This window comes from Humulus lupulus, chromosome 2 (genome assembly GCF_963169125.1).
Source record: "Humulus lupulus chromosome 2, drHumLupu1.1, whole genome shotgun sequence".
Classification (NCBI taxonomy): Eukaryota; Viridiplantae; Streptophyta; class Magnoliopsida; order Rosales; family Cannabaceae; genus Humulus; species Humulus lupulus.
Window position 1 is genome coordinate 137,711,423 of NC_084794.1, and position 72,089 is coordinate 137,783,511.

The 72,089-nt window shown below is 40.4% G+C and overlaps 3 protein-coding genes and 1 non-coding gene across 5 annotated transcripts; 2 read left to right on the forward strand and 2 right to left on the reverse strand.

Moving 5' to 3' along the window:
• Positions 1-6,972: 6,972 nt before the first annotated feature.
• Positions 6,973-7,079, reverse strand: LOC133820327 (small nucleolar RNA R71). The gene has a single exon (XR_009886744.1). It is a non-coding gene; the product is annotated as a small nucleolar RNA R71 (small nucleolar RNA).
• A 19,767-nt stretch (positions 7,080-26,846) lies between these two features.
• LOC133818555 (protein PALE CRESS, chloroplastic) lies at positions 26,847-31,249 on the forward strand. Of its 2 annotated transcripts, none has more exons than XM_062251486.1 (8): positions 26,847-27,065; positions 28,269-28,404; positions 28,537-28,604; positions 28,953-29,147; positions 29,771-29,857; positions 30,100-30,150; positions 30,323-30,502; positions 30,715-31,249. In XM_062251486.1, the coding sequence occupies exons 2-8, from the start codon at positions 28,275-28,277 to the stop codon at positions 30,943-30,945; spliced, it is 942 nt and encodes a 313-aa protein (XP_062107470.1). In that variant the 5' UTR covers positions 26,847-27,065; positions 28,269-28,274; the 3' UTR covers positions 30,946-31,249. The 2 variants fall into 2 exon arrangements, with proteins under 2 accessions (XP_062107470.1, XP_062107468.1); XM_062251484.1 differs by having other exon boundaries at positions 26,848-27,092.
• Positions 31,250-35,428: 4,179 nt separating this feature from the next.
• Positions 35,429-36,738, forward strand: LOC133814777 (uncharacterized). The gene is made up of 2 exons (XM_062247695.1): positions 35,429-36,427; positions 36,559-36,738. The coding sequence occupies exons 1-2, from the start codon at positions 35,429-35,431 to the stop codon at positions 36,736-36,738; spliced, it is 1,179 nt and encodes a 392-aa protein (XP_062103679.1).
• Positions 36,739-37,226: 488 nt separating this feature from the next.
• Positions 37,227-40,927, reverse strand: LOC133818556 (isoamylase 2, chloroplastic-like). The gene is made up of 3 exons (XM_062251487.1): positions 40,794-40,927; positions 37,405-40,300; positions 37,227-37,284 (listed from the first exon to the last, which is right to left on the reverse strand). The coding sequence occupies exon 2, from the start codon at positions 40,231-40,233 to the stop codon at positions 37,969-37,971; it is 2,265 nt and encodes a 754-aa protein (XP_062107471.1). The 5' UTR covers positions 40,234-40,300; positions 40,794-40,927; the 3' UTR covers positions 37,227-37,284; positions 37,405-37,968.
• Between the last annotated feature and the right edge of the window lie 31,162 nt (positions 40,928-72,089).

Here is a 72,089-nt window from a genome sequence, read left to right on the forward strand (position 1 = left end):
TCTGAGAGGTAACCAGCTCGAAGGACCGTTTGTCCCACAAGAGCAGGATGTCTCAAATAACCAACCACCTCGGGGTGGAGGGTTCTAGGGAGTACCTCTAGTGCTAGGTCGAGCAGACAGCCAGAACGCCGGGGGCAGACCTCGACCGAATTCCGTTTTCAACCAAATGGGCCCCATGGGAGGTGAAGACCTTCTAGATGCTCTTAATCGTAGCAAGGAAAATCGGGATTTGAACAACATAGCTTTACCTGAGCCTGTTCAGGACCCGAGAATGGATGAAGTCCACAATGCAGCACAGGCCCAGGTAGCTACAGACCCTAATATCCAAGCCCGACTGGATCTGTAAACCCGACTGGTAAGGGACTTGATCACCCCCAAGTTAACGGATATTGAAATGGAAAGGCAGAGAGGTTCCCCATTTTCAGACTAAATTAATCAACTGCCCATACCTGTCAAATTTAAAATGCCCCGTGGAAAATGTATACTAGGCTGAAGGACCCAGTATCTCACTTTGAACTACAGATTGATTTAGGGAGTTAGGGATGATGCTAGGTGCAGGATCTTTCCAGCTACCCTATTAGAAATTGCCCAGCAATAGTTTTTTAAGTTACTGCCGGGATCGATTACATCATGGGATGAATTTGTGCGCTTGTTCTATTCTCAATTCTCCTCAGTAATGCCCCTTCTCGCCGAACCGAATGACCCGGTGGACATAAAATAGAAAGATAATGAGCCTTTAAAGGAGTACATTCAACGTTTTATGTGGGAAGCCACCAGGGTGAAATCCCTCAAGATGACTGGCTGTCCAGGAGCATACTCCCAAACAACCTCGCTACGAATGTGAGCCTATCACGTTCAGCGAGGAAGACACAAGTCATGTACATCATCCACATAATGATCCGTTGGTGGTAGAAGTATAGATAGCTAACATGATCGTATCCCAAATGATGATTGACCATGGATCATCTGCCAATATCCTGTTCAAAAGTAGTCTAGAAAGGATGAATTTAAGCATCAGAGATCTTGAACCATGTGAGCAGCTACTATATGGGTTTACATGTAATGGCATGGCCCCAGCTGGAAGCATAAGGCTACCTTTGACAGTGGGAATGACACCTAACACAGTAGTGGCTTTGTTCGTGGTGATAGACATCCCTTCTCCGTATAATGCCATGATAGGCTGACCAGCCATGTATGACCTCTGAGCAGTTACTTCAGTCTTCCATCTACTCGTCAAATTCCCAACCCGGATAGGTATGGGATGTCTTAAAGGGAACCAACTGGTGGCCAGAGAATGTTATAATTCGTCAGCATAAAAGGAGGCGGGGAAGGCAGCCTGCACCGCACAACCTGCAGGGCCCAGTCACCAAAAATAGGATGCAGCCCAAAATGGTGGGGGGGACGAGGATATAGACCCTCATTTGGGGATAATGATACGGGGGTGGGCCCAATCAAAGAATTAGAAGAGGTCTCGCTTGATCAAAAAACCCGACCAGGGTAGTCAAAGTATGGAAATGGTTGTTTGGGGACATAAGATCCACTTTGATCCAGTTCCTATGGAACAACCAAGATGTATTTTCCTGGTCTCATGATGATATGGTGGGGATCTGCCTAACCATTATAAGCCATGCTCTCAACATCAATATCAAACACTTCAAGCCCGTACAATAGAAAAAGAGGTTACTAGATCCAATGAGGGCAAAGACATTGAAGGAAGAAGTGGAGAAGCTCCAAAATAATGACTTAAGGCATGCCCAAAGGACTGCTTCCCACTTCCGAGAATTGACCGATTGGTGGACGCTACAGCCGGCCATGAGATTCTAACTTTTATGGATGCCTATTCGGGGTACAACCAAATAAGTATGCATCCACTCGACCAGGAGCACACTAGCTTTCACATGGATGTGAGGCTATATTGTTACAATGTTATGTCGTTCGGCCTAAAAAATGCTGGAGCCACATATCAGCGGCTGGTAAACTGTATGTTCAAAGACCAAATAGGAAATAACATGGAGGTTTACGTGGACGATATGTTGGTGAAATCCAAAAAGGCTGGGGGGGCACATTGAGGACTTGGAGGAATGCTTCAACATCCTAAGGCAGTATAAAATGAAATTGAACCCCTTAAAATGCTCATTTGGTGTGGGGTCGAGAAAATTTTTAAGGTTTATAGTAAACTCTAGGGGAATTGAAGCAAACCCCAAAAAGGTAAAGGCACTGATGGACATGCCATCTCCAACCAGAATCAAGGACGTGCAGAGGCTAACAGGACGTATAGCAGCACTCAGCATATTTGTGTCCAAATCACTGATAAGTGTATATCATTTTTCAATATCCTCGGAGGAACAAAGAAATTTGAATGGACTAAAGTGTGAACAAGCCTTCCAAGCTCTAAAGCAGCAGCTGGCACAACCCCCAATCCTTTCAAAACCTCTGGAGGGTGAAGAACTGTGCATATACCTGACAGTAACTCAACATGCTATCAGTGCAGTCCTGGTCAGAGAAGAAAACAAGATATAGAATCCAGTCTACTATGTCAGTAAGAGGCTGGTCGAAGCCGAGAGCAGGTATCCTCTAATTGAAAAATTAACTTACTGTCTGCTCCTGTCGTCGAAAAAAAATTTCCCATACTTCTAAGCGCATCTCATAAAATTTCTTACCAACCAACCATTGAGCCAAGTCTTGCTAAAGCCAGACACCTCTGGTCAGTTACTAAAATGGTCTATAGATCTCGGACAGTATGAAATCACTTACCAGCCCCGGACAGCCATCAGAGGCCAGGCTCTTGTAGATTTTGTAGCTGAATGTATTGGGCTGCCAGGAATAGCTGAAGAAGTGGTCGAGCAATCACCAGAGTCTAGACCACCAAATTGTACGGACTCTGGGCAAAACACCGAGAACCCAGCGACCAGTATTGTTCATTCTGAGGAAGAGCCCCAGGTATGGAAGCTGCACGTCGATGGCTGAGCTACTGATCAATTGTCTGGGGTTGGTCTAACATTAACCACTCCTGAAGGGAAACACATCCATTGTGAACTTCATTTTGGATTTAAAGCATCCAATAATGAAGCAGAGTACGAAGCATTAATCATGGGGCTGAGGTTAGCCAGGGAAGTAAAGGCTGAAGTCTTAGACATATATAGTGATTCGCAATTGGTTGTCAATCAAGTCCTTGGAGAGTACACTACTCAGGGGGGAAAATGATGGCCTATCGTGATAAGATCAAGGACCTACTTGCTCAGCTTAAGAGGTACAATATCCAATAGATACCAAGAGAGCAAAATTCCACAGCAGATGCACTGGCTAGACTAGCCAGCAGTGTTGTAATGGACAAGGCCAACCTAGTCCCTATTGAGTACCTGGCCGAACCAAGTATCAACCTGCCATAACCAATCTTTCTTATAGACAAAACTCCATCCTAGATGACCCCGATTGTAGCTTAACTAGAACACGACATCCTGCCCCATAGTCGCAATGAATCCAGAAAATTAATGAGGAAAACTGCTTGGTATATAATCTTGGACGGAGTTATGTATAGAAAGGGATTCTCCATGCCATTACTCAGGTGTGTCAACCAAACAGAATCAGGATGGCTGCTGGGGGAAGTACATGAGGGTTTCTGTGGAAACCACACAGGGGGCAAAGTCTGTCTAAGAAGATTTTAAGGTAAGGCTACTTCTGGCCAACTATGAACAAAGATGCCTTTGCATATGTTCGAAGATGTGACAAGTGTCAAAGATTTGCCAAGATACCCCAAGCAGCACCAAACGAACTTACTCAAATGCAGAGCCCGTGGCCCTTCGCCACTTGGAGAATTGACCTCATTGGTCGGTTACCAAAGGGAAAATGAGGAGTTCAGTATGCAGTCGTAGCAGTTGATTAAGTCACCAAGTTTATAGAGGCCGAGCCACTGGCAACCATCACTGCCAAGAAAGTACTGGACTTCGTGGTGAAAAATATAGTCTGCAGATTTAGTTTTCCCCAGAAGATAGTGTCCGACAACGACACAAAGTTTGATAGCCAATTGTTTACTGATTTCTGTGCCAAGCATGGCATCACAAAAAGTTTCTTAGCAGTCTCGCACCCTCAAGAAAACGGGCAGCTCGAAGCAGTTAACAAAACTCTCAAAGACACCCTGAAAAAGTGTTTAGAACTTGCTAAACAAAATTGGCATGAGAAATTGCCTAAAGTACTCTGGTCATACAGGACTACCGAGCGAACAACTACTAGTGATACCCTATTTGCACTCACGTATGGGTATGATGCAATGCTGCCAGTTGAGTGACTCCACCTTCCCACAGATGTATGGTGTACGACCAAGATCGTAACAAAAGTTGTTGGCTGAGTCCTTAGACCAGATTGAAGAAAGACGCGAAAAGTCCAATATACACCTGGCTGGCCACCAGCAAAAAGTTTCCTGGTATTTCAATTTTAAAGTTAAGGAACAAAAGTTTGACATGGGAGATCTAGTCCTCCGAAGAATATTCCTAGAAACTCGAGATGCCTTAGCAGGAGTGCTAGGGCCAAGCTTGGGAGGTCTTTATCAGGTCATAGAGATAGTACCACCTGGCACGTACAAGCTAGCACGCCATGACCAAGATCTCCAGTTAGTACCTGTCCCCCGAACTGGAATGGGGAACACCTGAGGAAGTACTACCAATAAAGATCATTTTTAAGTGATCGTTGATTGGCAGGTACAGGCATGAACTGCCCATACCACCGACCAACTCAATTTAGCTATATTAATTCTGCACAGGCACGATTTGCCAATTTATTGTAATAATTAATATTTATGAATGTAAGCTACGATTGTAGTGATGCAACTTGTATGGTTAATTTTTAACCAGTAAGACATGATTTTTGTCCATTTTTACAAGCCTTACTTTTACAATGATTATCTTGCTAACTAGTGATTTATTTCACGGATTGTCGGCAGTGTATGAAACCTTTATAGGTTTTGGCAAACCCAAGTGGTCACGAATAGGTTATTACAAGCAACTCTGGTCAGTTAGCAAGTGACCAAGAGGATAACCCAAGAGTTATGAATCTTGCTTGGTCATTTGGGGGCACCATAGTCATACATGGACAAGCAGAGGAAAAAACGCATATTTAAAAGGACTTAGACACATTAATTTTTATTAATGTTAAGGTGCTTGCGCGCTGCTCGATATGTACCAAGCAACAAAAAGAGCCATCAAAAAATTTATGTAGAGAGGCTTGAACAGTTTTTTCTTACAACTCATTCGAAAAAATTGAACAGCTCCGATTTACAAAGCCATGTAGCTCCAAACAGAGCCGCATAGCACCAAAATTGCTCAAATTTATAGACAAGGAAGATACCCACTCTCCTACCAGGCATTAATGGAACCATCCATTCTGCAGTCCCCTCAACTATTACAGGCACGTCTCTCCTGTCATGTCTCCTAACTGCTGCACATGTCAGTCCACTCTTCGATGACTGCACAATCATCGGTAAAATTATTAAGAGAAGCCATCATGACACTTTATTGTATCAAAAAGAGGCGGAAAAGAGTGAAAAGTCATTTCTTGGAAACTTGAAGAAATACAAAAGCTATTAACTATACCATATGTTATGCCACGTAGCAAGGAGCATATACCCCTGACCAAGTTGGACGGGATGGTCCCCAGAAGAAAGTTCCCATGCTGCTTAGCACCATTGCAAACTTTGGGAGAAAATGTTATACCAAAAATTGGCATATCTGACATGGCACTAAACTTGGACATGTGGAGCAGACTGAGCAGACCCCCTGCAGGTTGGTCAGTGTATACCTGCAGGGTATACGACAAGTTACTGCTCAACATACTATCTCTGGAGGCTCAGCTGCTTGGCAAGACCACCAGAAACTTGTTGGTCAATATGACAGGTAGACTGGTCAGAATACACTTGACAAATGAATAACAATCACTGCTCAGTACGCTTGCCAGGAGAGCAGCTGGTCGGTATGACAAACAAACATACTTGCTCGGATGAAAGTAGTTACACTCTTGGTTAGTACTCCACAAGAATCGCCCAACCACCCGCAAAGAGCACCTAACAGCCGTGAAGACTCAGTCAAACCTCCTAACAAATAAAACAACAACCACCTACGAGAAGAAAAGGATATTTCCCCATCAAATATGCTCAGGTGAAACCCTTGGATGAGAGGAACATTATAAATACAAACTTTCCACCACAATGGAGGGGGAAAGACACAAAAAAATAGACTAACATCCAACACCAGAAACATACCGAGCAGTCTGGCTTGGTACACATAGAAATCCACTTGTAATCCCTTGTGATCTTGTGTAAACCTTCAAGATTAATACAAATCTAAGAGGAAGTAGGTCATTACCAATCTTTGGGGTCGAACCTCTATAAATCCTAGTGTTCTTTCTTATTTATTGCTCATTATTACTAGATTCTTGGCTTATTTATGGTGTATTGATTGTCTAATTGAAAGCTCTCTACTTAATTATTTGACTCTGCGTTAGTTGGCTAAAAAACAAGTCAACACTACTCTTTCAACCTTCAAAGAGAGTCAATCTAGTACAAATACCATTACCATCTGCAACGATTCTGACTCTGAAACATCAGTTAAGTCTCAGATGGCGTAAGAAACGACGTTGAAAGAGTTGGCAGCGCCGAATCTAGACCATCAACCTTTGTGTTTCCAATATTCGTCATTGGACGTTAACTTTGAACTCAAGTCAGGCCTCATACATATACTACCATCTTTCCATGGGCTACCAGGAGAGGACCCGAATAAGCATCTGACAGAATTTCACATAATCTGCTCTAGTATGAAATCAACTTTAGTAACGAAAGAGCAAATTAAATTAATAGCACTCCCATTTTCTTTGAAGGATCGTGCAAAGGAATGACTATATTACCTTCCTCCTGGAACTGTTAATACCTGGAATGAAATGAAGACATTGTTCTTGGAGCGTTACTTCCCAGCATCTAAGGTTGGTAGTATAAGGAAGGAAATTTGTGGCATTCGCCAACAGAGTGGGGAGTCATTATATGAGTATTGGGAGAGATTTAAGAGGCTATGTGCTAGCTGCCCCCATCACCAAATAAGTGAACAACTCCTGATCCAATACTATGATGAAGGACTATTTCCATTGGACAGGAGCATGATTGATGCAGCAAGTGGGGGAGCATTGGTGGACAAGACCCCTGCTGCAGCTAGGAGTTTAATTTCTAATATGGCAGCTAATTCTCAATAGTTTGGAGTTCATCAAGAAGTTTCAGTTAAGGGATTAAATGAGACAAACTCTAAAGTAAAGTAGCAGCTTGCACAGTTAACTAGTATTGTTCAACAAATGGCCTTAGGTCAGCAAGTGAGACCTTGTGGCATATGTCAGTTGGTGGGGCATCCTACTGATGCATGTCCCACACTTCAAGAGGATACCAATGAGCATGTAAATGCAATGGGGGGATTCCCAGGGAAACCTAGGCAAAGGTATGCCCCTTATGTTATAACTTATAATGAAGGATGGAAGGAACATCCTAATCTTTGATATGGGAATCAACAACAAACTGTACCTACTAGACCACCAGGGTTTCCTTATCAACAAAGGCAAAAACAAACCTATACACCTCAGCCTCAACAACCTATTATCTCACAAGCTCAAGATCCATCAATGACAGATATACTAAAATTGTTAGTAGCCTCCAATATACAAACTCAAGTACTTCTTCAAGGTGCTCATGCGTCCCTGAAAATTTTTGAGAACACTATTAGTCAAACCGCCACTTCATTAAGTCAAAGTAAGCCACAGAATCAAGAAAAATTACCTTCACTGCCTGTTCAGAACCCCAAGGAAAATGCTAATGCCATCACATTAAGAGATGGCAAGACTTATGATCCACCCACTATCCCATCAAGTTCAAATGATGAACTATTACCTCCTACCCAATCTGCCCAACAAGACAAAAATGAAACCCCAACCTCAACACTAAACCCTAAACCAACTATTCCCACTTATGTCACTACTCCTCCATTTCCTAGTCGTTTGAGAAAGACAAAGAAAGATGAAGCTGAACAGGAAATACTGGAGACTTTTCGCAAGGTTGAGGTAAACATTCCCTTACTTGATGCCATTAAGCAAGTACCTTGATATACAAAGTTTTTGAAGGAGTTATGCACCAATAAGAGGAAGCTAAAAGGGAATGAAAAGGTGAGTGTGGGGGAAAATGTTTCGGCAGTTCTTCAAAAGAAACTTCCACCAAAGTGTTAGGATCCTGGCACCTTCACTATTCCTTGCACTATTGGCAATAAAAGAATTGAAAGATGTATGTTAGATTTGGGTGCTTTAATCAATGTAATGCCTTACTCTATTTATACCTCTTTTAATTTAGGACCATTGGAAGAAACAGGGGTGATCATACAATTAGCATATCGTTCTAATGCCTATCCCAGGGGAGTAGTAGAGGATGTATTAGTTCAAGTAAATGAATTGGTTTTTCCGACGGACTTTTACATTCTTGATATGGAAGATGACTCAGTTCCATGTTCTACACCAGTATTATTGGGAAGGCCATTCTTAAAGGCAGCTAGAAATAAGATAAATGTTCATGAGGGAACTTTGTGTTGGGGTTTTATGCCCTAATGAAAACCCAATTTCATTGTAATCTCATTTATTATCAATAAAAGAATAGAAATCATTTTTTCACTTGGTCAATCACTTTGCTCACATGTTTTATTTTCATGATTATTTGTTTAATATAAACTTCTATTAAATCTCGAGCATATAGCTAATCATATTTATAGTGACGTAATCACAGTGGAATAAAAGTATGATTATATGTTCAAAAATAAGTTAGTCCTAAGATTAGTCAGTGCACAGGATTTACACTGACTTGCCAATCTACGATATGTTCTACTTACACATTACAGTGTTATGTTCTTTCCAGAACATTAGCAAAATAGATAAGATCAGATGTATTTGTTACATCGGACTGGACCGATATTGACAGTTGATAGGATAAGTAGACATACCGCTATTATCTATTCTAGTCATATCATATAATTGACCATAGGTCAATTCATCTCAATTCTAAATGGTTAGTATTCTAACTGATTGTATTATTTAAGTTTTTTGACTTGTTCCTTACCAGCTTACCCTACGAACTAGCCCATACTTACATCTTGGGAATTCGGTATTATAATTGAGTGGGAGTGTTAATCATAGATATGAACATCTATAGCTTCTGATGAAGAAGTGAAACGATGGTTTCCTTTTAGTTTGGTTCAAGGTGTTAAATGATAGAGATCTCATTTTAGTAATTAAATTAGTTTATTGAAATATCATTTACAAGGAACTAAGTGTTTTAAGGATAAAATACAATGAGGGGTAAAACAGTATGTTAGTCTCATCTCATTGTAGATCGTCTATAGAGGATTGAGAGATAATTATGGTTGTAACAATGCATAATTAATAGCGTATCTTTATTTGTTATAGAGCATTCTATGAATTCAAGAGTGCAATTCCGAGTCTTTAGTGGAGTCACAAGGAATTTATAAGTTAGTAAATTTATTTGTTAGATTTGTGATAACATATTGGAGCTTGATTTCATATGCCTATGTGTAGAGTCCCAGAATTTACTTAGCTAGTTAGGTAGTAGTAGTAGTAGTTATAGTATGTTCATTACTGTGGATTTTGGTTTAAGCCAGGACTTAGTTGAACACTCGTAGCAACACTTATAGATTTTATAAGTTTAACCTATAATTTAAGAATATTAATTATAACATAAGGTTTGATTAATATTGCTGGTCCTAGATATATTATTTAATTATAACCTAAGGTTTAGATAGAACCAATAAGAACATGACACTTGTCATAAGCTTGATTATTAAGGAATTAAGTATTTTAATGAAAAAATAAAGAAATAGAAGCTTTAGCACCTACCAGAAACTGTTAGGGTCGTATTATGATTCAGTCAAAGCAGTTATCCCATTCAAATTATGCTGAAAAAGTGCAATTACGTGTTTAAAATATTCACGTATGTCGATATATCGCAGCATGGGAGCCGATATATCGCTTGACGAAGGATACGGAAAACACGTTGACGTTGCACGAACCTACGAACGGAGGCTCGGGACTAGGGCAGAGCCGATATATCGCCACCTAAGGGCGATATATCGCCCTTAGTAAGATTTTTTTTTCTTTTGTTTTTAATTTTGAAAATAAACCTTAACTACTTAGACCTACCTCTTAACGTTTTGACCGAGTCTTAAGCCTCTGATTGATAAATATTCAAATATTTTCAATTATATTCATTATTTTGATTCAAATAAAAAAGGGGTTAGTTTCACTCCTTACCTCTATAAATAAGATCTAGTACTTAGCCTTTCCTCTCATTCTTCAAGCTGTGATCAGAGACTCCAAGGTGATAGTGTTGCCATAGAGTGATAAACACTAGGGTTGGGAAAAAGCTTTGTCATTCTTAAGCTTTATAAAATACTTGGGAAGTGAGGTTTAGTGTATTTCGGTGTTGAAGTTAGACCAATCCATAGTGTCAACTAAGGTACTCTTATTCTTTAAGTCCAGTTCTCTAAAACTCTTTAGTTTCTTTAGTTCCTATTATTCAGATCCTACCTTTTGATATTGGTTTTTGATTAGGTTCTTAAAATTTAAAGATCTTTCTTGGTAAGTTTCTTCGTGAAGGTTTAGTTTCCACATTTATTCTTTACTCTTTAGTAATACTCACATTCTTATTGTTGGTTTTAGGAGTGTTCCAAATCTCGTCCTTGTTCTCATATCCCGGTATTGGTAAGGAAAATAGGATAGACTTTGTATGCTTTTATGTTTATGTTATATGAATGATATGTTTTTAGTTGTTTTAGTATATGAATTGTTTAGATAACAATCACATAATTTGTTTAGATAACAAATATAGAACTTGTTTAGATAACAAGTCCCAATAGTAGATTCCTTGGGCATATGATTGTTTAGATAACGAGCCCCATAAATTTATATGACTTGTTTAGATAACTAGCCCCATAAATTTATGGGCATATGATTGCCTAGCTAGCAAGTCCCAAGAAGTATGATGGCCATTGTAATAGATGTTGTTTTTATATAGTCATATATTTTATAGTATACGATTATGATATAGCCTCATGTTTATGATTTATGTTATATGTTGTCAAATTTTCCTTGCTGGGCATTAGGCTCATTCCTTTATTTTTTTTTAGTGTGATGCAGGAAACTAGATATGGAGGTGGAAGGATTCTTGGAAGCTTGGCATGTGTGTTGAGGATGAACGGATTGAGTGGATTGCAAGTCGATCGAGGATGACGTTATTTTTAGTTTTTTAAAATTATGTTTCTATGTATTTTCTGCATTTATTATTGTAAAATTATGTTTTATGTTTTAAATAATGGGTACCCATACCAAAATTCTATTTTACTTTGTAATTTCCACAATATTATGTCGAATTTTTAATAAATTATTATTATTTCTTATGTATATGTTCTTCAAAGTAATAGCTATGTTTAGTAGTTCTAATGGTCCAATGTCTTAGAATAGTTGGGTCGTTACACTATGGTCCCCATTGTACCTTGGATAAAATCATCTAGATAGTCTCAGTTAATTTATTTAATTATCAAAGTTGACCAGGTCAATTTTGGATAGTTTCACAGAGTTATGTAATTTTGAGAAGAAAAGATAAATTATGGCAGATTTATTAATTAAGATAAATTGGTATCTAAATTCATAAATAAGTTTAAATTATAAATAATTAATTTGATAAAGGATTTAAATAAATATTTGATTAATTAAATCAATAGAAAATAATACATGGATTGATGTTAAGTCCAATGGGCTTATAATCAAATGGAAAATTTCACGAGCCTAAAGCCCATGATAATTTTGACCTAGGGCTATTAATTGGATATTATTTTATTGATTTTTTAATTAAAATAAATGGCCTAATTTAGTCTATAAAATGAGTGCTAAGTGAGAAATAAAAATATAAGTTCAGAAGTCAAAAACACAAGTTTCTGATAGTTTTTTAGATTCTCCCTAAACATAAGTCATTTTCTAAGACTTATTGTTTTTTTTCTCTTCTTCTCTCTGTATCTATCTCATGTGTTAAGAATTGCCCACTCTAGTCTAGGTGATTCCAAGGATACCTTGGAAGGCTTTGAAGAAAATTGAAGACCGATTCAGTTTCTTGGTAATACTCTGCAACAGAAAGGATACAAGGGTTAGAGAAACTGAATGAATGACTCATTCATTCCGCTGCATATAATGTAAGTATTCTTATCATTATTTCTCTTTGAATTCAATTTTAGAAACATGTTCTAGGTTATCTCATATTAATTTTTCTAATATTAGATCTACATGAAAATAAATAAATATCCTATATAAGTTTCCTAACACTTTGACCATGGAGTTTGATGGTGAGGTGATTCGCTTTAATATTTTTGAGGCTATGTGGTATCCCAGGGATGTTCATTTAGTTTCTTCAATTGATATTATAGACTCATTGTCACAAAGAACTCTTGATTTACATGGAGAGGATGGGTTAGATGTTGTTTTGAGGGAACCAATAGACTTGAAGAAAGGTGATGTCACTACTGAAGTAAAGGAGACAGTAGCTGCACTTAATAGTGGTGAAGAGGTTTCTAAAGAGGTGTCGTTCTTAGAGTTGCCTGTTTCTCATGAGCAACTTCAACCATCTGTTAAATCACCACCCAAGCTTGAATTAAGAGCACTATCGGAGCATCTCAAATATGTTTACTTGGGTGAGAAAGAGACATTTCAAGTTATTATCACCACACAACTTACCCAAGTACAAGAGGATCGTTTGATAAGGGTAGTTCATGTATACAAAACATCCATAGGGTGGACCATAGCAGATATCAAGGGAATAAGTCCAACTATGTGTATGCACCATATTCTCCTTGAAGATGGATCCAAGCCTTCTAGAGAAGCTCAAAGAAGGTTAAATCCACCTATGATGGAGGTAGTTAAAGACGAAAATACTGAAGCTCTTAAGTGTAGGTGTGATTTACCATATTTCAGATAGCAAGTGGGTGAGTCTAGTTCAAGCAGTTCCTAAGAAATCAGGCATCACTATGGTAAAGAATGATGAGGATGAGTTAGTGCCCACAAGAGTCCAAACAGGTTGGCGAGTTTGTATTGTTTATAGAAAGTTGAACACTGCAACTAGAAAAGACAACTTCCCTTTGCCATTCATTGATCAAATGCTTGAAAGATTAGCGGGACATACTTATTACTGCTTTCTTGATAGTTATTTAGGTTATAATCAGATTGTTATTACTCTTGAAGACCAAGAGAAGACCACATTTACATGCCCATTTGGCACATTTTATATTCGCAGAATGCCATTTGGATTATGCAATGCTCCCGCCACTTTTCAGCAATGTATGGTTAGTATTTTCTCAAATTACATAGAGAACATCATAAAAGTGTTTATGGATGATTTCAGTGTCTATGGTGATTCTTTTGATAAGTGCATCCATGATTCAACTTTAGTTCTTAAACGATGTATTGACACTAATCTTGTATTGAAGTGGGAGAAGTGTCACTTTATGGTGCAACAAGGTATTGTTTTGGGGCATGTTATTTTGGAAAAATGGATTGGAGTGAACAAGGAAAAAATTGATCTCATTCGTTCTCTTCCACCACCATCAAGTGTGAAAGAAATAAGATCATTTCTTGGTCATGCAGGATTCTATAGGCGGTTTGTAAAGGATTTCTCAAAGATTGCTTCTCCCTTGTGCAATCTTCTTCAGAAGGATGTGGCATTTGAATTTAATGATAAATGTTTGTTTGCATTCAAAAAATTGAAGGAATCCATCCTTTGAAACAGAAAACGATGACTGAAGAGAGGGGGTTTGATATGGAGATTCATCATGGGTATCCATCCATTGCGGAGCAGATTGAGAAAAGTCATTGGACAAAATTTTGGTCACAACCCGATACTGCAATAATCCCTATAGTAAGAGAGTTTTATGCTAATGAAATTTCTCAAGTCACACCTATGGCTACAGTGCGAGGGGTTAATTTAAATTTCTCAAGTGCAGCCATAAATCAATTTTATGGGCTTCCTAGCATAGACAATGATGAGTATAGCCAAATAGTTGATAATCCCGAATTTAATGGGCTTATCAAATTTTAATGCAAGCCAAATACCCAATGGAAGTTAACTAAAATAGGTCATCCCATTAAGTTTAAGCGAGAGGCGATGGGAGTTATTGAAAAAGCCTGGCATAAGTTTATTAATGCAAAAAAATTTCCCACTAAACATGTCAGTGATGTGAATGTGGATACTGCCATACTTTTATATGCCATCTTGAAGAGGAAAACAATTAATGTGGGTCGCATTATCAAGTCCTCCATTCATAACAGTTTCAGACATGTTTCTAAGGGGTTCTACCATCCCCATCTCATTACCGTCATGTGTGCTCAAGCTGGTGTGAAATGGGATCCTTCACAGCCTTTGTTGCAGCCCATGCATATACTGAATAAATCCTCCATCACTCGCTTCAAGGTCACTGACACTGCAGGGGCTAACTCATCTTCTCAAACTCAGGCTAGGCCACCGCAATCAACCAAAAATATGACATTGGTGGACCATATGACACTTGTGGAGGAATCTCTATACACTACCTCTCAAGAGTTGCATGCTCACCATACTGAATTCCAAGCACACCAACAGCGCATGATTGAGTGGGCCAGTTATCAAGATGTTTGTTTCAGGATGAATGTCATACACCTTAGCATGGAGATGAAAAACTATCCACCTACACCATAGTGGATTCAATCGTATCCACCACCTATTCCCATGATGCAAGATGATGAGAACAAGGAGGAGGTTGAAGATGACCAAGGAGATGCCTGATTAATGAGCATCTACTTTGGTTGAGGGAGTTTTTCTTTTTTCTTTTTCTTTATTTTCTTGTATTTTATTTTTCATTGAGGACAATGTATTGTATAAGTGTGGGGGAAGGGAACAACTGAAACTAAACTGCTTTGATTTTATTTTTATTATGTTGTGTTGTTTTTGCTTTGATTTTATTTTTATTATGTTGCGTTTTTTTATGTTTTTATGTCATTTTTTTCATTTTAAGTTTTTTTAGGTTGTCATAAGCATGATTATGTTGGAAGTTGTTTCTCAATGATAAAATGTTTGATTGAGATGAGACTATTCCTAGGAAATTGATGAGTTCGGCATGAATTATGTGCTTAACTCTTGTGTGGTTGTTACTTAAGCTTGATATTTTATTTTTAAACATAATGTGTGTACAATTAGATTTACTTTTTCACTAGTATTTGGAGACATTTATGCATGCTATTATCTATATATATAGTCTCGACCACTCTAGAAACCATTGACTAATTGTTTGAGGCGAAATCCTAAGTACACATGATTAGGAAGATGATTAAGGCATGTTCTTTGGATCATTTGAGCCTTTCAAGCTTACCTATGAAATTGAATATCCTAGTTTCTCCTTTTTTGAGCCATAATGACTAATATTTTTCTTTTATAAGCCAATATCTAAACCTTTGTAGCCTGAAATTTTTATCTTTTTCTGTGACCCATTACACCATAGTTTTATATGATTGTTTGATTTGGTAGTTTGGGTTATGGATTGTAATAAGGGGAAGTTGTATTGGTTTGTTGGTTTATAATGTGAAAGTATATGATCTGCTATTTCTTCGAATGAGTTGAATTGAAAAAGTAAACAGAAAGAAATCTGCACTGAGAAATATGCAACAAAAAAAAAAAGTTTTGCAAAAGTACAAGTGTGGGGGAAATAGTAAGATCAATGTGAAAAAAAAACAAAAGGGAGAGATTATGTATTATTTTTTAATTGTATGGGAAGTTTGTGAGATGATCTAGAGAATAGAAAAATATATATATAGGCTATGGTGTGATTTAAGCTTAAATATTCCTTTTTCATCTACCTTCAACCTTAGCCTTACATTACAAGCTTTTAAAGACCTTTTGATTCTTGATTATGTGTGCTTACATTAGTGGAGAACAATTGGTTAATGTCTATGGAGTGGATATTTTTCATGAAAATATTATTATATATGAGACTTTAAAACATATTATGGCATGTATAAATTGATTCAAATGTTTGTGTTTTGGTTTGTTTAATTGTGCATAATCATAAATAAGATCAAGTTTTAAGTGGTGACTAGACATTGAGTTGAAATTCTGAGGAATGTGGAATTCAGATTATTCTTATAACTCATTTGGTTGATCAATCTTTGAGATAACTAACACTTTCGACAAAATCATTGTTTATGTTTTATTTGTTTAGTTTTTAGTTTTTATTAGTGGTTTTGCTAAGGGACTAGTAAAGTTTAAGTGTGGGGGAATTTGATAAGGTTATTTTAAATATTATATTTGTCATCATTTCGCACTTAGATAATGTTCATTTCAAGTGTTTTTAGGTGTTATTAGCTTTGTTTTACGAGTCTTTGATTTTTAAGCCATAAAATATTTTATAAGGTATTATTGATGAATTTGATATATTTTTGTGGTTAGGAATGAATGTGAAATGACAGATAAACTTGGATAGCTATGCATCCAAGGCGATCTATACGACTAGCCGACACAAGGTCTGAGGCTAGAGATGATGTTCAGGGCTAGAACCCTCCGCTAGTCCCTGAGATTTGGCAGTAGATACTTGTAGATATGCAAGCTCGGTTACAAAGTCAAGAAGAGCAGATCCGCCTCTTGAGATAGCAGGCTCCGTCAGGGAGTGTTGGACCTATTGTGCCACCTGTTGTGGTACCAGTTGTACAGACACCTGAGGTTGGGAACAGGTGGGAGCCATTGTATGAGCGGTTTAGGAGACAACATCCTCCAACCTTTGAGGGAGGACCAGATCCACTAAAGGTCGAACAGTGGAAGAGTATGATTACTTCCATTCTGGATTTTATGAGGGTGGAAGGTAATGACAGTGTGGTCTGTGCCACCTATATGCTTCGAGAGGATTCTCGTATCTGGTGGGAGGTGGCATCACAAACCAGGAATGATTCTACTATGATTTGGGATGGGTTCAGAGATTTGTTCAGTCAGAAATACTATAATGTTGTCGTCAGGGCAGCGAAGGTGAATGAGTTCGTGGGGTTGGTGTAGGGCAACATGACAGTTACAGAGTATGCCCTGAAGTTTGATAGGCTTGCAAAGTTTGCACTGGATCTAGTGCCTACAGATGCAGCCAGACAGGACAGATTCATTAGAGGTCTTAATGCTATGATAGCCCAGGATGTAAGAATTACAACAGTGCCTAGGGGAATGACTTATGCCCAGGCTGTTGTGAAGGCTCTTGCTGCTGAAGAGGCAAAAAACAAGGTCTGGAGGGAAAACGCTGCGAGATGGGAGGTTCGTAGGGCAGCGCCTCCATCCACAGGGTTTGGTAGGGGCAGAGGCCCCAGTGATCTGAAGAGGAAGACCTCTGACACTTCGACCGCTGCTGGTTCTGATAGGAAGGGTCGGGGTGGCCGCCAGGGAGGCAGTGAGACATGGAGGAGTTACCAAGAATGAACGAGGTGTAGGAAGTGCCATCTAGGTGAATGTCAGGCAAAGGCTTTCTATTTGTATGGGGTGGTGGAACACCTCAAGAATGATTGCCCAATAGCGAAGAAGGAGGAACCAGGGAAGGTGGACAGCTTGACTCCAACTCGAGTGTTCACCCTGACGCAAGCGAAGGCCGAGGCTAGTCCCTCGGTTGTGACAGGTCAGCTTTCTAGCACTGGCTCTGGTGCTACACATTCATTTGTTTCTAGTAAGGTAATTGATAGATTGTGCAGACCTAGTGAATATTGTACTACAGGGTTTGGAACTATACTTCCTACAGGGGAACTAGTAGTTTCTAAGAGATGGATTAGAGCACTGCCAGTGATGGTAGATAGTAGGGAACTATCAATAGACTTGATCGAGTTGAGTATGGATGATTTTGATATGATCTTGGGGATGAATTGGCTGGTCAGATGTGGGGCCACTATAGACTGTAGGAAGAAGATGGTGACCTTTGAGCCTGAGGGTGAGGATCCCTTTGTTTTTGTGAGCATGGACCCCGCGTACCCATGATATCAGCATTGAGAGCTAAGGACCTATTACAGGGAGGTTGTATAGGTTTTCTAGCTAGTGTTGTGGATACCACTAGGGTTATGTTAGCAAGGCCGAGAGAGACTAGGGTAGTGCGCGAGTTCTTGGATGTATTTCCTGAGGATTTACCAAGATTGTCGCCGCACCGGGAGATTCAGCTCGTTATCGAGTTAGCGCCAGGTACAGAGCCAGTGTCGAGGGCACCATATAGGATGGCTCTAGCAGAAGTAAAAGAATTGAAGATACAGTTACAAGAGCTTCGTAATTTGGGGTTTATCAGGCCTAGCTTCTCACCATGGGGTACTCCGGTTTTGTTTGTGAAGAAGAAGAACGGGACCCTGAGAATGTGTATAGACTACAGGGAACTGAACAAGTTGACCATTAAGAACAAATACCCCTTACCAAGGATCAATGACCTGTTCGATCAGCTGCAAGGAAATACGGTATTCTCGAAGATCGATCTTCTATCTGGTTATCACCAGTTAAGGATCAAGGACAAGGATATACTAAAGATGGCCTTCTGAACAAGGTATGGGCATTATGAGTTTCTGGTCATGTCGTTTGGTTTGACCAATGCCCCAGCAACATTCATTGACTTGATCAACAGGGTGTTCAAGGACTATCTAGATCAGTTTGTGATTGTCTTCATTGATGACATCTTGGTTTATTCCAGCTCAGAGGCAGAGCATGAGAAGCATCTCCGACAGGTCTTGTAGAATTGATTGAACATCGGTTGTATGCCAAGTTTAAGAAGTGTGAGTTTTGGCTACCAGAAGTAACATTCCTTGGACACATTGTTGGTGAAGACGGGATTAAGGTGGAGGCAGTGAGAGATTGGTCGATGCCAAGGAATGCTTCAGAGGTTAGGAGCTTCCTTGGATTAGCGGGATATTACAGACGGTTTGTGGAAGGGTTCTCGAAGATTGCTGCACTGATGACAGAATTGACAGGGAAGAGTTTGAAGTTCATCTTGTCAGACAAGTGTCAGAATAGCTTCCAGGAATTGAAGCGGTGACTGATTACTTCTTTGGTGTTGAGCCTTCCTTCAGAGGGAGGGAAGTTTGTGGTATATTGTGATGCATTGAGGTTTGGGTTGGGATGTGTGTTAATGCAGAATGAGAAGGTTATTGCTTATGCATCACGACAACTGAAGGAGTATGAGCAGCGGTACCCTACTCATGATCTGGAGTTGGCAGCGGTGGTATTCGCACTGAAAGTTTGGAGACACTACCTGTATGGGGAAAAGTGTGAGATATACACCGATCATAAGAGTCTAAAGTACTTCTTCACCCAAAAGGATTTAAATATGAGGCAGAGACGTTGGCTAGAGTTGGTGAAGGACTATGATTGTGATATCCTTTGCCACCCAGGGAAGACCAATGTATTGGCGGACGCTTTGAGTCGGAGGGGCCTGGGACAGTTGTTTAGCTCTACACAAATACCGAGAGAGTTGGCAGAAGAGATGACTAGAGCAAAGATAGAGTTAGTAGTGGGCTGGTTGGCCAATATTACCTTGCGGTCTACCCTCCTGGAAAGGATAAGAGAAGGTCATGGATGATGCATTGTTGTAGGAGGCTAGAGGGAATGTCCTAGCTGGGATAGCTGAGGACTATTTTATTTTAGAGACAGGGTTACTACGGTATAAGGATTGGATTTATGTCCTGACAGGTGTGAGCATTAGATAAGAGATATTGGATGAGTCTCATATTACATCGTACTCACTCCATCCAGGCACCACAAAGATGTATAAAGATCTACGGATGTTATATTGGTGGCTTGGGATGAAGAAGGATGTAGTGGAGCATGTAGCCAAGTGCTTGACCTGTCAGCAGGTAAAGGCTGAGCATCAGTGACCAGCAAGGTTGCTATAGCCTTTGGGTATTCCTGAATGGAAATGGGAGGATATTACCATTGATTTTGTGGGAGGTTTACCCAGGACAGTAGGGCTGCATGACTCGGTATGTGTGATAGTAGACAGATACACCAAGTAAGCTCACTTTTTGCCAGTGAGAACGACCTATACTGTATGTAACGCCCTGGTTACCCCAGAATAGTTAAGGTAAATGGTGAACCAGAAATTTAACTCACTACCCGAGTCCTTTGGTTAAAAACGTGCTTCTAAGTGTTATTAACAGACTAAGGTGGAAAACCAATCAAAACGAAAGGATATATTTTATTTAATACATAAAACTGTTCATGGGCCCATAAAAAACATTTACAAGTTGTTTACAACTCAAAATGGTCATTACTGTTTCACATTTTCAAACCCGCCGACCTAAGCGACAAAAATAGGGTAAACCCCCTAGTTCCTCTGAGAACTCCTTGGCCATGGTGGTCAAGCGGCCGCATATGTACACATCACCACCTAAGCTCTCCACTCAAGGCTGGGTGAGCTTTTCTTTCCCTTTACCTGCACTACATAGCACCCATGAGCCAAGGCCCAGCAAGAAAACACAATATATCATGAATATAATATCAACAATGATTATAATCATTATTCAGGACTTTCAGTCCAAAACAGATGAGTGACAGTCGCAACAGTCACTAAGGTGGGTTTCGTTCCCTCTAGCCATGTGACGTTAGGGTCACCGGGGCTTTATAGATAAGTGAACCTTTCACTAGCTTAAACAGGATAGGTGCATGATGACTAGTCACCAACATAACCTACCTCATGACCATAGAGTCATTACCATGGGATTCCGCTCCCTAGCCATGTGACAAGCTGTCACTTAGGCCTTTGGCCCTGGCTCTAAGTAACTAGTCTTAGACTAGTCAAGCGCTTGTAAGTTTCATCGACCTTAGGGTCGGTCCAGCATTAATGCCATAAAGTCATTCAACGCTGATATCGATTAGATCTAATCTTTTATCGGCCCTGCATTTAGGACGCTTATGCCGATTCTGACTCTCAGGTTAGTAATATGCGACCAGTGTCGTCCCTGACTAATCAGTGCCATACACAAGTAAGCAAGCTCTGCTAAGCATTTAATATGCAATCAATGTCCACATTTATCAACCAACATGCCTCAACAACAATCATGCATGTCATATACATAGGGTGCAGTTTTCTTACCTCTGATTCGAGCGAGAATGAATTAAAGAACGACCCTTGAGAACGATCTGACTTTTAGCCCTTTAGCGGTCACCTAGTCATAACCAAATATGGGACACCATCAATAAAACGAATAACAAAGGTTCCCAAACCAAGATCTAGCCTCCGGGACATCAATCCCCACTAATCCGGGTAGTAGGAACAATCCCGAGGCCTAAAACCAAGTTCCCGAGGTCAAACACTCAAACGGGCCCAAAACCACACAAGAGTTGCGGCCCAGCACCATGAGCCGCGGCCCCCAGCCACACCAGGAGCAAGGGTCGCGGTGCCCAGCAAGGCCAAAATGCTCCACCTACTTCTTCGAGCTAGGGCCACGGCCCCCAACCCAGAACCAGCCACAAACTCGTTCTCCTTCATCCCAAACCCTCCAAAAACATACTTAAACACTTCCAAATACAAAAATCAAAGTTCCCATGCTTCCCAATGATCCAAAACCCTCAAATCCCGAGGCTTAAATGAACTAAAAACTCAACGATTCACAAAATCCAATTCAAAGCTTAGAAACTCTAAAAACTCAAAACTTAGATTACCTTTGATTGGGTTGTTTCTCGTCAAATCCTTCAGTCAAGAAGCTTCTAATATTTCCTAGGATTGCTATGCCTCGATCCTCGCTTGATTCCGACTCCTAGAACTCGAGATTTCTTCGAAAATGCCTCGAACAGTAAAATGAACTAACGGGAAGAGATAAAAGGTTTTCTAACGTATGATTATATCTGACAAACTACTTCAAGCTTAAGTAACCTCAAATAAAACCTAGTGCTCGGGGTCCCAAAAACATCCCCGAGGACATTATAGTCAAAACTTCCAGAATTTCCTCCTGATCTCAATAACTCCCAATTTATCATCAAATAACATTCTCATTACTCAATATCCCAATAAAAGACCCATGTTATGACAAAACCGCTAATTTATAATATAAGTCTGTCTCATGCCGAATAGCTCGAATATATCTCCATAATAATGGGATCTCATTCATAATTCACAAAATGCACCAAAATACACAAATAGGCCCTCAATGGGCCAAATTACCAAAACACCCTAATAATCAAATGTAGACCCACATGCATGCATATAACATCATATTATAATATAATTCACATAAACACGCATGTATTCATTTAATGGTATAATTAAACAGTTATGGCCCTCCCGGCCTACTAATCCAGCCATTAAACCGCATTAGGGATTTCAGGGCATTACACTGTGGATCAGTATGCAGAGCTGTATTTGATTGAGATTGTACATCTCCATGGGGTTCCCAAGTCTATAGTATCAGATCGGGATCATATTTTTACCTCCAAGTTTTGAGGTAGTTTGTAGAAGGCTGTGGGGACTCAGTTGAAGTTCAGTACGGCCTTTCATCCTTAGACTGATGGACAGTCTGAGAGGACGATTCAGGTATTGGATGACATGCTTAGGGAGTGTGTGATAGACTTTGAGGGTTCTTGGAGTAAGTATCCCCCGTTGATTGAGTTTTCATACAACAACATTTATCAATCAACGATTGGAGTGGCACCATACGAGATGTTATATGGGAGGAGGTGTAGATCACCCATTCATTGGGATGAGATGGGTGAGAGGAAGTATTTGGGACCCGAGATAGTTCAGAAGACTAATGAGGCTATCGAGAAAATCCAAGCTCAAATGCTCGCTTCGCAGAGCAGACAGAAAAGCTACGTTGATCCTAAGCATAGGGACGTGGAGTTCCAGGTAGGGGACCACGTGTTTCTGTGAGTCTCACCAGTGCGAGGGGTGAGAAGGTTTGGGAAAAAGGGCAAGTTGAGCCCTAGATTCATAGGACCATTTGAGATCCTGGAGAGGATCGGGCAGGTGGCCTACAGATTGTCTTTGCCACCATCATTGTCAGGAGTTCATGACGTATTCCACATTTCTATGCTTCGGAAGTATGTCTCAGATACAACTCATGTGTTGAAGTATGAAGACTTGGAGTTACAGATAGATTTGTCCTATGAAGAGCGACCGGTTCAGGTCCTAGACAGGAAAGATAAGGTTCTAAGGAACAAGACGATTCCTCTAGTCAAGGTATTGTGGAGGAATAACAGGGCCGAGGAAGTGACCTGAGAGCTTGATTCATCGATGCGGGATTAGTATCCTGAGTTATTTAGGTAAATTTTGAGGACGAAATTATCAGTAGGAAGGGATAGTTGTAACGACCCAAAATCACTATTAAGGCTTAAGGGCCTTGATTAGCGTTCCGTGATGGCATAATTGGTATATGAATGTTTAATTTTTAAATTCATGATTATGTGGCATGCATGTTTAATATGATTATATGAATATGTTATATGCATGTTTATGAATATTAGATAAGCATGTGGCCCTTTCTAGCTTATAAGGGCATATTTGTAATTTTGGCCCATTAGGTTATAAATGTGATTATATGTGATAAATTGTTGAGACCACATTATTATGTGGATATATTTGCAGCATATTGCTCGAGATGGTCCTAGTGAGCGAATTAGCGTAATAGTCACAGCGGGGTTTAATACCCGGCTCGAGGAGAGCCTAGGGGTATTTTTGGGAATTTAGAGGATATTTTGGGGATTTATAGATATTGAATAAGTATTTAGTAATTAATTGGACATGACGGGGTTAATTGATTAATAGTTGGAACACTTGAGGAATTAACGGGAACAGGGAGCGGAATGACTATTTTACCCCTTAGTACCCTTAAAGGGTTAATAAGCTTGAAGGGGCATTATAGTCTTTTTAAGGGCTAAGAGATTTATACTTAGGGCAGTAGGAAGTAACCAGAAACTTAAGGAAAGCTTCTCAAACTCTCACCTCTCTCTCCATCTCACGATCTCTCTCTCTATATATATATTTGGAAGCTAAAAAAAGGGCAGTGGAACTTAGGCTCTAAGATGGAATTTTGGAAGGTTGGAAGGATCAACTTTGGAAACTAGAGGATTCGGCTAGGACTTGGAGCTTGAGGTCTAAAGTTGAGGCTGGTAAGAGGTTAAAGGCTTGAGAGGATTCAACAACTAGTGAGGTAAGAACTTTGCCTAGTTTTGGTTGGGAATTCAGGTCATATGGCCAATTGAGTTGAGTTCTTGATGTTGAAGTTAACTGGTGAATTACTGGTAGTTTGGATAGAGGTTTATGTGTTTTAATATGCTTAGAATTTATGGTTAGAGTCCTGGACTCGCTCTTATGATTTAGTTGGAAGTGGGGGGTACAATTGGTTTGAATCTTTGAGGGTTTTTTACTGGAAAGAGTTGGAGCAAACCCAGAAATTCTGGGTTCGTAGGGGCGCACTGCGACCCACCTTTGGGGCACCGTGGCCCGCATGCCCAGAGGGCCCTGGGTGGCTCTCTGACGTGAAGGCGCGCCGCGACCTAAGGGGGCAAGTTGCGGCCCGCCTCCCCCTAATGCTTGAAGATGGAGTCTCTGACTTGGGGGCACGCTGTGACCCCTAGGGTCAAGTCGCTGCTCGCCCAAGGGGTTTTACCTTAGAATGATTTCTAGGTTTGGGAAGGCTCAAGGGTTCGAACTTAGACGCTCGGGACGATTTCCACTACCCAGTTTAGTAGAAATCAAGGTCTCGGAGGCTAGCTTTTGTCTCCTAAGTATTTATTTGGATTATAAATTAATGATTACCCATTGGCCATTATGACTAGGTTTATCGCTAAGGCTCAAGACTGAGGATCGTGCTCGAGACTGTTCCGTATCCTCCGTTCGAAATTTAAGGTAAGAAACTGCACCCTTGTGTGGCTATGTTAGGACTGAGATTCCCTGTATCTGAGTTTATATGTTGTATAACTATGATATTGTTATGTGAATTATGAAATGGTCGGCCTATGAGTGTCGGGACTGATACATGCGCACAGGACGCGTCTTGGCCATTGTGAGCCGGGGTCACCTTGATAAACACTGGACTTGGTCTAAGCGAGCCGGAATCAGTTGAGTAAACAGAAGGCTCGGCCTAAGGGTGCCAACCCTGAGCATTGCATATTGATTGAGATATATTGTTGAACATACATGTTTACTGTTATTAGTATGATGCCCATGACTTGTGAATTTCTAGATGATTGTCTTTTGATTGATTGGTTATTATTACTGATTATGTTTTTGATGTTATGGTTTTCTTGTTGGGCCTTGGCTCACGGGTGCTGCGTGGTGCATGTAAAGGCAAAGGTAAGCTGGACCAACCATGAGTTGGAGAGCTCTGGGGGTGAGGTGTACATTGTCAGTTGCTTGTCCACCACGATTGAGGTAAAGTAGAGGGACAGAGCCTAAAATTTGTATTTTTCCATTAGAGTGGCCATTGGTTGTACATAACTTTTGAGAATTGTAAATTTTGTCTCCTAAACCCTGTTTTGGGATCTCATGTACCAAACATCTATTTTAATGAAAATTTACCATTTACGATCAAAATTTCTTAACCCTAGCAATGGAGCGTCGACATGTGGAGTTGCTTTCAGAGTGACGTCAGAGGAAAGTCCAAACGTTTCCCTCCACCTTTTCCAAATCACTCCTCCTAATCTAAGTCTCCACGACCCGAGGGTGAGTGAAGACTTGGGGGCAAATGTTGTCCATATTTTCGCTTCACGTGGCGACTAGTAGTGGTTAGTAATGAGGTAAGTCGTGAGATGCTAAGAGTGAGACCACTCAAAAAGCCTAGTTCAGACCATCGTGGATATCTCTGAGGTAAGTCATGCTCTGAGGTCTCTCTTTGGGGCAAGGGTTCCTCTGGGTGAGGTCACCTTTTTGGGCCAGCTAGTAAGTTGTGAGTGTCTCCAAGTGAGGTCACCCCCCGAGGTCCATCCTCAGGGCCGGGGCCTCTCCAGGTGAGGCCACTTCGGGAATAGGTCTCTTCCTTCACTTGTCCCCCGGGTCTAAGATTCTGGTTCTCAGACCTTGGATAGCCACCAGATGTTAGTCACTGCAATTGTGGGTCACCAGGCGATCATCTGACAACTTTCTGCAATCCTCGATTAGTGGTGTCGAGTTCGTACACTCAACAATTGGCATTTTTCACAACGCCGCCTGACATGGGAAAACGTGTGCCACACCCTGACAAATGCAGATATGTTCCCCATAAAGATGGTGTGTGGTTTTCTGTGATGGGCCCCGTAGAATCCGCGTGGGTCATAGTCTTTATTGTAACACAATGCTTTGTGTGTCAATTTAGCATTAATGTCCTAATATTAATGAAAGAGGATTAGCATTAATGATCCTACCCTCTATAAATAGGGTTGGGGTATCTCCTTATAATGAGTTGGATTTTGAGAGAGAGAGAGTCTTATACTCAGAGCAATATAAATGCTGCCTGAGAAAACTCTACTGAAGCTTGCCCTAACAAGCTTTCAATATCCTTAATACAAGAGACTCGTGAATTATGGTTCTTTTATAGCCTGAACCACGTAAAGCCGTTGTGTTCTTATTCGTTCATTTCTTTAATCTCTCATATCTTTAAGTTGATAGCAAAAAATGCATTCAACACTATCATTGTTCTTTTTCTTTTAAAAAATATATCTTATATTTGCTTTCCTTGATTCCCATAATTAGTCCTTTTAAAAAAAAAACATAATTAGTTCTTCCTAATTGCCAAAGTTTTATTATTTATGCACATGATGGAAATAGGATATATATTTTATTTGTTAGAAGGAATCATTATTTTGAAGTTCCGTTCTTTCTATCTCCCGGCACCACCATCTCTTCTCCATCCTCCATCGACCATCTTCATGCCATCCATTGTATCCAGCTAGAGTCACAACTCTTAGTCCATTCGGCCTTCTTGTACCCAACCTCGCCCTTCTGCCTTCCCAGCTCTATCCTCCACGTCGAGCCGTCTCCAACTGCCGCGCCGTCGCCGACTGCCTCCTGGTGGGCCGACTACCCGTCTCTCATTTGGTTTGATATCCTTCTCTCATTTGGTTTCAACTTCTGTTCATTTATTTTGTATAAATAGAATTCAAATTGGTCATGTACGACTGTTTGTGAACTTGGATTAGGGTCTTAATTGCTCCTATAGTGGAAGCCATGGCCATGTGTTTTGTTTGCTTTTATACTGAAAATTTTATGTTTTAATTTCATTGAGGTTTCCGCTTGGTAGCATCTTAGTTGTTTTATTGTCTTGTTTGTCACTTCAGTGCCACTTTGCAATCATATTTTTACATGAAGGATCTCAGCTGCATTACTCTATACTATGAAGTTTTTGTTCTAATTTTTATTTATTCAATGGTTAATAGAACATCTTAATTTGATCAAGCATCGAAATTTGGTAAATTTGACAATTATTTATTTATTGTTTTTTTTTTTTTGGAAACAGAAACCCATTTAAATTTCTTTAGCGAGGTACTCTTTGACCTACAAGGGTCTTGTTCTGTAATCAGTTTAAGATTATCTGCTTTTCTCACAGCTGATGGCAAGTCTTTTCCCATCAACTACAATATGTTATGGAACAACAAAGTATTAGTAGTGGCATCAAAGATGTACCTGAAACCCCCATTTCAACAGATCAAATCACCACAGAGAGACTTCCCAAACACCTAAAGCTTCCAAACCCCCAGTAGCAGGCAGAAAGAAATATGCTAGGTTATTATCAGAAGTTTGAGATCATTTTATCAAAGACCCTGTTTGTGATCCGCTTGACCCAAGATGCAATTGTTGTGAAAAAAAAATTATACAGCAGGAATTAGGAAAATTGGAACTAGTATCGTTTGAATAAAATATCCATATTTATGGAAAGTCTTATGTTTTAAGACAAGTGGTACGGAGACTGTTAGACTTTAATTTGTATTTGTAATACTTATTACTGTATTTCAATGTCCAGTACTTCTTTGTATTTCTAATATATATATATATATATTCAGTTTTGCTTGTTTGTTGTGTTTTATGTTTGTAGAAAGTATTTTAATATGTATTTTTAGAAGATTGAACTGCATTTACTGCGGTGCAATGTAGAAAAATCTATAAGTTTTTAACCATGTGCTTAACACAGACACTCAACTGTATTGTATTTTGAAGATTGGTGATTTTTTTTCCTTCCAAACTTTAAAACAACTAATACTAGGTAATTCTAAACAGACAAAAATGGAGTGTGAGTTGCTCTGGCTCACTTGTTCACCACTGGTACGTTCACTAACTTCGCCCTCCACTGTCACACAGCTTCCTCTCTCGATTTTCCTTTCGTCTCTCAAGCTCAACTCTCGACCCCGAGTAGGTTAGTCCCTGCTGTCATTCATAACTAGCTTTCACTTACATGGCTTGCTATTTTATTATTCTATTCATACATACATATATAGATATATTTGTATAGTTATATATAGTTTGCTTTACGTGGTTTAATTGCCAGTCTTACAAAGGTGTGTGAGTAAGGACGAACCACTCCTAGAAGGGCTTCCCAAGGAGTACTACGATGATGTAAGTGGTTCTCTTTTATAAACTATTTCTGAACTGAAACTTTAAAAATGGAGAAAGAATAGTTTAGTTTGCTTGTGAAACTTACTAATCTACTTTAATTATTATCACAAGCATTGAATATCATTAATCAATTTGTTTACATAAGTGTATGTATATATTTTGAAATTTTTTGTTGATAGGGTATTTAATTGTGGTACTAATCAATTTAGTTTTATTATAAAAAAATAAGTGGTCTGTTGTTAGCTCCATTATTTATGTTGCTTGTGTTGATTCGTTGGCATCTGATTTGCTTTCCTTATCCTATGTACGAAAAGGTAGAGTATTAGAGTTTAATCTTGTTTGATTTAGGAATGGCAAGCCAAACAGAGGGAGAAAACAAAGGAACTGCATCAAAAACGTCAAGAGGAACAGGAAGAAGAAGAAAGGAAAGTTGAAGAGTACCGCGAAATCGGCTTGCGATTAAAGGGCTATCCAGAAGAAGATGTACGCAATGCTCGAATATTGGTTTCGAACTTAATTCGAGCTGCTGAAGAAGTGGAAGAGGTAATTCGACACTAGAGTTTCTTTAAACATAGGCCTAAACAATAATGATGTATTCTTTAGTAGATTTCTCAATTCCTTTGTGCTACTCATGATCTTGCTTTTCCATATCTTTAAGAGTAAGCTGATGGACCATTTGAGCATTTTAATTCAAATGGTCACTTTTGTTACAAAACTACAATTTTTGTTGGTCATGTCTGCTCATTAAGAGTTGTTTGTTACTATGGTGGGCATATGTTACTTTCTGTTAACCTCCTTCCTCATTCCAACTAATATTTTGGTATGAGAAGCTGGCTGTGGTCCTTAAGTCCATTAAAAAGTTCCAAACAACTAAAAGTAATAATGGGTTAGCCATGTTGATTTGCAGTGTGCTTTAGTATTGTATCTTGTTGAAAGCACTTTTGTGGTTGGGGCTTTATGCATTCAAATAAGTTGTTGGCATTAGTAGCACTTCTGTTTATGAATCTAGCAACTGAAAAGAAACAGCATGAGTATAAGAATAGTTTTTTGTTCAATAACACCTTATGCATCTCCCACTTGGATTTATAGAACATTTATCATTTTCATAAATAATTAGCTATCTTCAACTCTTATTGTTGGTCATTTATCGTCGTAAATCTCTGCAGAAAATCGAGGAGGCTGCTGAGAAAGGAGAACTCACTGAACTTGTTCTGATGGTAATATGGAATCGCCTTGATCTTGCTCGACGTGATGTAAGTGCATGTTCAAGTGTATTCTTCTCAATAAAATGAGCTTTTCAAATGTACAAGTACTTGTTTTTTTAAACGTATGATCTATAAAACTTTTAAAATTTAATTGACGAAATCTGAAGATATATTATCTTAAATCTTACAATTGGGGATTTCGAATATTTGAATGTTAACAGGTTAAGATTCATAAAGAAATGCACTACTGATTTCTTGTCTGGCTTATTCACATTATCATGCCTCTGCAGGAAGAAAAGGATGCTATTAGAAGTCTTGATCTGCTTTACAGAAGAGTCGAGGTAGGATTTGCTCGCTTTATATAAATGTGCCAGCCAGAGTTTAGTCATATAAGTTTTTTATTTTATTTTTCTCTTCCTTTAAGCTATCCTTGAGGTTGCGAACAACCTTTTTAATTTATTTTCTTCAAATTATCATCCAAGTAAAAACCTTGAATTTTACTTGATGTTTTAGACGGAAATTTTGAAAAGGGAGGCAACTCCTGCCATGAGACTGCTCAACGATCTTTTAAATATGCATGATGGGTTTGATGATGAAGTGTGGTTGAAAGAATGTAGAAAGCATATGGCGGACACTTTTCCTCAAGAAGATCCATTTAGCATTCTTGTTCCTGCAGGATTTGACATCGATACGGTATGAAGTAAAGCCGCAAACTACACAACTCCACTGATGTTTTATGTATTTTTCCTTTTGCAAGATGTTCTAAAACATACATATTCGGTTTTTCTATTTATGGAAAAAGCATAGCTCTCTTCTGGAAAGTAATCATGTCTTTTAATAAATCATATCTATGCTAACTCTTCGTTTCTGTTTCCTTGAATGTCACTTCTGCCCCTTTCAATCAGCATCAAGGGCCTCTACGACCACCGCTCGATGCTGATGATGCTCTGTTGAGAGTCGACTTTGTGAGAGAGGTGGATGCACTACTACGAGAGGTGAGAGCGGAACAAAGAGAAACAGAAAGCGCACAAGGACTTGATCCTGAATCCGTAGCCAACAAAATGAAGCAACAAGAGAAGCAGCGAGCCATACGCCAAGTAGAAGCTATACTAGACCTGGCAATTAACTTAAATTAGTAACAAACTTTTAGGTAGTTGTAGTTGTAAGATATACTAGAGACGTTTGGCCTATTGTTGGTCACTCGTGCTGAGTTTTGTACCTTGAAACCATTGATAGAAAATCGAATGTTGTTAAATCATTGAACTAAGGGGGTGTTTGGTATGGGGTAAAGTAAAGGTGGGAATGAGAATCTAAAACTCTTCTTATGTTTGGTTCAAATTTTAAGGGGTTAAAGTTAATTTGTGTGAGTCTCACATATATTTTGAAGGTAAAGTGAATCATTTTGTACACAAGAGTTTAATGTTACATTCATTCTAAGTCCTTTTATATTTTCCAAGGCAACTCAACTACTCAAAATAAACACTCCTAAATGTTAAGCTGTTGGTTTATCTTAATAAGGCCAAATATCTCTTTTAAAGGATTGTTACTATAAATATATATATGTATATCTATATTTTTATATGTATATATATATTTAGCATCCAGCATTTATTTGGATAGTTATAATCTCAAATTTTTGTATATGACTGCATATATTATAGTTATTTAGAACAGTAATTTTTCAAAATATATATATATATATGAATAATTTATGGTGCTGAAAATAAGGTTAAAATAGTTTGTTGCATGCGTGATTTTTTTTTATACATATATGAAATTTAACTATTTGAACTTTGTTTTCGGCGACACAAATTATTCTAATTTTTTTGAAAATTTTGTAAAATATCCTAAATAAATAGTCATATATTAAAAAAAATATATACTAAATATGTAGAATTTACATTGTCATATATAAAAAATAAAAATAAATAGGATTATAACTATCAACGTGTTGAAAACAAAAAATAGATGCACAGATTTGCCAAAAAAAGTGGATACTTTTAGCATTTTCGATATATTGATAAGTGGCAGCTCTAATTTTTCTTTTACGTGATGGTATATATAGTTACAGGGGTTCTTCCACAAATTTTCAAGAAATTTAGGATGTTGAAATAATGATTCAAATTGCACACGTGCTTGTTTGATATTTATACGAGTGTGCAACATACTGTTTAAATTTTTATTTTCACATCCTAAATCATCCAAAATTGTAGAATGTAATCCATAGAAAATCAAGTCTCAACAAACTTACTGTAAATTTTAGTTAAGTTTGTTAGAAGTCAATTAATTAGTTTATGCACACCTAAGCCTATGTTAGTTGGCTTGACCAATTGTATCTCCTATATGAAGCCTTGTACCCTTTTTTTGTTGAGACGTTCAGGACATAAGATTGATATATAGCTCAGTTTGTAAGTGAGGAGAGTTGTAATAGAGAAAAAAGAGTTTGAGAACTTTGTAACCAAGACATAGGTTCTTGGAGGTGCTCGAGAGAAAGCTGTCAAAATTTTAAAGTCTTCTTTGGTGTACTGATCCAGTTATTGGTGATTGTATTCAACTGGTTAATGAGAAGAAATCCTTGAGGGTAGAGCTGGAAGTAGGTCCATTGATTAGACTTAACTACGACAACATTGGTGTGTTTGTTTCTCTTTTATTTTTCTGTTATTTTTTATTGCATTTGGGGTGTTTTATGTTTTGATTCTTAACTTTGTGTTGAGTCTAGTGTTGTAAATTTATAATAGTTGTACCAGAGCCAAGTTTAGCAAGGGAAGAGACTCAATTTTAAGAAGTTTTGAGAATCAAGAAAGCAGCTGAAATGGTATCATCGTCAACAAGATTTGACCTTGAAAGGTTTGATGGCTCCAGGGACTTTAGTCTATGGAAGGAAGCAATTCTGATCTACCATAAATTGGATTCAGCCTTGGAAGAAAGAGATGAAAAAACAGAGAAAGAAACTGATGAGACCAAGAAAGGTGATGCTGAAACTACAATGAAGCAAGCACGGTCTGCCATCATCATGAACTTGGCTACTAATGTGTTGACGCAAGTAATTAGGGAGAAGACGGCTCTAGGCATTTAGAACAAGCTCAATCAATTGTATATGGCTAAGTCAAAGACAACAAAAATATTCTTGAAAGGGAAGTTTTATGGATTCAAAATAAATGCCACTGTATCTCTTGAACAATATCTATATGATTTGAATAAATTGTTTTATCTCTAACTAACATGGGTGAAAACATACGGGAGGAGGATCGAGCTGTGATTCTTCTCAATGGTCTACGAGATCAAATTTAAAGAATTAAAGACTGTCATTATGTACAGTAGAGATAAACTCACCCTAAAAGATGTTATGAGTGCCCTGAGATTAAGAGATGCATAGCCAAATTGGCAAAAGGCAACAAGACAAGAATCTAGACAAGATGAAAGTCTACTAGCTCGAGGGAGATTTCCAAAAAGAGGCCAATCCAAAGGGCATCACATAAGGAATTCGAGATTCAAGTCAAGGCCTATAGAAACAAGAAAGTGCCATCATTGTGGCAAAGTTAGTCATTTGATCAAAAGCTACTGGAAATTGAAAAAGAAGAAAAAGAAAGATGAAGATGATAAAAGCCAAGATATTTCTGCACTAGTTGGTGATGGATACAGTTCAGATGGATATTTTTTGTTGTTATTACACCACATGAAAAAGATAAAGCAAGACTAATGGAGATGCTTGTACAGGCTCATATGAAAAGGATCTACGTGAATGGATTCTTGATAGCGACTAGACCTATCACATGAGTCCTATGAGAGACTGGTTTACTGACTATTCAGAGATCACAAATGCAAGGTTATTGGTATAGGATCAATAGCTATAAGAAACTTTGATGGAACAGTCAAAGTTCTTACCAAGGTTAAACACATTCCAGACTTGAAAAGAAATTTAATTTCTTTGGGGACTTTAGATGATGAAGGGTGTGATTACAGGTCAGTAATGGAATCATGAGAATTTCCAAAGGCTCATTACTGGTTTTGAAGGGAACCAAAAGACATGGTTTATATTTCTTAAATGGAGAAACTATACCTCTTGCTCATGCAACTACAGTGGATAAATGCAGCACAGAATCAAGACTTTGGCACACATGATTAGGGCATAATGGTGAACAAGGTTTAGTAGAATTTGTAATGCTCTAAACTGCAGGGACCGTTATGGTGTGCTTTGTAAACAGTGCTAAACTCGCTAATCGAGTCATTTGGCCAAAATCGTTACTAAGTATAATTAGCGGTTTAGGAATTAAAAAATTTGGTTAAAATATAACGTTTCATTAGAACGTTAATTATATACATTGGGATCCCAAAAATATAATTTAAAAGTCTATTACAAGAAAATATTTACAACCAACCGGTCTAAGCAGAAAAACAGAGTAACAGAGTTTAACCCTAGCTCATCTCCTTCAAATCTCGGCCATGGCGGTCGAGAAGCTGCATATATATATATTACAAAATATATATATATATATATATAATATGTATTATTATATGCAATCTTGGCATTTAAAATACCATACTTGAATGGAAAGGAACTGCCAGATAAAGAAGGCAATCTTGGTTTAAAGATTTAGTATTTAGTTTCATTAAAGTAATACCCCAAAAAATAGGGGGGGAGATTGAAAAAGGTTTGCATGTTTTGATTTTCTATTCTCGTCCCCAATTTAACATTAAATGTCAGGATAGAAAACCGTTATCGCCTCTATTCTTTTATAAATATATTTATATAATATGGTATTTATTGCCACTGACCGCAAGTTATTGGTTGTAAATATATGAATATGTATTTTGTAAAATATATATATATATATATATATATAATATGTATTATTATATACAATCTTGGCATTTAAAATACCATACTTGAATGGAAATGAACTGCCAGATAAAGAAGGCAATCTTGGTTTAAAGATTTAGTATTTAGTTTCATCAAAGTAATACCCCAAAAAATAGGGGGGAAAATTGAAAAAGGTCTTCATCTTTTGATTTTCTATTCTCGTCCCCAATTTTACATTAAATGCCAGGATAGAAAACCGTTATCCCCTCTATTCTTTCATAAATATCTCTTCTATATAATAAGTGTGTAGATAACGGAAATTATAATAAAATTATATATTTTATAACTTAAATAAAATTTAATTAAACTTAAACTCACTTAATAGAATAATATCATATTAAACATATAATATAATCTGTTGTCAATTAGCAACAAATTACTTGTTAAAAAAACTAGCAAAAAACTTAAATTTAAAATCCACATATAACATTTAATATTACATTAAACATATAATATATAATCTTTTGTTGTCACTCCCAAATTCAAAAACTATAACAAACATAAACTTAAACAAAAATAAATAAATTATTTAATTAATATAAAATATCTATTTAAAATTTATAAAACATTAATATAAATTTAATAAAAATAATTAATAAATTTTATAAATAAAACTAAGTAAACTTGCCTTGCAAGTTAATTGTATCTAGTATTTATATAATATGGTACTTACCGGTCTCATCACTCTCATTCTTTTTTCTTCCCTTACTTCTCAAATTTCCTTTTTGATAGCCTTTGCAATTACTTTCTCTGAAAACATGGACACTAAAAAAGTTTTCGAGAGGAGAAAATTTACATTGAAGAAGAAAGCCAATGAGCTTACTGATTTGTGCAACTCAGAGGTTTGCTTGGTATGTTGTGATCCCAATGGTAACGTGGAAGTGTGGCCAGAGGATCCAGCAAAGGCTCATTCCATTATCACAAAGTACTATTCTAGACTGGAGTCTTGCAATGATAAGAAGAGAAAGGCTAGTGAAGTCAATCTATCTCATGTGTTGGAGAAGAAGATGAAGAAACTTGAAGAGCAAGTAACTGATCAATCCGAAAATACCGCCGATAGCGTCAATGGGGTTTCATTGTCCTTGATTTGGGATGAAAAACTGACCATTTTATCCGAAAATTCTTTGTTGGGTTTGGCACAGATCTTGGAGGTTAAGATTCAGGCATTGGATGAGATGCTTGACATAGTCAAGGGGAAAGAGCAACTGCTTTTGCAAACCCAACTCCAGAATGATCAGTTTCAAGTTGAAGAAGAGCATTATCATACTCTTCCACCACTGCCGCCTCAGAAATGTGTACCACTCTTGTCTGAAGATCCTTATAATGCCATGGAGTTGTTAAGTACTGAAAACCAGTTACTAGTTTCTGACAACCAAAGTCAGTTTGATGGTCAGAGTCAAGAGTTTTATTATGATCAAGAATATCATAATCTAAAACCTTTTGACCAGTTTTATGGAATCAACAATAGCTTGAAAGATTCTTATATGGCTAAAAACCAAAGTCAGTTTAATTGTCAAATTCAAGAGTTCCATGATCAAGAATATCATGCTTCACCTCCCTTTGAACAACTTTATGGAATCAATGATGACTCGGGACATTCTTCCTTGGATGAATACATAGGTTGTTTTGATGGTCAAACTCAAGAGCTTTATGATCAAGAACATCATGTTTTACAACATCCTTCTGATCAATTTTATAGAATCAGTAATGACTCAGAATATTCTTCTATCGTTTATTCAGATAATGCACATCAACAGGTTTGTCCTTTTTTCTAAAAAAAAGTACATTATTAGATTGGTTTGTGTTTTCATTATATATATATATAATATATATATAAATACAGCAGTCTTTCACTAAAAATTTGATATGCTTGTTTTTTCCTTCTCAGTTTATTAATAATAATGAGGGAAGAATTGACCCAGCAATGTTGCATTCCCTTGCTGCTACTGGATATTATACACTAGATGATCGGTTTCATAGTCATATGTTCATAGAACCTACAGAAGCTTTGGAAATCAACTTTCCCCAATCTGTCGATGACTTTGAAGATATCACATTTTTGTATTAATTATTCTTTTTGATTAATTAGTGTATATGATTGATTGTTGTTGGGCAAGGTTATTTAATTTGATTGTTAATGATGTTCATATATAACTTTGTTTTGGTTTGGCAACAAAATTAATGAAGCGTATTATTTGCACCTTGTTAATGTTCATATATAACTATGTTTTTGTTTGGCAACAAATTAATGAAGCGTATTATTTGCACCTTCTGTATATATGTCGTTCTTCGATCATTTCAATACCGAATCACTCTAAAGAAAATAAAAAAAGAGTGAAGCATAACTCTTCTATCTGTAATATTAAATACACAATAAAAATGATGGAGGAAATCTGTTTTGTTGAGTTGAAGAGGATTGAGAAGCAAAACGAAAAAGATAGAAGAGGTGTAGGAAAAGAAAAATAAAACTTTAGATAATTTAAGAATATTTATAGTTATAATAATTAAGTGTTTTTTAAAATTTGATTTAAAAGGATAAGAGTTGGACAAGAGTAGTAATACAACACATTTGTATTCGTTTTCAAGATGGTGCATAGGAATTGTCCAATCCAAACTGTGTATTGCAAAGTAGAACACCCATAAAAGCAAGAGAAAAAAAACTCTAAAATGTAATTTTCTTTAAATTCATTGTTTATTGATAAAATAAACAATAATCTTTACTAAAAAAATGAACTTTATATAAGATTTACAAACTGAGATTTGAACAATGTGCTATTAACTCAAATACTCTACTGCACTTGCATGCTTATTTCAGCATTCTTAAGTATAATCTATACGAAAATGATCAAACTTGGATGGCATCAAAGAAATAACAAACTTATGAGCCAGAGCCAAGCGTACTCCACTTCCACTACTCGCTTATGGCTTCCAAAAGAGTACAACTGAGGGACTTCATTTCATAAGCAAATAATCCTGCCTTCTGCGTAATGACAGGCTCACCATCTGCTGAGAAAAACCCCGGGAATGGAAGAGCTGTGTCAACCAATCTGTGCCACACTGTTCCTTCTGCTGGCGTAGGTAGAAAAACACTCTCTGGATGGTCAGCTGCATTGAAGGCTATAAACAAATCACCCTTTGAAGATTCAGATTCAGGTTCAGCTGTTGTTTGGTTCTCCACTTTTTCTTCATCAGCTTTTAAACGCATGGCAAGGAATTTGCAGGTTGGTTCTTCCCATTTTGGCGGAGACTGATCACATCCGTGCCATTCAATGTTTTCTTCTTTTAAGAACTTCCTCTTCTAAAGAAGGTCACTTCTCCGTTGCCTCAAAGAGCTCAGAAATGAGATAAACTGTGTAACTTGACAGCCAAAATCTGTTTTCAATGCATTCCAATCAAATGATTTTCTATCACTACAGGCAATAGAACCACCAGTGCTTTGTCCACACTCATCTCCCATATTCAGAACAGGAACACCTAAGGAAACATACAAGACAAATAGGAAATTACGGATTTGTTTAAGCCGATTTTCAAGGACAAGGGTATTGGTTGTAGGACCTTCTTCCCCACAATTCCAACTTAATTCGTAAGCTAACTCATCACCACTGAAGCTGACAAGGTCCACAAGATGAAGTCCAGAATTTCTGGTAATAAAATTGAAAGAAAATGCTGGACCCCGCCCTTCTGAAAAAATATCCCCACTCCCACAAAGTCGTGTAGCAAGGCTGCTAAGAAGTTCCTCACCTCGCAGAAAGTTCCTAACATCAAAACAGAATTTCATATTCATTTCTGCCCACCTCTTCCAATGAGGAAAAGGTGCTGTTTCTCTTGGCACCATATCATGGGGTTCCCAGCAGTCTGCTATGATCTTTGTCTTTGAGAGTAGAGGATCAAAAGCAATTGCATCAACCAAAGGAGGGCGGGATAAGTGCTCTCCACGAGACCCTTGCACCAGAGAAGATGCATTTATGAAACAAAAACCATCAATATGAAACTCTGTCACCCAGTGCCGAAGACTATCCAATATAATTTGTTGCACAATGGGAAAATTACAATTCAAAGCAGTTAATGGTTCCCGATCCTCAACCCCATTCAAATAATAGGATGAATCATCAATTCCTTGAAGTGCTCCATTTTCAGTAGTATGAGTGAAAACCACTTCCAGTAGGACCTCAATCCCATCAGCATGCAATTTCTTAACCATCTCCTTCATAGAATTTATAGCAGATATAGTGCCACCAGAAGGTCCATAAATATTCATAGGTGAAAAGAAATGACAGGGAAAATATGGCCCCCTTTGCTTGTCAAATGGGAAAACAGGCTCTAACAAAACTGCATTAACACCCAGATCTTTAAAATGCCCCAACTTTTTAGTCAAACCAGAGAAGGTACCTGCTATGTCGTGAAGTAGCTGACTAGACTTGTGATCAGTAAATCGCTTCACATTTAATCGATACACCATTAGTTTCTCCAATGGTAAGTTAGGATGAATATCATCAGTCCAGTCAAAACCAGGTTCCTTGGACAACTGTCCAAGATACTTTGGCCCAGTTCCATGATCATCAGAAGTAGAACTCCTAATGATCTTGGCATATGGATCCAAAATTACACGTGAAGATTCCAATATATCTTTCCTTCCCTCTAGATTTTTCCCCTTCAATCGATAACCATAGCTCACAAAATTCTGAACACTATTGAAGGAAGCATGCCAAACATCACCTGATCGATTTACATATGGGTCTAGATCAAGCTCCAAAGAAGGATTATCAGCCTTGGTGTGATCATAGAAGCATAAAACCACACTTTCTGCATTTCTGGAAAAAATGGAAAAATTCATGGAACCGTCGTGTAAAAAGGAGAGACCCAAAGGAGTTGGGTAGCCTGAATCAAAACCAAGGGGAACACAAAAATTTGTCTTCCTATGACTTCTTATTTCTAAGTCACTTGAATCATTACCAATTGGAGATCTCAAAAGAAAAGAGAGATAGCAGGGGGTATTTTCAGCCTCAAATTCCATCTCTATCACAAACCTGCCAAAAGAAGTCTTGGAAAATGGAGTTTCAATAGTTCTGTTATCAGGGGCCGAAGTATTAAATTCTATAGGCATGAAATTTGATGAATCACCTCTATATATGCCCCAATATAGAATCAGGCTATCATCACTATTAGACAATTGTAAGGACGAAACTTCAATCTGCACAGCACAATTAACACCTTTCTTTTTGACAAAAACTTTCACCATCGCACCAACTTCTGCCCTGAAGAGATAAGATGATACCTTATCTAGTTCTTCAACTTCATTCTTTGCTGAAAATCTTTGCTTAACTGGAATAGACATCCGTGATGTAGCATTCACTTCCAAATTAGTATTCCTCAAGGAAGCATTTCTAAAATTTGGTGTGCTTTGCCCATAAAGTAGCATTTTTTCCGCATTCATTTTCACTAAGGTGTTCATAACTGTGTCTCTACATAATGTACGATTGGCATGTTGCAGCTTAGATGATTTAGGAGTTCCACAGTTCACACAACCATAACATATTGCAGCTGATGGGGAAAGACTTGCCATCAGCTGTGACAAAAGCAGATAATCTTAAACTGGTTTCAGAACAAGACCCTTGTAGCTCAAAGAGTGTCTGTTTCCAAAAGAAAAACAATAAATAAATAATTGTCATATTTACCAAATTTCGATGCTTGATAAAATTAAAATGTTCTATTAATCATAAAATAAATAAAAATTAGAGCAAAAACTTCCTATAATAGAATAATGCAGCAGAGATGCTCTATGTCAAAATATGATTGCAAAGTGGCACTGAAGTGACAAAGAAGACACAATGTACTAATCCCAAAAATCATCATGATCACCAACATTATTGGAAAATTGATAATGAATTAACAAAACAAGAAAAATCAATACTCGGTTATTGCCAAAATCAATACTTGATCTCATATGCATAATGCTTAAAATTTAGCAAATTCAAATGCTTCAACGGCAAACGAAAAAGAGACTCGCTGTAATAAAACTGAATCATACAAAATTGAGAGATGAATTAATAAAAGCAAAATATGAAAAATAAAATACCCAATAAATATATGTAAATGAAGAGTAAGAAGAGAGACCGAACTTACAGCGTAAGATCTGCAAAGTAAGAGGATGAGTGAGCATAGTGACATTGAGTGCCATTTCTTTATGAGAGTGAGAGACCCAAAAAGTAGAGAAGAAGACAGAGGAGAGAGAAAGAGAGTTAGCGTGGAGTGTCGTTTTCTGCAAAATGTTATCTACCTTTATATAATTAAGAACCGCATAGTTCGCAAATACTTGTAAAAGAAGAAGAAGTTGATCGAGATTAGCGTCCTTATCAAACACCATGTGGCACGTGCCTCTTATGCTCTACCGTTCGATCCCCAGATTTCCCTTTTGAAAATGTGAGATGCATAAGCTCGAATCATCAATTAATCGTTGAATTAAATTTTAATTATTTCCAAAGTTATCACTAAGTTAATATTAAAATCTTAGATTGTGTCATTTAATAGTTGAACAAGATTTTGATTATTTTCAAGTTATCATAATTATGATAATGATATAAATGTTTTTTTTTCCTTTTTAAATCCATGTCATTGTTTTTAAATTTTACTGCTAATACTTAGTACATGTTGTCTCCATACGACAACGTGGTCTTAATGAATCATGTCGTTTAGTCCTCCTCATAACCTAGAGCCAAATTTGTGGGTGTCATTCCTATCACAATCGGATAACATGCTCAATAGGTTATCAACAAGAACCATCCATTAAGGACCTAAAGAAGAAGTAGCCTTCAAAGTAGTTACATTGATCCAACAAAGTTCCTCGGGTAGTAATCAACCTATCAGACCCCAAGGACCCCTTTTTCACGGAAGGGGAACTCTCTTGATAGGTATCAGCCAGAGAGACACTCTGGACCACAAACACGTGCTTGACACAGTTAATGGCTATAAGGATCGTGTTGTCGTTTCCGTAAAAGCGACAAAGGAGATGTCTCAAGATGTCGTCTGACATGGAGATAGGTGCAGCTAGCCTCTTGAAAAGTTCCAGAAATCGCCTTTTCTAATAAAGTAGTGGGCTTGATATCCTCGTATTGGGCTCGTCGTATGACAAATGGGGCCCACAAGCCTATCTTATGGGAAAGAAATCATAATTTATGTGTAGACTAATCCTGTTATGAGAATATTATTGTAATCAGCTCCCATTAATTAGCTTAACCCCCTCAACCACCTATAAATAAGGCTAGGGTATCACTTGTAAAGGGATCCAATTTTAGAGCATGCAAAAACGCTGCCTAAACTTTTAGAGAACTTGAACTTTGCAAGTTCTTCTTCCTAATACAATTGACTCATGGACTAGAGTTAATTAATACGCTGAACCACATACAAATCTTGTGTTTAATATCTTTTCTTTGAGCTTTGTTATATATTTGTAGTTGGCGAAAAAGCTAGTCAACATTTTGGTGCTTTCATTGAGAGCTTGAAGAAAGCAAGATTTCGACAATGGTGAATACAAGATATCGATCAACTGCAAATGATGATCTTCCACCCTCGCTTGGAGGTGGACAAGAATGCCAACCTCCAATAGTTATCCTGGTGGTGGCGAATAATGATGACTATGACGAGGACGGTGGAAACAATGACTCCTTATTGGGAATGGTGCCCTTAAAGCATATGTATTCGACAATATTTTTATGAAATGAATTTTTGCATATATTGAATGTTTTATATTATTGTTTGAATAATATTATTTAAATATAAGAAAATTTTGAAATTAATTAATGTGACCTCAATCTTGTATTGGTACGAGAGGAATAAGATTGAGGGAAATGAATTTAAATAGTTCACAATAAAATAAAGTTATATGGAATCTTTGGATTAAATACTATTAGAACGGTTCACTAGCATTGTTGACTGTCTTGTTCACTATCAACTTAATAATAGAACTTATAGAAAATAAATAAGATAAATACCAAGGTTTTACGTGGTTCAGGTTATAAAACAACTTTAGTCCACGAGTCTTTATTATTATTGTTCTTGAAGCTTGAGATAACAAGCTTCAATGAAGGTTTTCTCAGGCAGCATATATCTTGCTTAGAGTACAAAAGTTGTCAACCCTTTTACATTGGTACCCTAGACCTATTTATAGAGGATGAGGGTCATTAATTTCATTTATTACAAATATTCCCCAATTATTTGGGGAGTTAATTGCTATTAAATCCCTCTCAATGCTCTAATAAAGATTGTGGGCCCGTTCATATCGCACCCAATTTGTAGGTTGTAGCCCACCAACTTTACGGGAGACACGCCTCTGACACTGTCAGAATGTGGCTGCATGTTTTCCCGTGTCAGACGGTGTTGGGGGAAATACCAATTATCAAGTGTACGAACTTGACACCACTACTCAAGGTGCCCATAAAGTTTTAGACGATCTTGTGGTGGCCCAAGGCTACTGTTACTGACACGTGGTGCTCTCTCCAGGCTTGAGGACAAAACTCCTAGGCCTAGAGGACTATTGGATCAAGAAGACGGGAGGACCACTAGAGTGGTCCTCGGGACGTGGCCTTACTTGGAGACATCCACGCCTAAAAAGGGAAATGTGGCTCGCTAGGAGGATACTATACTTCGAGGAGCTCTCGGCGAGCTCTATAGAGCTACATTATCTCATGAGGAGTTTAATTACTTCTCTAATTACTACCACGTGTCCAATGATGAAATCATGGACAACATTTGCCCCCCCAAGTCTTCACTTGTCCTCGAACAGTGGAGACTTAGTATGAGAGGATTAGTCTCAAGGGTCTTCAAGAGGTGGCTCTAGGGCTCTTCATGGCATCATACTTGAAAAATATGAAACCACATGTTGACTCCCCATTACTGGGGTCATCAATTGGTGCAATTAATGAGGAGTCCTTTCCACGCCCAAAACGTCCAATTCGTACCTAAAGCGCCCTTTCGCCCTGTATCCGAGGCTTCATTTTTCCCATGTTAATGATCACGATCCGTGCCTTGATAATCACGACCGTTTGATCACGCTCGATTGCCTATCCCATAGGTGATCAATGGTCGGGGTGGAGCTTCCACCCCAAGCTCTTCGCGTATAAAACTCGAGAACCGCCTCTCACATATTCACTTTGGTCATTTGAAATTCAAAAAACATTTGAGCTCTTTAACTCTTCCCAAAGCTTCATCTCTCGCAGAGCCCCAAACCTTCACCGTCGTCTGCGTTTCTGATGACCTAGACGACTAATCCTTATTCTTCTGGCTGAACAACAAGAAGCACTTTCGGGTTCACACACAGCACAACACCTATAGGCGCTTTATATCGAGTGATTACTTTCGACCAATTCTCATTCTAGGTTCTGGCTTGTTGTGTGTAGTTGCATGCTTAGGATTTTGATGTTCTTGGCATTTAGAGGTATTTTCGACCTCATTTTAGTTGTTTTGGGCCCCTTTTGATGTTTAAAATGGTCAAATGGCTTATTTCGTGCCTTATACGATTTTTTTTTGTTTATGGGCATTCAACAGGTGTCCTTCAGCACCAATCCGTTGGCTCCAAGGACACCTGTTGCAGATTTTATAGCTACGCAAGTATACGTATTCACAATTTGTCATAAATCTCGATAAGAACAAGTATCGTCCCACGAAGATTGATTTATCAAATACCAAATAATTAATTTCTAGTTTTTATTTGGCTAATGAAAACTGGATTTGTGAAATTTGAATACAAGAAAACAGAGATAATTGAAAATTGCAAAAATCAAATAATAACAAGAACACAAGGATTAAATTCACTATGAAACAATTAGGAATCCTAATCTTGTCTATTATCCACTCTATTATTCTTTAATGCAATTACCACTGAAAATGATAGGCAATCTAAAGTGTTATTTATTTGGGTTATGAAATAGAAAACTCGACCTAATGTGAATTCCCTATATTTCTATGGTCAATTCAAACAATAGGAAGCGATGAATACAACCCTAAATCACATAAAATAATTTGATACTCTCGTTCTAAATTGAAATCTATGTCTATTCAATTTTAGCATATTCAAATCTCACTTTTCAGATTTTGATTCAAATTCAAAAATCGTATGTAAAAGGTGCGCAGTCAATCACATACACAATAAATACAAACTGAATAGATTTCAGATGAAGAAAAAATAGATAAATGCATTAAATCATAATAGAGTTTCAAGAGAGTCAATTAGAAAACCTAAACAGAAATTTAGTTCATAAACATGACTAAATCAAACATAAACATAGAATTTAACATAGTTTAAATCAAAAGATAAAGAAAAAGAACTCTAGTTTTTTTGTTTCTTCTCTAGCCTCCTTCTTGCTTAATCTGATCTCCTCACTCTTAAAAACGTTATTGTTGACTCGATTCTTTGCCAACAGGTAATTATACGAATAAATAGGATAGATCAGTGCAAATCGGTGAACCGTAATATGAAAATAATTATATGCTAGATTTGAGAAACTAATAGCATGGGAAGATGGTCACTCCTTTCTTTTTAGGTGGTTCGAAGGTTAAAATCCCTCTAGTCCACTAGTCGATGTTATTGATATCTCTTGACTATTTCTTACAGAGTGTTTCTTTACAAAAATATGCCAAACCCTTGCACTACCTAGGGTCTTGGTATTTATAGGAAGAAGATATCTGGGTTGGCAATGGGGTCATCCCGTGATCTCTTTACCCTTCACGTCATCTCTGTGACACTAATGATTAATTCCTAAACTTTGCAGTGAAGTGTGGTCTAATCAATAGGTAAGGAGGGATAATGGACCGCATGGCCCAAATCAGGCGTGGGATGCTTGAACACGCATGTTTATACTGCGTGTCCGAGAATTCAGGAATAGAATAGACACACGATGTCTGATATATGCACGTTTATATTGGGTGGTTGACTTTACAAGGGTTCGGGTGTCAGATCTCTGCCGCATCACGAGCTTAATGTGGTTCCAGCTCGTGACACTCATACTGCTGACACGATGCCTTCGAGTAGCAGTTAACTCTCTAATCAGCTCGGGCTGGACAGATGGAGGTCCGTAATAAACAGCTCTGGGTGGACAATTTACACGTGGCATATCGAATTAGGCCCTTTTCTAGCTCGCCAATATACGCGGATATTTAGGGCGAACATTTGCCCCCCAAGCCCCTGCTCGTGACCCATAACGTCATCTGTGATCTTCACAGTGGGGGCTTTTAAGTTTCCCTTTCAACTCTTCATGTCCTGCCCACTGTGTGGGTATTGGACAAGTGGAGTGTCGTGGTTGGCGACTGTTCGGTTTCTGAGAATTGCATTAAATGGCCTAGCCTGCTTTCGGCCGTCGTTTCGCCTCTCGAGTTATGACCCTCGTATCTCACATTAATTTGATCGAACGGTCCTCGTTTCTTTATGCCTCTTACGTGTATATAAGGTTGGCCATCTTCTGTATCAGCCACCCTTCATTTGAAATTTTTTCCTCATTTTCTCTCCTTTTTAGTATCAGAAGTTTCTCTTCTTCCAGTTATCATCCCAGAGATCCCTACGCTCTCGCCATAAGAGTTTCTTCACCAGTCCAGCTTTAAAGACTCCACCTGGACTCCGATTCCTACGCTTTTTGCGACTTTCACACGGAAAATACACTGTAAGTCCTCTACCTGTTGCATGTTTTGATCTTTCCATTTTTCTGTTAGGTAAACCTCTTTCTTGCTCGCACATTGTAGGCTGTTTTTGGCTGGTTTTTGGTGCATAGGATTTGATCTTAGGCATATCGACTATTTGAGAACATGTCTAGGAATGTGATGTTTAGGACAAGATAAATTATGGGTAATTTTTCTGGGTAGCTTTAGGGAATGCCTGTTAGGAAAATGGAAGGTGGGAGGTTTATAGGGTGCAAAACTGGGTAGCTTAGGGGTCACGCTTCCTAGGCGGTTTTGCTTTTTAAAACTTTCCCTCCAAGGCAAGCATTATCCTGACCCTCCTGACACACAGATCCCGAGCAATTGGGGATCCGTTGGAAACGTGGGCACGTGACCATGGCAACGCGTGGCTTCACACACTGCGGGCTGAGATTACCTCAACCCGTGTACGAAAATCACTTCTCGCGCTATATTCCCTTTTTTATTTTTAGGTCGCCTATTTAAACTTTTCTTCATTCTTGTTCGTTAGGCGATCAGATGGGACCCAGGAAGAATGTACCTAAGAAGAGCACGGTTGGCTCGTCGTCCCAGTAGGCCAGCAAGGGGAAAGGAATTGTGATGGATTCTCCCATCCCCCACTTCGGTCCCACAGTGGAGAAAGAGGTCGAGGTGGGACCTGACACCTTCTTCGAGGCAGAGAGGATAGTCTCAAAGATTACGACCCAAGGGAGGGTCAACAAGATGTTGCTGTCCCATAACATCGAAATTGGGACAGGCGCTCTTGTTGCCCGACCTCCCCTCGAGGGCGAGAGGAGCTGCACGCCTCTCGATGAGGAGTTTGCGGCTTGGAGCGACGAACACCTCAAGGTCGGGGCCTTCCTACCTCTAGACCAGTACTTCGCGAATTTCTTGAATTACGTGAAGCTGGCTCCCTTCCAACTGCCCCCTAACTCCTACCGTCTGCTGGCAGGGCTGAGGTACCTCTTCCTGAGGCACGAGTGGGAGGTCCCTACACCAGCGGACATCCTTTTCTTCGTCTGCCTCAAAGCCAGCCTGGATCAATGGGGGTGAGGCGACGGGTTCTACTATTTGACCCATTTTCCCAACTCTCCCCCAGTCATCGAGCTGCCCAGCCACCCCAATGACTTCAAGGATCAGTTCTTCATGTCGACAGGGTTTCACAACTGCGAATACAACTACTTCAACCGCCTTAGTAAGTTCTCTCTATTCTCAGCTCGCGAAATCACCATATTGCTTTATTTCTTTTCACGCGCATTGACTTGAACATCATCGTGCATCCATTTTTGCGAGGACGACCAAATTGGTGACCCTTGGGGGTCAATACGAAACTTTGGCGGGACTCCCACCAAGTGAAAAAGACTACCGCCAGCTCGTATTTGATGAGACGATGCTGGCGTATAAGTTAATTTCTCCGGGCCAGACTCTGGCCTTGAGGAGGTCGCGAGCTATCCTAGTAGCTTGCGAGCTAGTGCCAATCCCCAAGGGGGATGCCGCGGACAGCGACAAGCAGGATGAAGAAGATGAGGTCCCAGCTCGTGCGACGAAAGCGAGCTCTCGAGGCAGCTCAGGGCCTCGACGTGAATCGGATTCAGTCTGGGACAGCAGCCGGCCCCTCTGGCCAAGGTCACCCATACTTGTTTAGGGACTTAGATAGGGCCATCGCAGACCTAAGGCTTGCTAGGTTTAACCTAAGCCAGCTCGTACATCGCCATTGAGATGACCTAGATCTTAACATAACCCTACTTCAGTGTGTAGATCAACTAGTTTTGCGCCATGATATGGGCCGTCCTAGGGGCACCGTAGTAGTAGACAACACCCTGTCCTTTAGGTCGGCCTTCTTTGAGGAGTACGGGACCAACCTTAGGTCGTGGCCCTCCCTTCTGGAGGGTGTAATCGCTCCAGGGCTTAGGAAATATGTAGAGGAGTCCAGTCCTGAGGCGGATCCGGACCCAGAGCCCCCTATCATCCGTGAAGTAATAAACTTAGACTCCCCCATAGAAACTTCGAGGCCGGAGGTCGTGGCAATAGATTCCTCCTCTAGCTCAAAGGGTAGGACCATTTCAATACACCTTTAGATTTTTCTTGTAATAAAGTAACCTTACATGTATACTAACGCTCCTTTCTTTTTGTTTCAGGCGAAGAGATGGCACAGCTCGGAGACAACGTCCTGCGATCCATCTTCTAGGGGGGAATCCTCCCTCAGGTTCGTCGGGGCCACTGACCAAGAAACCTCGGCTGACCAAGAAGACTCCTCCTATCGGGACCACCTCCAAGTCTCCCGCCAAGGGGAGGGGCCAGGTCCCTGCAGCCACAAAGAACATGCCCCCACCTCCCCCGCGACCTCCAGCCCCTACTCGGGAACAGGAGGCACCAGCTGGAACCCCGCCAGTTCCCACTCCCACTGTGCGCATCCCGGTTAACACCCAGGCTCTGGATAAAATCCCCGCGACCTTTCGAGGGAAGGTCTACGGGACCGTGAGCTATACGGTGGAGCATTATTACAATGCCACCCCGAGGGATTGAGGGAGATCGAGACGAGGAGCCCCGAGAATGTCATGGAGTCTTTGTTGGGGATGATCCTCATGGTAAGTTTACTTAGTTAAATTTCTTTGCTTTCTTCCCAGCATGTGCCTTACTATCTATCTCTTTGTAGGCGGCTTTGGCTCTACACCGCAGCATAGCTCGGTCCAGGGCCAGGATTGATGAGATCAGGGGCAAGTTCTAGACTGCTCAGGCCACTCTCGCGTCTGCCCAACAACAAGAGCAAAGTGCCAAGGTCGCCCTGACGACTGCCAAAGAAAGTGAAAAGGATGCATAGGTCGCCTTGGCCGCTGTGAAGACCGAGCTTGAGGAGGCCAAGACTAAGCAGTTGGAGGCTGAGGCCGCCATCATGGCAGAGAGGGTGTCGTCCAGATCCTCCATGGAGGCCATGCTCTACCATTCCTCGGCCTTCAACTAGGATGGCAACTTCTCCTTTTTGGCGCTTGAGGTGTGGGAGCCATTCATTGAGAAGTTCAAAGCCCGTCCTCAACATGAGCCGCCTTTTGAGACTGGGGAGACTTTTGCTGGTGGCGAGCAAGAGACCGAGGGGGTGACCTCGTCGGAGCGGCCTGGAGGGGACTAATATTTTTTGTATTTATTTGTAATAATTTATCATGAGGTTTTTTCCTCCTCGTGACAATTGATTTCAATTACCCTGAATTCCATCACATATTTTTCTTTAATATGATGTGATTGATAAAAACCTAGTTTGCGTTAGTTTATTGACTCTTTCTTCAAAACTACAAAGCATTGCTAGTCAATTTTAACCAAGTTCTAAGTATTAGGACCTGGTTATGTCTAGGACATTAATTTTTAAAAAGCTTAGTTCGCGTTAGTTTTATCGACACCCCGTGTTCTTTAGGAAAAACACTGAATTAATCAATTTAACTAACTTCTAAGCTTCGAGACCTGGTTGCATCCAGGACATTTATTTAAAAAATTAGTTTGCGCTAGTTTTATCGACACCCCGTGCTCTTTAGGAAAAACACTGGTTAGTTAATTTAACTAACTTCTAAGTTTCGGGACCTGGTTATATCCAGGATATTTATTTAAAAACTTAGTTCGCGCTAGTTTTATCGACACCTCGTGCTCTTTAGGAAAAACACTGGTTAGTCAATTTAAATAACTTCTAAGTTTTGGGACCTGGTTGTATCCAAGACATTTATTTAAAAACTTAGTCCGCGCTAGTTTTATCGACACCCCGTGTTCTTTAGGAAAAACACTGAATTAATCAATTTAACTAGCTTCTAAGTTTCGGGACCTGGTTATATCCATGATATTTATTTAAAATCTTAGTCTGCGTTAGTTTTATCGACACCCCGTGCTCTTTAGGAAAAACACTGGTTAGTCAATTTAACTAACTTCTAAGTTTCGAGACATGGTTATATTCAGGATATTTATTTAAAAACTTAGTTTCCGTTAGTTTTATCGACACCTCGTGCTCTTTAGGAAAAACACTGGTTAGCCAAGTTAACTAACTTCTAAGTTTCGGGACCTGGTTGTATCTAGAATATATGTCCCCCAAGTAAACAGAAAGGGATCTTTCTTGGTTACTTGGAACGCGCTCTTCTAACACTACACACACACAGAAACATACAACGATATACAAAAGTACTTCTCATTTTTTAATAAAACAAGGTGGCTTTCATAATTAAGTCTTACAAAAGTACGACTATTGATAATATTTCTTTAGGTGTATAGCATTCCATGTCCGTGGGACTGCTTCTCCATTAGGCCGAGCTAGTTTAAAGGTCCCATCCTTCACAACCTCTATTATCTGATAGGGTCCTTCCCAGTTTGGTCCCAAAACTCCATCATTGGGATCCTTACCGGCTAAGAAGACTCTTCAGAGCACCAGGTCGCCTAAGTTAAAGATGCGTCTCTTGACCTTTGAGTTGAAATAATGAGTGATATTTTGTTGATAATGCTTGAGCTGTAGCTGCGAATCTTCTTGTTTTTCATTAATTAGGTCGAGGGACGCGCTGAGAAATTTGTCGTTCTGGTCTTGGTCAAATGCCCGGACTCTATGCGAGGCTATCTTTGCTTCGACAGGAAGGACGGCCTCACTTCTGAAAGTCAGAGAGAAAGGAGTGTGACCCGTCGAAGTTCGGTGTGAGGTCCGGTATGCCAACAACACCTGGGGGAGCTGTTCAGGCCAAACTCCCTTGGCTTCATCCAACCTCTTCTTAAGGCTCGCTTTTGGTGTCTTGTTCATAGCCTCGACCTGTCCATTAGACTGGGGGTAGGCCACAAAGGAATTTTTTAAAATTATGTCGTGCCTCTCGCAGAATTCAGTGAAGAGGTCGCTATCAAATTGGGTTCCGTTATCCGATACGATCTTCTTTGGCAGCCCAAATCGGCATACAATATTCTTAACCACAAAGTCAAGGACCCTCTTTGATGTAATCATCGCCAGGGGCTCCGCTTCTGCCCATTTCGTGAAGTAGTCAATAGCCAACACCGCATAGCGAACTCCTCCTTTTCCCGTGGGCAGGGCACCGACTAAATCGATTCCCCAGACCGCGAACGACCACGGGGACGAGATCATCTTCAGCTTGACTGGAGGGGCTCGGGCGAGCGTGGTGAACCACTGGCACTTGTCGCACTTTTGGACATAAGAAATTGAGTCCTTTGATAGAGCGGGCCAATAATATCCTTGCCTTAATATCTTCAAGGCCAGGTTATGCCCCCCAGCGTGATCTCCACAAAATCCCTCATGCATCTCTTGCAGAATAGTTTTTGCTTCGCCTGGCAAAACACACCACAGAAGAGGTAAAGAAAGACCACGCTGGTACAACGTCCCATCTACCATTGTATACCTCGGAGCTTGGTAAAGTATCCTCCTCGCGTCGTTTCGCTCTTCAAGTAATTTTCCTGTTGTGAGGTACTCGACAATGGGAGTCATCCAGGTCGGCCTGGCGTCGATCATCTCGACCTCTCTCCCGGTTTCCTCTACGCTTGGCCTTTCCAAGAATTCCACCGGTACCAGGCCCAAGGTTTCGGCCTCCTTGGAGGTGGCGAGCTTTGCTAAGGCGTCAGCATTGGCATTCTGCTCCCGAGGTGTCTATTCAACTAGGTTGTGCTCAAATGCGGACAGCTCCTTCTTTACCTTGGCCAGGTAGGCTGCCATCTTGGTTCCCCGCGCTTGGTATTCTCCTGACACCTGGTTTACCACGATCTGGGAATCGCTATAGCACTGGATGGAGCTGGCCTTCAGCTCCTGGGCCACCCTTAGCCCAGCCAATAAAGCTTTGTACTCGGCCTCGTTGTTGGATGCTTCGAATCTGAACCGCAACACGGAGTGCAAACGATGTCATTCCGGGGATATCAAAATGGCTCCAGCTCCAGATCCGTTCTCGTTAGACGAACCGTCCACAAAGACTTTCCACGAGGCCTGTACCGGTTCTTCCACTGGTTCTTCTTGGAATCCCGTGCACTATGCTACAAAATCAGCTAGAGCTTGGATTTTGATCGCAGTTCGTGGCACGTACAGTATCTCAAATTGGCTGAGCTTGATAGCCCACTTCAAAAGACGCCCTGATGCCTCAGGTTTCTGCAAAACCTACCTTAAAGGTTGATCGGTTATGACGTGGATTGAATGGGACTAGAAATACGGTCTGAGCTCTCTGGAGGCCATGATAAGGCAGAACGCCATCTTTTCCATCATCGGATATCTAGACTCGGCTTCGAGAAGCCTCTTGATAATGTAGTAGACCGGCTTCTGAGATCGATCCTCCTCACGAACCAGCACGGCGTTGGCTGCATCTTCCGTTACAACTAGGTAAAGAAAAAGAGGCTCTCCTGCTGTTGGTTTAGATAACACAGGCGGCTCAGCTAAATGTGCTTTTAGGTCGAGGAAGGCCCGCTCACACTCCTCGGTCCACTCGAATTTTTTATTTCCCCGGAGAAGGTTATAGAATGGCAAACACTTGTCGGTTGATTTGGACATGAACCGATTAAGGACTGCCACCCTTCCTGTTAGACTTTGGACGTCTTTTCGTGACCGGGGTGATGGCATTTCGAGTAGCAACCTGATTTTATCGGGGTTCGCCTCTGTAACGCCCCAACTCCTGGGACCGTTACGGTGTGCCTTGTAAACAGTGCTAAACTCGCTAATCGAGTCGTTTGGGCAAAATCGTGAACTAAGTATGGTTAGCGGTTTAGGGATTAAACTTTTTGGTTAAGATGTAACGTTTCACTAGAACGTTTAATTTATACATTGGGATCTCGAAAATAAAGTTTCAGAGTCTATTACAGAAAGCATTTACAACAGGCCGTCCTAAGCGGCAAAACAGGGTTCAACCCTAGTTCCACTTTAAACCTCGCCCGTGGCGGACGAGCAGCTGCATATGTACACGTCATCACCTAAGCTCTCCAACTCAAGGATGGTCCAGCTTCCTCTTGCCTTTACCTGCACCACGTAGCACCCGTGAGCCAAAGCCCAGCAAGAAAACACAGAATAACGTGATATAAAATCAACCATAGCCATAGTAACCATTTGGAACCATCGGTCCATCCAGATAGGTGACAATAGCCAAAAGTCACAATAATGAGCATCGCTCCCTCTAGCCATGTGACGATAGGGTCACCAGGGCTTAACCGATAAGTGATTCTTTCTTAAATTTGATTAGGACAGGTGCATGATGAATGGTCACCAACATAACCTTCCTCCCGACCCTAGAGTCGTGCAATGGACAGTGTCCCTTGGCCATGTGACAAACAGTCACCGGGGTCATATACCTTGGCCATAAACATTTGGTCATAGACCAGGCAAGCGCTTATAGTTCTCATTGACCTTCCGGTCGGTCCAGCACTAATACCCCATATGAGTCATTCAATGCCAACCTCGATTGGATCCAATCTTTACTTGGCCCGGCGTTCACAACGCACTGCCACTTCTGACCCTTGGGTTGGTAAAACGCGACCAGTGCTCAGCCCGTGGTGAACTTAACTGATAAGTCACAGCTTCACGGACGGACCTGACACCATTGTCGATTCTGACTAATAAGTCAGCGCCATACACAGGTAAGCCATGCCACCAAACATATATCACATGTCCAACGTCCATAAACAAGGTATTTAGCATGCTTACTAACAGATACCAGTACAATTAGGACTATGCATTAACATAGAGGCTCAAGCTCTGAACAATATCACATCCAGTATACAAAGCATGTCCTATTCACATGTTTCTTATGCATCATATGCAATATGTTCAACCATCCGACATGCACCAATAACAGCCATGCATGTCACGTTTAATAGTCAACCAACATGCATCAAGAATAGCCATGCATGTCACACATAATAGTCAACCGACATGCATTAATGATAACCACGCATGTCATACTCAGTAAACAACCAACATGCATCATAATAGCCATGCATATCACATTTATACAGGGTGCAGTTTTCTTACCTCAAATCCGAGCTAGAACCAATATAAGAACGACCCTTGAGAACGGTCAACCTTTAAGCCCTTAGCGGTCACCTAATCATAACCAAATATGGAACACCATCAATAACATGATAACCAAAGGTTTTCAAACCAACATCTAGCCTCCAAGAGATCAATCCAAACTAATCCAAGTAGTAGGGACAATCCCGAGGCCCATAGCTAAGTTCCCGGGGTCAAAACGAGCAAACAGGGTGAAAACAGGGCAAGGGCTGCGACCCTAGCACCTTGGGCCGTGGCCCCCAGAATTTCCAGAGGCAAGCGCCGCGGCGCCCCACACAAGGGCCGCGGCGCCCAGCGAAACAGAAAGGCCACCTGCTAACTCGAGCTAGGGCCGCGGCGCCCAACCCAGAACCATTCTCCAACGTGTTTTCAACACTTCAAAGTCCCCAAAAACACACCTAAACATTCCCCAATCATCAAAACAAAGTTTCCAAGCTTCCCAATACCTCAAAACCCTCAAAACCCACGGTTCAAACAAACCGAAAACTCAACGATTCACAAAATCAATTCAAAGCTTAGAAACTCGAAATAACTCAAAACTTAAACTTCAATTACCTTTGATTAGGTTGTTTCCCGTCAAATCCTTCGGCTAAGAAGCTTCTATTCTTTCCTAGGATCGCTATGCCTCGACCCTCGCTTGATTCCGACTCCTAGAACTCAAGATATCTTCGAAAACGCTCAAACGGTAAAACGGACCGCCAAGAGAGAGAACGAGAGGTTTCCTAACGTATGTTCTTATCTGACAAGCTACTTCAAGCTTAAGTAACCTCAAATAAAATCTAGTGCTCGGGGTCCCGAAAACACCCCCGGGGACATTATAGTCAAAACTTCCAGAATTCCATCCTGATCTCAAATACTCCTAATCCATCACCAAATAAACATTTCTATTACCCCGAAACTGACCCCGTTATGACAGAAGCGCTAATCCATTATATATGACCGTCTCATGTCGAATAGCTCGAATATATCTCCATAATAATAAAATCTCATTCACACAAATTACGATATGCACCCAATTTACAAATATGCCCTCAACATGCCAAATTACCAAAATGCCCTCATAACTATAAATACTCCCATATGCATGCATTTACCACCATATAATAATATAATTCACATGAACATGCATATGATTATTAAATAACATAATAGATCAATTATGGCCCTCCCGGCCTCCTAATCAAAGTCCTAAACCTTATTAGGAAATTCGGGGCATTACAGCCTCTATTCCTCTGGTGTTGACTATGAAACCCAGAAATTTTCCTGACACAACCCTAAAGGTACACTTTTGGGGATTCAGCCTCATACCGTACTGTCTTAAAATCTTAAAACATTCCTTCAGATCAAGGACATGGTTATCGGCAGTTTTTGACTTGACCAACATGTCATCAACATACACTTCCATGTTTTTTCCGATCTGATTATCAAACATCCTGTTGACCAATCTCTGATATGTAGCTCCTGCATTCTTCAGCCCGAAGGGCATGACCTTGTAACAATAACGTTAGTTGGGGTCATGAAGCTAGTGTGTTCCTGGTCCGCAGGATTCATGGAGATCTGGTTATAGCCCAAGTATGCATCCATAAAGGACATGAGCTCGTGCCCCGCAGTGGTATCTACCAATTGATCAATCCTTGGCAAGGGGAAGCAATCTTTGGGGCAGGCTTTATTCAGATCGGAAAAGTCGATGTAGGTCCGCCACTTCCCATTGGGCTTCGGGACCAAAACAGGATTGGCGACCCAGATCGGGTATTTTGCCTCACGAATAAAGTCGAACTTTAAAAGTCGAGCTACTTCCTCTTCTAGGGCCTCAGCTCGGGTCGTGCCCAGGCGCCTTTGTTTCTGGGACTTCACAGGCACGTTCTTGTCCAAGTTAAGGGTGTGCATGATGATGCTTGGGTTGATCCCTATCATGTCTTCATGAGACTAGATGAACACATCTAGATTCTCTTGTAGAAATCTCAGTAGCTCCGCCTTCCTCTTATTACACAAGTTTTTCCCAAGCTTCACCACCTTCGAGGGGTCTTTCGGGTCGATGTTCACCTCTTTGAGTTTTTCGATGGCCTGGAGCTCGGATCTATCTTCTCCTATCCTGGGGTCGATATTATCATTCAAGGTGATACCTTCCCCATTGGCTTCCTAAGGTTTTTCTATCTCAGGAATAGGTCCTACTTCCTGAGATTCCTCATGTCCGTTTTGAATGGTCATCGTCTGCTGCCCGGGTTGTGATTTTCCCTTCATGGAAATGCTATAGCATTCCCTGGCAGCGAACTGATCACCTCGGACTGTACATATCCCCATAGAGGAGGGGAATTTGATTGCGAGATGGCGGATAGAAGTTATGGCCTCAAATGCCATCAACATAGGTCGGCCTAGAATAATGTTGTATGCGGTGGGACAATCAATAACCACGAACTCGAGGAGCTTAGGAATAGTTCGGGGCCCCTCTCCCAAGGTTATTACTAGCTCGATTGTTCCTATCACTGCCGAACCTTCTCCGAAAAATCCATACAACATCATGGAGGTGGCCTTCAGCTCGGTGACAGATAATCCCTGTAACGACCCAAATTTGCTAATAAGGCTTAAGGGCCTTGATTAGTGTGCCTAGAGGGCATAATGGGAATTATGTGTGATTTTAATGAGTAAGATGCATGATTATGATTTAAAGCATGTTATATGACTACTTGAATATTTGGGATACATGACTGTGTATTAGTATGCATGTAGGCCCTGATTAGGTTAGAAGGGCATAATCGTAATTTTGGCCATTATGGGCATAACTGCTTTTATATATGTGATAACTGTCGAGACCACATTATTATGTGGATATATCTGTGATTTGTGACTCGAGACGATCCTAGTGAGCAAAGTAGCGAAAAGTCATGGCGGGAATTTATACCCGGCTCGGGGTGAGTCTAGGGGTATAAATGTGAATTTGGTGAGAATATTGGGATCTATTTTAATACCAAAGAATATAATCGGAGACTAGTTAGGTATCGGGAATTAAGCGGTAAACATTAGAGACACTCGAGGAGTTAGCGGGAATTGGGTAAAATGACTAAAATGCCCTCAAGTGGATTAAAGGGTTAGAAATAAAGGGGAGGGCACTAAGGTCATTTGGATTTTTAAAGATTAGAATTACTGAGACTTTATGTTAGTGGAAATTTTAGAGAAGTGTAGAAGTATGAAAGAGAGAAAAGAAGGAAAAGGAAGGAAAATAAAGGGAGAAAACAGAGAGCGTTTTCTAAGGTCGGTTCATACTTCCTTCATCAGTTTCTTGAGAATTTTTGGAGCAAAGCTCAGAGGAGAGCTGGGATAGGCTGAGCATCAAGGATCCTAAGCTAGGTTTGAGGAATTGGCAGAGGTTTAGCAAGTACTCACCTACACCTGAGGTAAAATTCTGTAAGTTTCTTCAGCTCTGGTTTTGGTTCTTAGCTAAGATATTTAAGCTGTGTTGATGGGGAATTTTAGGAAAGTTGGAGCCAGGAGTTGAGGAAGAGCAAGCCAAGGAAGTCTAGAGGCACCTTGAGGTCGAAACTCCACCAAAGGTATAAATTCTAAGCTTCTAACTTTGTTGTTCAACTGGTATCTGCTGAGTTTTAATGCTAGAAGTGGCTATGGTGAATTTTGAGTTTGGGGATGCATGTGCTTGAGTTATAGGTATTTGGGGTGCTTGGGATGAGTGGAGTGTGCTTATAAGGTTGTTTTTGAGTTTGGTAAAGGTATGGAGAAGTTTTGGTTGAGGTTGGTTCGAGGAAATCGCAGGAAGGAAAAGCTGGTGTTGGTCTGTCTGTGACTAGCGCTACAGCGCTAGCCTTTGGGCGCTGTAGCGCTAGGCCAAGCTTGCTGAGGGGATTTTGCTTCTGTTTGTAGCGTTGTAGCGCCCTTCCATGAGCACTGTAGCGCTACCCTGTCTTCTGAAGGGGATTTTAGCGCTACCCTGTCTTTTGACCTAGGGTTTGGGGTTTGATTCCACCACCTTGTTTGGTGGAACTAGGACTTTCCGGGGGCTCGGGATTGGCCCCGAGGCTAGGTTTTGGACTTGAGGTTTGATGGTGACTTTGGCCTATGATTGTGTCTAGGTGAACACTAGGGCTCGGGAAGGATCATGCTCAAGGAGTCAAGTGATCAGAGCTAGCAAATCGAAAGGTAAGAAAACTGCACCCGATTATATGATTGAGATGGGAATAAGTGCTCCCAATGTTTGTATCGTGTCAATGATGGTATTATGCCATGGGACATGTAAAGCGGCCTAAGGTTGTCGTACACTATATTTGCACACAGGGCGCGGCTCGGCCACTGGTGGCCGAGGACAACTTAATATTCACTGAGCTCGGTTTAAGCGGGCCGGAGTCAGTGGGATAACGGAGGGAGCGGCCTGAGGGCGCTAGCCCTAGTTATCACTTGTGAACTGATATATGATATGAGATGACATGTTAATGTGCTGAATACTTGATTATACCGAATGATTATATGGCTGGGAACTTGTGATGCGATATGAGATATTTATTTGTCTGTTGATTGATTATGCTCTGTTGTTGTGTTTTCTTGCTGGGCCTTGGCTCACAGGTGCTACGTGGTGCAGGTAAAGGCAAAGGCAAGTTTAACCAACCCTGAGATGGAGGACCGCGAGGTGGAATGTACATAGCCAGCTGTTCGATCACCACGGTCGAGGAGTGGATCAAGACAGGGATTGCCTAACTGTTTGTTTTGCCTTAATATGGCTTGTTATTGTATCTAAATCTTATGACTTTTGTAAACGGTCTTTAAACTTATCATTTTTGGGATCCCGTGTAAACAGGAAATGTTTCTTAATGAAAATGTGGCTTTTGAGACCAAAACATTTTAACCCTAGTTTCTCTATAGTTTCAGTAACACGCTTTTAATTGAATGAATTGATTAGCAAGTCTAGCACTTTATAAACACACAGTGTAGTGGTCTTGGCTATCTAGGGCGTTACAATCCCATTTTCTCCAGCGTAGACCAGAACAGCAGGTTCACCGAACTCCCTTTATCGACTAGTATCCTCCTAACTCTCCAGTTGGCGAGCTGGGCGGTTATGACTAGAGGATCGTTATGGGGGAACTGGGTGTGACTAGCGTCCTCCTCGATAAAAATGATTGGTTGCCTCTCCAATCATTGCTGTTTGGGTAGATGCTACTCCGGGACAAATCCCACTCCGTTATGAGCCTTCAACTCATTGACATATCTTTTCTGGGCACTTTTGCTCATGCTGGCCAAATGGGGGCCTCCGGAGATTGTGGATATCTCTCCTCCTATTACAGGAGGAGGGGTATCCTGACTTATCCGGGGCCTGGGCTGATTTACCAGAGCTTCCGGGGCTGGCTGACTAGTAGGGACCCAGTTCCGCGCATACTGAGCCAAAGGTCCAGCTCTGATGAGTGTCTCGATCTCATCCTTCAAATGCCTACAATCGTCAGTGTTGTGGCCAATGTCGTTGTGGAATCGGCAGAACTTGGAAGGGTCCCTCTTAGCCTTCTGGTGCTTCAAAGGCTCCGGCTTTTTCCAGGGGAGGTGGGCAGAATTTGCTAGGAAAATGTGTTCCCTAGTGTTTGTGAGCTCTGTATAAGTCGCGTAGACTGGCTTAAACTTTTCCACGGGCTTGTTCTTCTTTGGACCATGCTGGCCGCCCTCGCCGCTCCCTTTTCTCTTACCTCCACTCCCTTGGTTATTATGTGTAACGGTTTGAGTCGTTTTTACGACATCTGTTTCCACTCCAACGAGCTGATCAAGGGTTTGGCTGGTTCCTGCGACCGATGCTCGCGCCTCCTCCAGGTTTATCCATTCCTAGGCCTTGTTCAAGAATTCATCCACAGTGCTGATACCTCTTCTCTGCATCTCTTTCCATAGCCTGCCTCCAACGAGGATTCCAACCCTCAAGGCCATAAGCTTGGAACTATCGTCCGCATCCCTGGCTCGAGCTGCAACGTTTGTGAACCTGCTCAGGTAAGCTTTCAAAGGCTCCCTGGGTTGTTGCTTCACATTCGCCAGGGTGTCAGCTTTGACGCGGGCAGCTCGAGAAGCTCGGAATGCTCTATTGAAGTTAGCAGAAAAATTCTTCCACGAGCTGATGGAATGCTTTTTACACTTCTTGAACCACTGCCTAGCTGGCCCGGTCAGGGTGGAAGGGAATATCAAACACCTCAGCTCGGGGCCGATATTATGGGCCATCATCAGGGTATTAAACATACCCAAATGATCCGATGGGTCTCCGTCTCCATTGAATTTAGATAGGTGGGGGATCCGGAAACCCGACAGGTACGTTGTGGCTGCTATGTTGTAGGAAAAAAGCTCGAGTTCGTCCCCCGAGTCATACTCGTCCTTCTCCTTTTCTGACAAGAGCTTCTTCATTAGCTCCTCCATCTAAGCTACATGTTCTAGGGTCTGGTCCTTAATCCCTTGGTTGTTCTGGGGCTGTTCAACAACTCTAGTTCCATTGTACGCGTTAGGTGGGTTATTGTCCCTCCAAGCTTGAGCTTGGTTAAGTGGGACATTCCCACTGTCACGTACTTGGAAAAGACCATCCTCTCGGTGAGCATGTAACACCCCAAGTTGCTAATAGGGTTTAGGACCTTGATTAGCGTGCCTGGAGGGCAATAAGTGAATTAATATGATAATATATGTGAATTTAAATGAATATGTGATTAGAATGCATGTTTAGGTAGTATAAATATGCATGTGGGCCCTGTTTGCATGATAGGGGTAAATGGGTAATTTTAGCCCGTTGAGGGCATAAATGTGATAATTGTATTATGTGGTTTGTAACATGAGGGTGTGGTGATATTAATGTGATGCACGTGCCGAGACGGTCCTAGAGAGCTAGATAACTCAAAAGTCACAACGGGATTTTATACCCGGCTCGGGAGGAGCCTGGGGGTACTTTGGGGAAATTTGTGAGTTGAGTTGAGAATTTGTGGTTAATGGTTATTGGTGATTGAGTAACCTGGGTAACCACTAGTAACCGCTGAGAGTAACAAGTTGTAATGAAAAGTGGTAGAATAGTAATAGAAATGAAATGACAAAAAAGGGCCTTGAGGTTTAGTTAGGAAGGGATATTTGAGGAAGGGTGGAATGGTCATTTGACAAGAAAGATAACCTTCAGCAGAAGGAAAAGGGAATTTACGTATTATACTTGGTGATAGTTGGTTTATGCTAAACTTTGAGACCTAGAGATAGAACAAAAGAGGAGCTGAAGTAGAGAGCTGAATTTGAGTCCTAGGAGCAGAATTAAGAGGTTTGGAGTAACCAAGATCAAGCTCAGGCCAAAATTGTTTAGGGGTAAGAATTTGTGCTCTGTATTTGTTGAAGTTAAGCTTGAATTTACAGAGATTAAGTGTGGGAACCTAAAAGAGATGTGGCTGGTTTTACTTGAAATTCAATAGGATAATCAAAGGAAAAGGAGGCTTGAAGCTGGAATTGAGAAGAGTTCAAGCTGAGTTTGGATTGAGGTAAGAGTTCTAACATGTTTACATTCTATTTCTGACGTGGTTTAAGATTTTAGAGGCAAGGTGCATATTTTTCAAGCTATGGTTTAAGTCCTAGAAGCTATAGTTTAGGTTTCTGAAATTTGAAACCCAAGAGTGGATTTTTGGGTGAGATGGTGTGATTGAGTTTGCTTATGATGTCTATAGGTTGTTAAATGGTCTATTTGGGGTTTTGAATTGGTTTTGGGGCTTAGGTATGAGTTTGGGATGAATTGGGAGTGTTTTGGTTCGGGGAAATGCAGAGGAAAAACCCAGATTTCTGGGTTCGCGAAGGAGCACCGCGGCCCTGTTCTTGGGCACTGTGGCGCGAGGCTGTTTCTGGGAAGGGGGAGTGCTCTCTGACTTGCTGGGCGCCGTGGCCCTCTAGGGCAGTGCCGTAGCGCTATGCTATTTTCAGAACATGGAATTTTGCAATTTTGAGCTTTTGCTCCGGGGGTTCGGGGGATGTTTCCGATGAATTGTTTTAGGAATTTGGGGATTCCAAGAGTGTGGGATTGGTCCCGGGAAATGGTTTTGGATTGGTTAGTATTAAAGGATGTTTTATATGTGTTGTGAGTAGGTCTCCGGTGAGGCTCGGGTTAGAGGACCGTGCTCGTGGCCTTGGTGCATCGGAAAGCTCGGGATACAGGTAAGAAAACCACTGTTCCCATAGAGCTTGTATGCAGGGCTGAGCCCAGTATGTCTGAATTGCAGGGCGTAGCCCTTTGATTGAATTTTTTAGTGTTCAATATGTGTTTGTTATGCTATGAATGCGAATAGGAGAATGTTCGGCGAGAGCCGGGAATGGCGCAGGCCGAGGTCGGCAGGTGCCGGGAACGGCATTGGGCACGTTGAGTGCTAGGCCAAGTACGGCAAGGAGCCGAGAGCAGCGTTGAGCACGTGGAGTGCGAGTTGCCAGGGTGAGACCCTATGGGGTACCTGGGATATCCTCACGGTGTGGACCGCGAACCCAGGGCCTGGTAAAGCGCCTGAGACAGCATGGCCGTATGTGTGTAGCCTATTGGTGGCCTGATTATACGCTAAGTGTTTGTTATGCATATGTTAATTTCTTGCGAGGGTTTTCTTGCTGGGCTTCGGCTCACGGGTGCTCTGTGGAGCAGGTTAGGGCAAGGGGAAAGTCAACCAACCATGAGTACGGAGAGCGTGAAGCGGCGTGTACATGTTTGGCCTGCCTGGCCGCCACAGCCAGTGGTTTTGGGAGATGGTTGTACTAAAACTTAGATTTTGTCGTCTAGTTGACTTAAATTTGTAAATTATATGTTGTAAATATTTCTAAGCAGTTTCTTGGGATCCCAAGTGTCAAACACTCAACGATTTATAGTAAGTGGAATTATTTCCAAAGTTTATTTCACTGTTTTTTATTTACTTACACTTTTGGCCTAAAACCTCGACTAGCGAGTTAAATGCACGTTTAAAACTCACTTAGTAACGGCTCTAAGGAAGTAGGGCGTTACAGAGCATGACTTCCATTTCTAGCTGGACTCCCCCTCCGCAAGTTGAGGCGATCTCGAAGGTCGGCCCTTGAGGTGGGTCGAGGGCTTTGCGCCGAACTCAAGCGATTACGCAGGTCTCCACTGGATTTGCCACTTCGGTGGCTCCCGGTCTAGTAGCTCCCGTTGGAAAAGCTTGGAGCCCACTGCTGGGGGTGAGGATCCAGGACCTCCCCACATGCTCGGTTGCGATGGGAAGGATCGGGGGGAGGAGGATTTCTTCTGCTGCTCCCGTGTGTCAGAATGTCTCGAACTAGATGGGGAGGAGATGGGTATCTTATCGGCAACGGGGGATGCCTAACTGGTAAAGCAATCCTAGTCCCATCTGGGCGGATCAAATTAGCTCGCGGCCGCTCTACTCTACCATCTTCAGCATCCTGTGCCTGGCGCTCTGACTGCGGCACAGGAGGGCATGCCGGAGAAGGTTGTCTGCGCGAGCCTTCCCCAGAGCTCCTCCACGAACTGCCACGAGCCCTTTTAGGCGCGTTCGACGGTGGAATCGAGCTAGGAGTCGAGGTTCGAACTGATTGGTTGAATTGCTGATTGGTCATGGGAAACTCCTCAAACATAGTTTCCTGGTTATGGTGTGATATGGGTGCAGAACTCGGGGTTGAGGTTCTGACCGGTCGACTAGGTCTGGGCCGATTATCCCCATGGGACTTGCGAGTCCCATTTTGCCTATTTCCAATGTTAACGTCGGTTGTAAGAGGGGGTAGTTGGGCCAAGACTTCTTCGATTTGCTTACTTGATCTGGATAGCTGACTCCTCAACTGTATATTCTCTATCTCTATCGTCGTCAGGAAACCCAGGTTTGGATTTGGCGGTCGGGGCGCCGAACTCCCGGTGTTGTCCTGGCCCATCGGCTGCTTTCCTCATCGCTACTGGACCTCGGGGTTTAGTTCGTTGGATATGGCAGCATGGTGGGCCTCCTGCCCATCATGTTGATCCGCCTCGTTACCATGCCTCGAACGAGTAACTACCATGATCAGGTTTTTGTGATAGCACCAATCTAAATCCTCTCAATGAAAGCACCAAACTGTTGACTCGGTTCTTCGCCAACAAGTAATTATACGAATAAATAGGATAGATTAGTGCAAATTGGTGAACCATAATATGAAAATAATTATATGCTAGATTTGAGAAACTAATAGCATGGGAAGATGGTCACTCCTTTCTTTTTAGGTGGTTCGAAGGTTAAAATCCCTCTAGTCCACCAGTCGATATTATTGATATCTCTTGACTATTTCTTACAGAGTGTTTCTTTACAAAAATATGCCAAACCCTTGCACTACCCAGGGTCTTGGTATTTATAGGAAGAAGATATCTGGGTTGGCAATGGGGTCATCCCGTGATCTCTTTACCCTTCACGTCATCTCTGTGACACTAATGATTAATTCCTAAACTTTGCAGTGAAGTGTGGTCTAATCAATAGGTAAGGAGGGATAATGGACCGCATGGCCCAAATCAGGCATGGGATGCCTGAACACGCACGTTTATACTGCGTGTCCGAGAATTCAGGAATAGAATAGACACGTGATGTCTGATATATGCACGTTTATATTGCGTGGTTGACTTTACAAGGATTCGGGTGTTAGATCTCTGCCGCATCACGAGCTTAATGTGGCTCCAGCTCGTGACACTCATACTGCTGACACGATGCCTCCGAGTAGCAGTTAACTCTCTAATTAGCTCAGACTGGACAGATGGAGGTTCGTAACAAACAGCTCCGGGTGGACGATTTACACGTGGCAGATCGAATTAGGCCCTTTTCTAGCTCGCCAATATGCGCGGATATTTAGGGCGTACAGTCATTAAGGAAGCTTTTATAGACCTAATTCATTTTTGCATGAAAAGACAAAATTGCCCTGAAAATTCCCCTAAATTCCGCTTCCATACGGACCCTAGCGCTGGGGCGCCACGAGATAGCGCTGAGGCACTATAGATAAATCACAAAACATGCTTCTGGAAAACTGATAGCGTTGGGGCACTGAAATGTAGCGCCTAGGTGCTAGGGCTGTGCAGAAATTTTTACAACCCGCCCAACCCGAATAATCCGCCCAAACCAATCCGAAAAAACCGCCAAAAAACGCAACCCGAATAAACCGACTAAAATTTAAACCACCCAATTGTTACATTGGGCGGGTTGAAAATAATTATCAACCCGCCCAATATAACCAAACCCGCCCAATTAAGAATTTATTATTAATTTATTATTTTTAATATATTCAAATAAATATATAAATTAATTAAGTTTTGTTTTAATTTTTTTACTATAATATAAAATATTGTTTTAAGCTTAAAAAGATAAACTTCACACTATTAGTACTAGTATTTAAAAGAAAAAAATTACAAAAATGTAAAAAAAAAAAATACCACTTTTGTTTGGGTGGGTTGACACGACCAACCCGACCAACCCGCCCAAATTATTGGATATAATTTTTTTTTTCTTAATTGGGTAAGTTACGGGTCACTTTTGCTAACCCGATTATGATATTGGACGGGTAAAAATGCCTTGTAACCCGACCAACCCGCCAAATGCTCAGCCCTACTAGGTGCTACAACCTGCATTAAATCATGCTCTCTGTTTCTTGACAGCGCTGGGGCGCTATATATTAGCGATGGGGCACTGATTGTACAGAATAAAATTGAAACTCATTTCGAACAACCTGCAGCGTCAGGTCATTGTATTTTGATCATAACTCATTCGATATAACTCTGAATTGAATGATTAAAAAAGATATCGAAAGCTAATAGAAATATCTACAACTTTTATTTGTAGAAGTGTTTCCAAAAAGTGAAGAAATCATGGTCAAAATGCAGCTTGAAGTCACACACTTGCGTTATAGAACATAAACGACGTGTGTTTAGCATCTTCAATGTAGTATTTTCCACACATCACGTCTTAAAACTTCACAATCAACACTAAATCCATCATATTCATCATATTTAACATGTTTCTTCTCATTTCACTCCATATTATGTACTTAACCATTAAAACCTGAAACAAGAAGAAAACAAGCATAAATCAGCACTAAAAAATCCTAAATAACTAAAAACATAACATAAAACAATCTCTAAAACAAACCTAAAATGCCCTACCAAATTCCCCCAAACTTAACCTTTACTCGCCCTCGAGTAAAGAACTCCAAACAAAAACAAATCAAGTTGACAACAACCAATCAAGCCTCCAAATTATGTCTGTCTTGCTCATATAGTTTTAAAAAAAAAATGCAACCATAATGATAATCTAGTATTTTGATCAAAATATTTCTTCAACTCACTCAAGTCAAAACAAATATATGCTCTCCTAATCATGATAAATAAATAACATGCATTTGAATCCATTTAAACTTACCAAATTGCTCACCACAAACCATCAAATCTTATTATCTCATATGCTTGCATCACTTACTACTCTCCACTAATATAGACAACACATGCTCAATAATCAATAGGACTTTTATAGCATATAACGATAGGCTTAGGCATGGATAGATGAAATGTCATTTAAGCTCAAAATTACCATAAGCATAAAAACCATACGAACCAAACTTGATATCCACATTACAGCCCAAAGAGAATCCCAATGTTTTTTTTTTCCTTTTCTTCTAATGTTGAGAAAATTCACACGTACATTTCTTTTTCTTTCAAAATTACACTCCCCCAAACTTGTTTTTTTTTTCACTGCATGTTCAAAAAGAGTGTAATCTACTTTCAATATATATATATATATATATTTTTAAGAAAATTTGTCAATCTATTTTTCTTCAATTTTTTTCTATTGATAACACCCAATCCAAAATACACATCATTACAAAACCAATCCCCAATAATCATTCACTTATATGCTTATGATAATTATTCATGGGAAAGAAGCATAATAAAGTCTTTCAAGTAGGCTCAAAATAGGTGTCACAACAAAGAATTTAACGTAAAGCTAACAAGGAAGGAAACTAGGGGTTAAATTAATCAAGGTTTGTTTGAAAGGCTCAATTGTTCCAAAACTTGCCTAAATCACCTTCCTAAACATGCGTTATCTAGGATTTCGTCTCAAGTAGCAAGCAAGCGAGTTCTAAGCATAATCATCCATCTTTCCTTAAACCAAAATTTAGCAAGCATAAATATCATCAAATGCACAAATTTTATCTAAAAATCATGATCAAGCTCTCACATATTTAAATGGACCCTTGCAACTCAAAGAGATATTCAACCAATCACATAGATTTGGTTCAAATTTTATGGCTTTCATTTCATCAAACTATACAAGAAATTCATCCATTCATTATCAATAGCTAATCATTATCAACTTGACTGATCAAACACTCTAAACACCCTAGACACAACACAACATAAACAAAAACAACATACTAAATAAAACAAAGACTATTACAGAAAAACCTACTCAATATAAACTTGTTGACGTGGTTTTTCGCCAACAGTGTATTAAGAAATAATAGGGCTGATTAGTGCTTAATAAACCGTAATGAAAAAAAATGAATTCACTCAAGAACACAGAACTTTTACGTGGTTCAGTGGTTAAAATCCATCTAGTACACGAGTTGAAATTATTGTTGTTTCTCTCTCTGTTTTGCCAGAGTTTTGGTATTACATAATAATCCTCACTTTTCTTGTCCGATATTCCCAGTATTTATAAGGGAATTCCATGGACAGGTTTGGGTAATTGTAACGCCCTACTTCCTTAGACTAAGTGAGTTTAAAATGTGCCATTAAGTCGCTAATCGAGGTTTTAGGTTAAAAGTGTAGCTAAATTGTATTAAAGGTCATTTAATGTCAAAATTTGGTCATTCATTGAAAATAAAAAGAGTTAAACATTTGGGATCCCAAAATACCATTTAGAAAATACTTTACAACTCAAAATACATTTAGGGTCGACTAGGCGACAAAATTCAAGTCATTACATCACATTTTCCCAAAATAACCTTGGCTGTGGCGGCCAGGTAGGCCGAACACGTACCCGTCGCTCCATGCTCTTCGTACTCATCGTTGATCGACCTTTTCCTTGCCCTTACCTGCACCATAGAGCACACGTGAGCCGAAGCCTAGCAAGAAAACTCAACACAAAACAAATAACATTTGCATATCTATCAATAGCATATAACAAAGCAGCCAACATGGTAAACACATAGCGGCCATGCTGTCCCAAGCGCTTTCCCAAGCCCTGGGTTTGTGGTCTTCATTGAGAGGATGACTCCAACATCCTAGGAGGGACTCACCCTAATGGCCTGCACTTCGCGTGCTCAACGCCGTTCCCGGCCCCTTGCCATACTCGGCTTTGCACTCTGCGTGCTCAACACCATTCCTGGCCCCTTGTCGTGCTCAGTTTTCTGCCGCTATTGGCCTTCGCCGTTCCCGATCTTTGCCGTTCATTCACAAATATGCATTACATAGCATAAAATCAACAGACATTTAAACATATATTAAATATAGAAAATAAGGCTATGCCCTGCAATTCAATAAATAGGTTCGTGCCCTGCAATACAAGCAATAGGGCCAGGCCCTGCTTTACGGGTACAACAATTTTCTTACCTGTGTCCCAAGCTATCCGAGCACCGCGATTACGAGCACAGTCCTCTAACTCGAGCCTTGATGAAATCCTAGTCACAATGCATGAGTAAAAAAAAATCAACTATCAAGTCCTAATCCATTAAATAGCTTCGAGACATAACTCTAGCCTCCGAGACCTTGGTTTCTACCAAACTGGGTAGTAGAAACCTTCCCGAGCCTTAACGTTCAAGTTCCCGAGCTAAAAACCCTCAAAAAAATTGAAATCCTACATTTGGACTGCGGCCCAGCCCCCTTTAAGGGCCACGACGTTCCCCAAATCAAAGGCATAATGCCTCTCTGTTGAGAGATGTGGGCCACGACGCCTAAACTTGCGCCGCGATGCCTGGGCAACTTTTCCCGAAGTCCCCTGGCCTATGAACTCAAGAGGGCCGCGGTGCGAGCCCAAAACCCAGAAAATCCCCTGCGTTTTCTCAAGCCAATTCCTCTAAAATCAACCCAAACCAAGGCCTATGCCCATAATTAAGAAAACAACTTAACCAGTATAACCACCATAAAACTTAGCCCAAAACCCATCAAAGCTCAAGAATCACACCAAAGCTTAACCTTTAAAAAAAAACCTTCAAACCATAACTAAAACCACCAAAAATTCAGGGCAAAGCCTTACCTCAAGGATGATTTCGACCCTCAGCTGTCTTTAATCTTGCTCGTAGCTTTGTTTTTCCCAATTCTTAGCCTCAAATTCAAAGCTTTCTCCTAAAAAATCCCAAAACCTCCCAAACTTCAAGAGAGAGAGATGTGATCAAGAGAGAGAGAGAGTGGGAAGGGCTGAGAGTTTTCTTCCTATTTATTTCCTTCTGACTTCTTCTACATGACCCTAGAATCAACTGCCTATTTGGTCAAAAACCCCTCTCTAGACAAAAAGGTCCAAAATACCCCTTGAGCTTATTTAAATCCTCAAGTGCCACCAAGGGCAATTCAGTCATTTGCCACCTCCCATTAAGTCCCCGAGTATTCCTACGAATCTCCGTTTAATCCCGACATGTGTAAATAAATATTAAATCACTACCCGTTACTCAATAATTCTCGAACACATATAACATACCCAAAACACCCCTAGGCTCCTCCCGAGTCGGGTATTTGACCCCGTTGTGACTTTTTAGCTAAATTGCTCCATAGGACCGTCTCAGATCGTGCATCACAGATATATCACCACTCACACATGATATCAATCACAATATATACAAATATTGCATTTATGCTCTCAACGGGCTAAAATTACAAATATGCCCTTAATAGCCAAATGGGGCCCACATGCATATTTAATTCACCTAAACATGCATTTCTAATCACATAATAGTCAAATTCACATATTAACGTAATTAAATCATTTATTGCCTTCTAGGCATGCTAATCAAGGCCCTAAGACTTATTAGCAAATTTGGGACGCTACAACTATCCCCTCCTTACAGAAATTTTGTCCTCGAAATTACTTGAATAACTCGGAATACCGATCCCACATATCTTTCTCAAGTTCCCAAGTCGCCTCTTCCACTTTGTTGTTCCTCCACAAAACTCACTAAGGCGATGATCTTGCTCCGTAAGACATTATCCTTTAGATCGAGAATCTAAACCGGCTTCTCCTCATATGATAAATCCTGGTCCAGCTCTAAGTTCTCATAACTCAGCACGTGCGTAGAATCTGATACATGCATCTGGGGCATGGATACATGAAACACATTATGAACCTCTGATAGAGCTGGAGGCATCACCAATATGTAAGCTACCTCTCCAACCCGTTCCAGAATCCCAATGGGGCCAACAAACCTAGGGCTCATCTTGCCCCGTACACCAAACCGTTTCACTCATCTCAAGGGAGAAACTCTGAGAAATACATGGTCACGGACTTGAAACTCTACACTCCTGCGTCTCAAGTCTGAGTAACTCTTCTGGCGACTCTGGGAGGTGAGCATTCAAGCTCTAATCTTTTCAATTGCCTCATTGGTCCTCTGAACAACCTCGGGACCAAGATACCTTCTCTCACCCGTCTCATCCCAATGAATAGATGATATGCACTTCCCCCCATATGACATCTCATACGGAGCCACTCCGATAGTCGCTTGATAACTGTTATTATATGAAAACTTAATAAAAGGGAGATACTTACTCCAAGATCCCCCAAAATCCAGCACACAGGCTCGTAACATATCCTCCATTATCTGAATCGTCCTCTTAGACTGTCCATCCGTCTGAGATGATAAGCGGTACTAAACTGCAACTACGTGCCCATAGCCTTCTGCAGGCTCTCCTAAAACTTGGAGGTGAAGGTAGGGTCCCTGTCAGATACTATCGACCTTAGAGCCCCATGAAGTCGTACAATTTCCTTCACATACAGCTCAGCATACAACTCCACTGTATAAGTTATCCTAACAGGCAAAAAGTGGGCAGACTTGGTATACCTATCCACAATCACCCACATGGAATCATGTTGTCCCATGATCTTTAGCAATCCAACCATGAAGTCCATGGTGATATCCTCCCATTTCCACTCTAGAATCCCTAAAGGCTACAACAATCCTGCTGGCCTCTGATGTTCAGCCTTTACTTGCTGACAAGTCAAACACTTGGCCACATAATCTACCACATCCCTCTTCATCCCAACCACTAATACAAAGTTCTCAAATCTTGGTACTTCTTCGTCGTACTTGGATGTAAAGAATAGAGAGTGGTATGAGACTCATCCAGAATCTCTCGCCGAATACCAGAATCGATCGGAACGCAAATCCAACCCTTGTACTTCAGTAGTCCCATCTCCGAAATAGAGAAGTCTTTAGCCACTCTGGCTAAGATGCTCTCTTTGTGCTCTCTCAACTGGGGATCCTCCCCCTGTGCCTCCTTGATCCTCTCAAGGAGCGTAGACTGAAGAGTGATGTTGGATAACCAACCAACTACCAACTCTATACCCGCTCTAGTCATCTCCTCAGCTAACTTATCATATATCTGCCTTGAACTGAACAACTGTCTTGGGCCCTTCTGACTCAGTGCATCGGCCACTACATTGGCTTTCCCAGGATGGTATAGAATATCATAATCATAATCCTTCACTAATTCCAGCCAACGTCTCTGGCGCATATTCAAATCCTTCTGAGTAAAGAAGTACTTTAAACTCTTATGGTCGGTGTATATTTCACACTTCTCACCATATAAATAATGTCTCCAAACCTTAAGTGCAAATACC

Bases quoted from the DNA above. Each gene is read 5' to 3' on its own strand.
- LOC133818555 (XM_062251486.1), top strand. From the start codon at position 28,275: ATGGAGTGTGAGTTGCTCTGGCTCACTTGTTCACCACTGGTACGTTCA. The intron at 30,151-30,322 runs GTAGGATTTGCT...TTGATGTTTTAG, and splicing joins TGCTTTACAGAAGAGTCGAG to ACGGAAATTTTGAAAAGGGA. The intron at 30,503-30,714 runs GTATGAAGTAAA...CCTTTCAATCAG, and splicing joins CAGGATTTGACATCGATACG to CATCAAGGGCCTCTACGACC.
- LOC133814777 (XM_062247695.1), top strand. From the start codon at position 35,429: ATGGACACTAAAAAAGTTTTCGAGAGGAGAAAATTTACATTGAAGAAG. The intron at 36,428-36,558 runs GTTTGTCCTTTT...TTTCCTTCTCAG, and splicing joins CAGATAATGCACATCAACAG to TTTATTAATAATAATGAGGG.
- LOC133818556 (XM_062251487.1), bottom strand. From the start codon at position 40,233: ATGGCAAGTCTTTCCCCATCAGCTGCAATATGTTATGGTTGTGTGAAC.